Consider the following 72,089-nt stretch of genomic DNA (forward strand, 5'->3'; position numbering starts at 1 on the left):
TCCTCCTTCTGACAAAAGCTAATAACTATGAGATCACAGATATGTCACTTAGCCTTTACACATTAGGCATCTCCTATTCAGTGATGGGCAAACTATTGCCCACTGGCCAGATGTGGCCCCCTGAAATGTTCTATCCAGCTGTGTGACTTTATTCCTATTCTGATGTATACAATGAATAGGATACAATACAATGAAACTTTGAAAGAGTTGCCTTAGAAACAGACTGACTGATGAGCATTTCCTTTCCTTTGGCCCCCTCCTTAAAAAGTTTGCCCATCACTGTATCAATGAAATGAAAAAGACAAAGAGAGAGTGGATAAAAGAGAGAAACAGAGAGAGACACAGACAGAGAATATACAATATGTTTTTTGTTCCCTTAGAAGATGCTATCCTTCCTAATCATAGACCTGGAAGGGAGGGCATGAGATCACTCTTTTGCTCTTATGTCATCTAGGACCCCAGAAATAAAGTGTGTTCACCCACTGAACCAATTAGCTTCTCATTACAACATTTTATCATCTAGCCAGTGTGTTGGTCTGTGTCAACACAGATTGACAAAGTCATAGAATTTTATTAGACAATGTGAAAACTCATTTGCAAATTTTATTGCCGTCCATCATTGCTTGCACTCACAGTCCAGGGGCCCTCCATTGTTGTGAATAACAATTGGGAACTATTGCTGGCTATGGTCAATGCAAAGGTTGTGATTTTTCACCGACAGGTGTTCTTTCCTAATTACCTCCATTAGCTCTTCTTTATTGCAAGGCTTCATCTCCCAATTCACATTCTCTTCAACAAATACCAAACCAGAACTACAGCTTCACCAGGAATTGAGATGATCCTCACAAGCGCTTTCTGGGCACTATGAGCTAAATTAAGGACTGTTCTCATTTCTACAGTTCTTAAATTACAGATTTCCATTCTAGTGAGGAGGACTCCAGGCTGAAGAAAATGGGGTTCTGTGGAAATCAGCAAAACATTGACATGTTTAATGAGTGAAATGTACGTCTGATGTACATGTTGGAGGAGGCTGAGAAGTGTATCTATCTCTAAATGGATGCAGATGCTGTTCTCCAGAAAATCTATGCTTTCAGTATAATTCATAGAAGCAGTGATAGCAGCTTTGGGAGATACTTTTCCTTGCCTCAGAGCAGTATATTTATCAAGTTTTATTATTTATTATTTTTTTTTATCAAGAAGATGCTTGTACCTTTAGGTCCTTTTGTCCCATTGCCTTGCTAAAAGTTTAGACTCTGTCCATGAAATCCCAAATGTCCAGCAGACAAAATCTGAAAATACCTGGTCGTCCAAATATTTGAATGTTGTATAAATACATCTTCAGGGTTACTGTCAATTTTTCCTTTCATGTTCATGAGTATAATGCTCTAGTTTGCATCCTGTGTCTTATTATATATTATCTTTTAATAGTGTGACTGTTAATGGCTCCCTACATTTCCTCTTCCCATAATCATCAGGTACTATCAGTGACTATTCTTTACAGAAGAAAGCAGAGAATATGAAATATAAATCTAATTAAGGAGGAAGACAATACATTGAATCATGAAACTGGGTTAGATGTCCCCCTAAAGTCATTATCGTATTATTCTGTTATACAAAATGAAAAGTAATCAATGAGTAGTACTTTTTGTCCTCAACAATGATTCATTAGTTGACTAGCATAACTGCAATTTGTAGAGTACTTTGAAAATTTATTCAGTAATTTGCATACATGAGCACAGTGTATTTCAGGATGGCTATACTAGATAGGAAGCTTTTAAAAAAAATCATATTGAATCAAAATTGGCTTCTTAAAGTTTCTACTCATTGATCTTAGTTCTGCCCTCTGCAGTCAAACAGAGTCATTCCAATTATAGAGTTGGTAGGAGCTTTGGCCAACTTATACCCAAATCATGAATCCCATTTACAACATCCATCACTCTGCTCAACTATGTATTGTGACTGGGATCTCATTACCATAGGATATACCTTATCCATTTGTGGATAACTTTAATTAGATATGATTGCACAAAATATACTCCTATGAACTTTTATATATATGTTCCAAAGAAATCTTTTTCTCTAATTTTGGAACCTGAAGGGAAAAAGATACAAAGAAAAAATTTCCCACACTGTCAGCACTGGTCACTATGAATAGCCCTACTCAGTGAGAGATAGGCTTCAATCTAACATTTAGCTAGTTAAAGAGTTTTGGTTCATAAATGGCTTTGCAAAAAGCCTTTAACAGCCTGGAGATAAATTACTAAGATAAGAAGGATTGAGAGTTGAAGAGAGGGGTAATTTCAGGTTAACTGATCAATAAATTATGGTACATAGCAATTCATTTTTAAGAATCATAAACAGTGCAGTTAGGATATATTACAATACTTTAAAAATTATTAAATATCCATTCTACATATTTTCTCACTTCCTAAATCCATTTTGAGAGTATACCATTACAGTACAAAATACTTTCCATACAATAGATATTTGATATGTTTTTGCTGAATTGATTGTATCAGCATTAACATAATCTGCTTCCACCATCTTCCAACTTCAATACTTCACTAAGACATGGAAGTGTTCCTGGGTTCTTTTTTTTTTTAAACCCTTAACTTCTGTGTATTGGCTCATAGGTGGAAGAGTGGTAAGGGTGGGCAATGGGGGTCAAGTGACTTGCCCAGGGTCACACAGCTGGGAAGTGTCTGAGGCCAGATTTGAACCTAGGACCTCCTGTCTCTACGCCTGACTCTCAATCCACTGAGCTACCTAGCTTCCTTCTGTTCCTGGGTTCTTAAAGACTATAAAACAAGAAAGTAAACCCTGGCACATGCTACCATAGTAGAAAAACTTTGAGACTAGTACTAACAGAAAATATAAACTTATTGTTCTAGGCTCATATTAGCTCAGTGCAAAGATGCTCTTCTCTGGGAGGTCAGCCACCAGGTGAGAATTATTTTTGATCTTAGCATTTTATGATATTTATTAAGGCTTGGAGGGGTTCAGTTCAATTTATATAATCATGGATTTAGATGCTATAAAGGCCCTCAGAGACCATCTTAAAGAAACTGAAATTTAAAGAAGTTAAGTAATTTGTCCCATGATCCCAGTTAGTACAATTCAACTCAATTCAATGAAATTTATGATTATTATTATGAGAAGCAGCATTGTGTAGTTGGCCTTGAAGTCAGGGAGACCTAGGGTCTTCTAATAGTCATTGGCTGAGGTAGTTAGCCAGTTTTTTATAAGATTATACATTGCAGAACACTAACTTATATGTATTGTTAAAGGAAGTTTATTCACTGAGAATTCCTAAAGCAATTAAATCACAGGTTTGGTTAAAAATTCATATTAAATATTTGCTATGTGCAAAGCATTACTTTGGTGGGGAGCAAATCCACACTGGTGAAATCACAGAAGGTTTGAAGCATCGGAGTAATTTTAATATTGATGTTTTAATAAAGAGATCATTTTCTTTGGGGATATGCAATTCATTACATTCAATTTTTGATTTTTCTAGACTCTCAGGGAGGCTACCTGAAGAGAAAAAGATTATCAAAGACTATAACCAGTGTAAGTCAATGGGGAAGCTTCTCAATACCAAAAGTGATAATGAGTTGATCTGTTTTGAGGAGCATTTCATTTAGAGAATATATCCCTGATCCCCATTTTCTCCAGAAGTGGTCAGACCTTCAAGAGCATCAAGAACTCAGAGCCAGAAGTTCCAGTGGCCAAAGGCATAAAAAATGCTGGTTCTAGTTCTGGGCTGGTTCTAGTCCTTAGTGAGCTGACATGCCATCTAGTGTTGACTGCTTTGAAGAGACTAGCTGCCCTACTCCCCACCACCATCACAAGGTTTCTCCCCTTCATAATTCATAGATTTGGAAGGAACCTCAGATGCCACCTTGTGTATCTGTGTACAGTGGAAATAAGAAGAGATTTAGTATCAAAGGACCTGGGTTTAAATCCAAGTTATTCCATTTACTAGTTATGTGACTTTGGTCAAGTCATTGAATAATAATAGGTTGTATTTATATAGCATCTACCATGTACTAAGAGCTTTGCAAACCCTACAACCCTACAATATAGATGCTATATTATCCCCATTATATAATTGAGGAAACTGAGGCAAACAGAAGCTAAGGAACTTGTCCAGGGTCACATTGCCAGTAAATGTCTGAGGCCAAATTTGAACTTAAGCCTACCTGGCTATAGACCCAGTGTTTTCTCTACCATACCACCTAGCTGCCACCTCTCTGAACTTCTCTGGGTCTCAATTTCCTCATCTGTAAAATAGGAGGATTGAATTATATGGCCTTTAAAATACCTTCCAATGCTACGATCCAGATGAGACTTAAAGACCTCTGTTAAGGAAGAAGTCATCACATTTTGAGACAGTACATTCTACTATTTGATATTGAATGATAGGAAATTGTTTCTTTATATCTAGCTGATTTTTAATCTTTCTTAACGTCTACATTTTGGACTGAGGAATGATATATCTCATCCTTATTCCATACAAGTGCTCCTGAAATAGTTGAATAGAACAATGACACTTTCCATATAAGTCCATATGGGAGTTAAGTGATTTGCCTAGAGTTACACACACAGCTAGAAAGAGTCTGGGGGCCAGTTTTGAATCTTGGACCTAAATCTCTAGGCTTGGCTCTCAATCCACTGAGCTACCTAGCTATGATTGTCAATATCTTTTTGAATTTTGTCAACTAGCATTTTAGCTGTCTCTCCTAGCTTTGTGTCATCTACATACTTAATAAGGAGACCTATCATTTAATGTAATCTTATCTCCTTGTGAGATTATGGAGTCATAGATTTTTAGGGGGATGGGACGTTATAGGCCACCTAGTCAAACCCCATCATTTTACAGATTTGAGGGTTTAGTGGACTTGATTACAAGCTTAATATGAGTGTAGCTTGATAGCCAAAAAAGCTAACTGAATCTTGGACTTCAAGGTTCTAACAAATGAAGATCATTTGAAAGGACTAAAGAAGTTTAGCTTGGTGGAAAGAGATGCCTTAGGCTAGACATGATAAGTGTCTTCAAGCATTTGGAAAATTATTCTATAAAAGCAAAAGAGGACTTGTCATCAGAAGCTAAATGCAGTAGCAATGAGTGGAATGGGCAGAGAGAAGTAAAGCAGAGAGCAGGTGAGAAAAGATAAGTTTTCTTTAAAGGTGTTCGGAAGTAGAAAAGGCTGCTTCAACAGGTAGTGTTTTCCCTTTCCCTAGAGATCTTAAGCAAAAGTTGAATTGATCTATTTGTTGGGTGTTTCATAATGAGTTCACTCTAGAATCCTATCTCTTATCCTATTTTTAATAAATTCTCTTTTGTCCTACATTTCATTCTCTTTCCCTTTTCTTGGGCTGTTGGAAGCCTGACACTTTTTCAGACTCACTAGCCATCAGGACTGAAGCACCAGACAGGAAGAAGAGTGGGAAGCCAGAGTTGATTGTGCATTGGAAGGAACAGATCAGAGGTAAGACTTGAGTTTCAGTTTTCCTGGCTCCAAGGCTATCTGTTTATCCACTATTCAAAGGCTACCACGAATATAATGGGTATGTAATTAACATTTTCTTAATTAAATAAGGAGATAATAGAAAGAATTACACTACATGTTCTTTCAAGTTCTGAGGCTCCAATTTAGTGTTTCTGCTCTTTTCCATGTGTTTCCTGAACTGCTTTCAGCAGGCTTCATGGGCTACTGTTCTCTGGGAATTCTGTGTGACACACTTTTTCTCAGTCCTGCTTCCTGAAATTCTCCTCTGCTCTCATCCTCCTCCATTGCCTGTGCTGCTTCCTGTTCTCCAAAATTCTGCCATCCTTCTCAGCCTTCAGCTGTGTAGAATTCATTCCTTAACCTAAGTAGGGAACCATTGCTTTCAAACTTTTGGCCAATATGAGAAGAATCCTCTGGATGTATTTACATCTTAACACCCACTTCCATTATTTTTATGACATTTTTTATGCTGGCCCTCATACACATAGGTTGCACAAGTGAATCTTTGAGTCAGATTCCACATGGGCTGCCAATTACTCGTTACAGTGTTTCTCTTTTCTCTTTGGGTTGTTGTGTTTCCTGCTCATGTCCAAACTTCTTGTTTAATCTAAGGTCTTGGGAGGCTCATTCTGCTTTCTCTCTAATTATCTCTCCATCTGAAGGTTTATTATTTTATTTATTTATTTTTTTAAACCCTTACCTTCCGTCTTGGAGTCAATACTTTGTATTGGCTCCAAGGCAGAAGAGTGGTAAGGGTAGGCAATGGGGGTCAAGTGACTTGTCCAGGGTCACACAACTGGGAAGTGTCTGAGGCCAGATTTGAACCTAGGACCTCCCGTCTCTAGGCCTGGCTCTCAATCCACTGAGCTACCCAGCTGCCCCCTGAAGGTTTATTTTTTAAAAATGCTAATGATACCCTGTAAAACTGAAAACTCGTAGAAGTCTGGAAAACAATTTGGATTATATAAAGAAAGTGACAAAATGTCAATTCCAGAGTTCCCATTATTATGTATAAACCCTAATGACAAAAAGAAAGACTCTCACCTACACCAAGTGATTTTCAGCAATAATTTTATAGTAGCCAAGTAGATGTCCATCTATTGAGTGAAGTGGGATAATACTGAATTGAAAGAAATAATGAATATGATGTATACAGAGAAGTGTGGGGAGACTTACATGAGTTGATGCAAAGTAAATTAAGTGGAACCAGGAAAGCAATAGATACACAGACTATAATAATATAAATAGAGTGAACTATATAAGAAAATAATCCCCATCAAGTGCTATAAAATGATAATGACTAAGCTTGTCCCCAAAGAAGACATCTAAATGTATCTCCTTTTCTTTCCCTTCCTTTTACAACAGAGGTGGTAGACTGTAGGTGTATAAACCCTGCCATCATAAAATATTAGACTTTATTGTATGTGTTGGTTTGTTTTTTGAAATTGTCTTTAATTTAAGCGATGCTCTCTGGGAGAGGAAGACAGGAATATTTTGAGAAATTTAGGTGATATAGAAACAAAGGTGATAGAAACAACAAGTACACAAAAATATCCTTTTATCTTTCCCTTTCTGCCAGGATAGTTGGGCAAGGTAATTCAAATTATTTGGGTGAAGTAATGTCACTGATTCCTTCTGACAAATGCATTCATGCTAGAAAGAAAGAAAACTCTGGAGTTATGCTATAACAAGAACAATTTACTAATGATTAAAAATATCCAAAAGTGAAATAAACTGCCTTAGGAAGTAATGAGCTGTGCCTCACTGGAGTTGTTCAAATAGAAGCTTATGAGGGATCCTGCCTTTTGCCCCTCCCTTTTCTCCTTCACCTGTTGAGAAGGCAAGCAATATGATACTCATTGGGCATGTGAAGTCACATAAGATATATTTCTATATTGGGCATATTGCAAAAAAAGATAAGAAAAATAAAATGAAAAAAATTCTCTCTGAATGTGGATATTTTGAGTCCTTTGAAAATTTTTGTGGATCATTGTATTGATAGGAGTAACTAAATTACAGTTGATTATCATCACAATGTTGCTGTTATTTGTATAATGTGCCCCTGGTTTTGTCCACTTCATTTTTGTATCAATTCATGTATCTTCTCATGCTTTTCTGAAATCATACTCTTCATCATTTTTTAAAGCACAATAGCATTCCAGCACAATCATATATCACAACTCATTCGGTCATTCCCCAATTTATGAGCATCCCTTAAATTTCTAATTTTTTTACCATCAGAAAGAGAGCTTCTATAAATATTTTTGTACATGTAGATTCTTTTCCTTTTTCTTTGACTTCTTTGGGATACAGACCTAGTAGTGGCATTGCTGAGTCAAAGAGAATGTACAGTTTTATAGCCCTTTGGGAATAGTTCCAAAGTATTCTTCAAAATTGTTGGACCCATTTATCATTCCACTAATAGTGCATGAATATCCCTATTTTTCCCACATACCCTCTAGCACTTATCATGTTTGCCATGTTAACTAATCTGATAGATAAGAAGTGGTACCTTATTGTTTTAATTTGCATTTTTCTAATTAATAGTGGATTGGTGCATTTTTCATATAACAATTGATAGTTTTGATTTTTCCTTCTGAAAACTGCCTATTTATATCCTTAAATCATTTATCAGTTGGGGAATGGCTCTTATTTTTTATAAATTTTGCTAAGTCCCCTATATATTTGAGAAATGAGGCCTTTATCAGAGAAAATTGCTTTAAAATTTCCCCCTGGTTGCCTGATTTCCTTCTAATATTTTGTTACTATTTCCACTAATAGCTAGCATTCATGTAGTATTTTAAGGCTTATGAAGCACTTTGTATATATAATTTCATTCAGACCTCTCAATAAACCTATAGATGATACTATTCTATCCATTTTACAGATGAGAAAATTGGGGTTCACAGATGTTTAGTGTCTGATTCAGGATGACATGTCTGAGGCAGTATTTAGGCTCTGTTTACTGTGCTACCTGGCTGCCTATATTTTTATTAGAAGCTGTAGTGAATACCAAGTATTGAAAATGTTAATAAGGGAAACATGACTTTTCTATTCATCCCAATTAGCAAGGGCCTACAACCAATTAGTCTAGGCCAAAAGGAAATCAAGTAGCAGGGGACTATAAAATTTAATCAAACTTGGAATTACGACCTATAGCACTGAATCAAAATTGTTGATGCTCACTGCTACCAGAGGCATTGCCTCTGTGACAGCTTGGCATGGGATGGAGATTTTGCAGGGTTTTTAGTGAGAGTGTATACTTTCAAAATTTCAAAAGGTCTACCCTATAGTATTCATCCAGACCATTTTTCTTCTTTCTATCATAGAGTCTTGTAGATACAAAGTTTTCAATTCATATGATTTTAGACACATTATTAAAGTCTTTGAGATGCTGACTCTATTTCATCCAATTTCTATGCCCAAGCTTGGTAGTTCATTTAAAACTTAGAGGCTCTCTTCATTTTTCCCTAGGAAGACTATACCTAGTCTTCCTTGCCTTTAAATAAGGTGCTATTCTTATTGACCTACAGGCTAGATTTAAGGGTACTTTTAAAAACTGTAACTTGAGAGCAATCAAATTATAAGGAATTATAGAATTAGCTGAAAAATCCCTATCATCTTCAACACTGAATTGAACAGAATGGGGTGTTGTTTTTATTTTATGCGATAATGCTTTCTTTACTCTTTAATTTATAGTATCATGTATTTAGATTTGGAAGGAACTGTAGGAGTCACAGATTTGTATAACTGAAATTCCATCCTTCCTTTGTGTATGTAAACTAATTGATGTTGTTTGCTAGAATATACATGCACTATGCATACACACACGTGCACACACACATGTAATTTCTAGCTGGCCTCTCTCACAGATGCAATATACCCTAATATATCTTCATGAGCCAAAGGACTATAGTGAATTTTAATCCATTTAATACACCAGTAGTACATTTAGAATCAGCATGACATAGCTTAAAGAAATCATATCTTGAAGTCAGGAAGATCTAGATTCAAGTCTCTCCTTTGTTATGTCCTGACTCTGTTGTCCTGGGAAAGTCACTTAACCTCAAAGTATGGTAGACAACTCTCTGAAACTAAATTGAACAGAAGGTGCTGATCTACTACCAGGAATTTCCTTACACAGAAGTTCTCTATACCAACAATATCACAGATATAATCTTTATCCCTCAAGTTTCCTTTAGAGACTGGAAATTGGTTTAGGAGAGTTAAGAGTTAAGCCATATTCATGCAGCAAACATATTTATAGCAAGACAAATTCCTTTATAGACACCTGGTTACTTTGCAAAGGAATGGACCCCCTAAGCTCTGGAAAAATTTCTTAGATAGATTTTCTCTCTTGTTTCCTTTCCCCTTCATTCCCTTCTTTAACAATGTTTAAATCTAATCTAACATTAATGTTAATTAACAGTGCTCAAAAGCCCCAATCCTAGGACCAGAGGTAACAGATGTCATCTTGATTTCCAACCAGTCATGACCCAAAAGTCCCTGGGAATCAAGGAAAACTGACTCACATATAGTCAGAGATGAGATCTTAGCTGAATTAAAAAGGAAATCTCAGAAGACATTTTGATATGCTTCTTTCTTTCTACTTCCTAGCCCCAAGAGCAGAGATGACACTTGAGTTGTCAAGACTTTAAGACACAGGCCTGAGAGCTTGAAACATTCCTCTGCTCTCTTGAGGCTTTTGGTTAATTGTGAGGAACACCTCATTTGGATATGTAAGTTTTATGTATAAGCTCTCTCCCTTTTCATTCCAATAAAATCATTCATTTATAGAGGAATTTTGCCACGTGTTCTAGAAGTCAAAAAGAGTATGAAATTTTGAAATTGAAAAACTGAAAATCTTTTGTATTTTAAGAGTAAAAATTCATAATAATTCTGAAGATAGCACTAATTTACATAGAGGTAGTAAGAGACAAAAGCTAGGAGTAGATCCCAACTTTTCTGTCCATGGATTCATTCATTGTCCATGGATATACAGAGTCCCAACCAATCCTTGCTCTTCCTGTGTCTGTCTTTGTCTGTCTCTCTTTGTCTTTTTCTCTTTCTTGTTGGCTGCTACATTACATCTTATACACCTGGGGCTTTCCATGGATTAGAAATGACCCAGAACGCATTACCTTCTTCTGACCCATGGAATGCTTCAAATCCCATTTGATTTGAAGGCAGCAGCTGGTCCAAAAGAAAGGACCAGAATGGCCAACAGCCTGGGACAGATTTCCAAGGTCAGCATGGGGAAAGAGGGTGTCAGTCCAAACCTTGCCCAATATGAGGGGAAACCAGTTCCAGTTCAGTGAAGTTGGAGGTTGGGGCGAAGCCTTGATTTCTTCAGGGTAGTTTAGCCATTTGCCCAACCGACTACATGTTGACTGAAAGTCGCAAACAAGGGGAAAAAGCAATTTGGGTATGCCAGAATATTATTCTTGTATTGCACTGGAACTATTTATGCTGAACCGCTTTCACTTACTACCTCCTGTGCTGCCACCTGCCAGTACCAGCCCGCCTCATCGGAGGGCCGTCTGGTGCTGCTGGAGCATGAGGGGCACAGCCCCCCTGTGAAGGTGGTGTATGTTGGCACTGCGGGCCAACAACCCCTCATGCTTGAACATAGTTGGCACCCAGAGGATGAGCAGAAGTCATTTATTTTCTGGTCCAGGTACTCTATCTAAACCAAAACCACTTACTATGAAAAAGCAAAGTCGAGTGACTCTTTGAGATTGATGCACAACAACAGAAATGCAGGTTGTTCTCTGATTTAGAGATTTCATGCCATTTGGTTGTTTGCTAGGGCTGGGCTATGGTCTTAACTTCGGTTTTTCTCTTCAACTCTTATCTAAATTATTTAGTCATGATTTGGATCCATAAAGATTGGTCCATAAAAACACTAGGTACTTCTGAATGCTAAGGTCTTTCCCCTTGCAAAGTTCACTTTCATAGACTGTAAATTGAAGATTAGTATAAATGGGAAGAAAGACAGATAGTTAAATCTGGATAAATCACCTTCCCCTTCAACCCCAGTACTAAGATTTTGGAAAGGATCATAGATTTAGAACTGGAAGTGACCTTCACTTTAGAGAAGAGGACAGTATGACCCAGAGAGCTTAAACGATCCCAGATCCTACAGGCAGTAGTTGTAGACGTGAGCTTTGAACATAGATCCTTTGGCCAAAGAGCCACTGCTTTTTCTACTATGTCACACTGCTTCCATAGATAAGTTTATTTGATTTCCTAAGTCTGGTTTTCCATGAGGAAAAAAAGAAATAATGAGATGAAGAAACAATCTATTATCCCCCCTGACATTTATCTGGATGCAAAACATTCTGAATGGGATTAAAATCGATGATTTCTTAAACTTTGCCCTCAATACCAACTGAAGATAGTGCCTATTTAAGTAGCAGCCTGCTAATAGCAGACGATTTATCTGGCTAATGTTTTTCTGATAGGCAACAAGGGAATGAATTGTCTGTAGCAAAGTCAGTATCAGCAGGCCCACATTTCCACCAATTTCTTGTATGTAAACAAGTGAATTTTAAAAACAGTTTATGGGTTAAGAACTGGAAGGGATCTTGGAAGTCATCTAGTCTGACACTTCATTTTACAGATGAGGAAACTAAGGCCCAAGGAGTTATAACTCGTCTATGTTCTTAAAACTAGTAAGTAGAAGAGCTGGGCTTTGAACCTAGGCTCTCTCATTCCAAGTTTAATTCATCTCACTCTCTTAGACAAATTTATGACTGACTATTTTCTTTGCACAAAAATCATCTACTTTATTAAAAAGGTGGGTTTTGGACTTCTTTGGCAAGTTATGTAGTTATCTAATGAATGACAAATATCTGGTTTTCAGTGTCACTTTTCAGGAACCTATCTACTGAATAAATTGAAGTGCCCTTAAAGTCAGGAGCCAAAAAGGAATAAGGCATAGCTTGGATGAGGTTTAGGACAGAAGGGAACTCAGTTTATCTGGGCTTTATTTAGAGAGATATTTCTTAGAGATTGCATGGAGTTTTCATCTTCTATTTTGCTCTCTCTAGTTAAGTTTATATTAGCATGTGGTCTATTGTGTATTGGTTCCAAGACAGAAGAGTTGTAAGGGCTAGGTAATGGGGGTTAAGTGACTTGCCCAGGGTCACACAGCTGGGAAGTATCTGAGGCCAGATTTGAACTTAAGACCTCCCATTTCTAGGCCTGGCTCTCAATCCACTGAGCTACCCAGCTATCCCTGTAAAGGTTTTAAAAAAATGAAACTAAATAGAGTTAATGATTCCTTTAGTACTTATCTCACAGAATCGTTGTGAAACTTCAAAGAAATATTATATATAAAAGCACTATATAAACATCAGGTTTTAATTAACATCTCTCAGTGGACTTGCCTAATAAACGAAGGGGTCACATAGCCTATCTAGTTCTTTTCTCAATCTGGGCAATGAGTTTAGTGTGTTTACTATCTGACCATATTTGTTGATATACTGGAGTTTTTTGTATGTGAAGGGTGATACTGTCCAATATTGAAGTCATTTTTTTCTCAGCATGTGTTTAGTTGTTCATGGTTTTTATGTTGGCTTGAGAGAAGAGAGGTGCTTGGTGTATAATTGATTTTTCCTTGTCATCTTTCTAAGTCTTCTGTTAAAGTGGTCCTAAGAAAAGACTAGATCCTCCTACAAGGCAATCAAAGCAGTCCATAGAGAAAGGAACTGGCCCTAAGTTGACATCACCAACTGAAGGGAATGCAAGAGAGAGTGAGGGAGAAGCAGAATTTAAAAAATAATAATGGTCATGATTTCTCTCTTTTATAATAAAAGTAGGCCCTTCTGGCTCCTGTATGTCACTTTCATATGAACTGGGAAACCTCTGGAGAGTTTCCTTTAATGATGGCAAGTTACTCAACATGATCAGGCAGTAATGGTCTCCTTTTATCACTCACCTCATCAGCAATATTTAAAAGACCCTCCAAAGACACACTTATTAGTAGACAAATGAGGTAATAAGATCCCCTTCTAGTTAGACGTGCCCACATGGTGGATTTATCACTCCAGGAAGGGTCATTTCCAATATCTTAAGAGTTTTCAGAACAGACTTGTGCCCTCATTACCAAGTTTCTTATGAGCAACTGAAGTGTGATCTTGTCTTTAAAAAGGTATAAAATGTTATAAACAGAAGGACTATCTAGGTCTACCTACAGTCATCTCTAATCATGCTTCACTGAGTCTACATATCCCTACATCCCTTTGTGGAGAGCATTAATACAAAGCTGAGATGTTAGGAGACAGGAGTGCATGTTTGCTATTCAAGTCACTTCTGTCTTGGTGAAATTAAGCAAAGACAAAGGTTCTAGATGCATTTGATTCATGGTACCATGATTCAGATTGTTTTGCCCAGTTTGGTCTAGGAATAGGAACTGGGCGTATGATTTCATTGCTCTGTTTCTTTTATTTATATCTGATCCCTCCTTCTATCACTGAAGACTGGCATCTTTTATAGCCTTATGCCTAGAATATGGAGTCTTGCCCAGGGTCACGCAGCCCACACGTATCAGAGATGAGCCATCAGCATGGCTCTACCTGGCTTCAAGGACAGACCTCTATGCATTATGCCACCCTGCCTCCTTGGTAAAGTAAGTAAAGCTTATGTAAAAGGCAATTACAGTCAGGGTGTCATGCAGGAAATTCAGTTTTAGAGCTTCAGTCTACAGGGGTCAGGGAAAAAATGGATTCTTGATTTCTGGTTTGATTATCAAACCTAACTAGCATTTATTAAGTCAGCAGGCATCATTAAGCACTTATTATGTGCTGGGTACTGTTCTAAGGACTGGAAATTCAAATAGAGGCAGAAACAGGGTCCACAGTTAAGGAATTCACATTTTACAGAAGACATGGAAATAAAATAGCTATGTGCTTTTAAGATACACACAGAATGGGAGCAGCATGTATTACAGAATTAGATAACAAAGTGCTATGGGAATTATTTAGCTACAGCAAAAAATACAATAATTTACAAAATGACCAATAAAGGGGCAGCTGGGTAGCTCAGTGTATTGAGAACCAGGCCAGTCCCAGGTTCAAATCTGAACTCAAGACACTTCCTCGCTGTGGCTTGTCACTGGACAAGTCACTTAACTCCCATTGCCTAGCCCTTGTCACTCTTCTACCTTAGAACCAATGTGAAGTTGTTTGTTTTTTTTTTAAAGATACACACAGAATAAGTGAAAGGTAACCTCAGAGGTAAGTGGCAGTTAGGATTGGGGGGGTGGTGGTGGAGGAGATTGAGAAAAGGTAGAAGTTAAGTCGAGTTTAAATTTAAATTAACTTAATTTAAATCTAACCAGGGATTGGGGTGGCGGATATTCTAGGCATCGAGGTCAGTTAGTGAGAAGGTATAGAACTAGAAGATGGAGGAAGGGGCAGGGTTGTGAATGTCTTAACAGGTTAAAACAAGTATTTTATATTTAATTCTAGAGGTAGTAGGGAGCTAGTGGAATTTACTGAACATGGGCTGTGTGTGATATGGTTAGATGTTTGCTGTTAGAAAATTTCTTAGGCTGCTGAGTGAGTAACTCAGGGTCTACTGTGTGGGACAGTGCAAGTGAGACTCTGGGAATTTGGTAAAAACTGTATCACGGGAGTCAAGGTTTGTTCTTCCTGCCATTTGTGCTTACTTTGTGTGGTCTTGGTTTCTTTCCCTCTGGAAAAGTGAATCAGGAACTCATGCCATTTGTTTATGTGTTTCTTCATATCTCTATTTGGTTCCTCCATCAGGTCTTGTGCTTTTCTGGAGCCAGGACACAGAATACCTCAAAGAGAGAAGATTTATATTTTAAAGATGATAAGATGATGTATTTTAGAGATAGGTTTAAAGAAATTTGGGCCAACCCATTCCCAGCTGCGTTCAGTCTTCTAACACTGAGAAGGCTAGGGGTGGGGAGGACAGTAATAGTTATTACATGAAAGTCAGAGAATTTTAGGGGTCCTCAGAAGTCTGAAAGGAATAAAGAGCAAATAAGTAATTATTTTGTTTTAAAGTTTAGATATTTGGAATGGGATTTGGAGGTGATAAAGAGAGAACTAATTAATTTGGTGCTTTCCCCAAAACAACTTGATGAACTTCAGTCTGAAGGGCAGCTTCCATCCCATGGGGCTAGACATATGTCCTGATATCTTTCTAAGAGGATCAGTTTGCTCCTCTTGCTGGTTCACAGTGACTAGAGCTGCCTCCAAGTTGATTGGAGACTGAAAGTCAGGTGAAGAGGAAAGAAAGACTCCTGTCTTAAGAATCACCTTGTCTCCCATGAACTGAGATGTCAACTCCATTCTTTTTCTCATTTTTTTTCCCTCTCCCTTGGACATTTAGCCCAGAGTGCAATTCTCTCATTCCATAGGAGCACTACTTCCAGTCCTGTGTGGTTTCTTTTGCCTTTACTTTTCTTTTGGGTACTGGCATGCTAGTAGGGAAAAGATTTCCCTCAGAACATTATTCTTAGGGGAGGAAGATGGCAACCAACAGAGAAGCACCTTGCAGCTGAAGGACTGAAGCCATGACAGGAGGAAGAAGTTGAGGAGGGGAGAGGGGGAAGAAATAGGAGATCCGGACCTTGCCAAATCCTATACAACCACAAGTTGTTCAGACAATGTGTAGTGGGTGTATATGTTATCTTATTGGATTGAGAGTTGTTTATTGAATACCCTCCCCTTCCTCTTCCAGCCTAGGTCACCTTCTGGGGAAAGTATTGAGTCAAAAGGGCTCTTTACTTTATATTTCAGACAGTGTCGATCCCTTTCTTCTCCTGGATAGTTTCCTCTCTGAGTTTTCATGATGGCTCTTTCTGGCTTCTTCTCCTATATGTCTGACTACTTCTTAGTTTCCTATGGTGGCTCTTTGTTGATGACATATTTGTTGATTGTGGGTGTCCAATGCTTTGGCCTGGACTCTCTTCTCTTCTTTGTTACCTGATGATCTCAGGAGTTCCTATGGGCTCAAATATAATTTCTATGCATATGTTTCTCAGATTATTTATCCAACTCTGGTCTACCACCTCAGATCTCATATCACCTACTACCTTTTAGATATCTCAAATTCTATAACTCTTAGGTAACTCAAACACATTATGTCCAAAACAGAACTCATCTTTCCTCCCTAAACTCTCTCAATTTCTGAACTTCTGCCAAGGATGCTATGATTCTCTTACTCAGGGTTGATTACAACTCTGATATCATCCTTGATTACTCATTACACTTATTCCCATCAAATATTTTGTTAAATCTTGTCATTTCTATCTTCACATCTTTTATATATATTTCCCTTGTCTTCACTCACAGTCACCTAATGCAGATTTCTTTATAACCTTTTACTTGAACTATTGCATTTGCCTTCTAATCGGGGTCCCTGTCTCAATTCTTTTTCCCATCCATACACCACTTAGTTGTCAAAGTGATTTTTCCTGAAACATGGGTCTGACCCATGCCATCCCTCCCTCCCCTTACTTAATAAATTACAGTGGCTTACCTTCAGAACTGAATATAAAACTTTCTATTTAGTATTTAAGGCTCTTTATACCTTTCAAGGCTTCTTACATTTATTCTATCTACTCTACAATACAGCTACTGGCCTGCTCACTAACCTATGCTTATTATGTCCTCCATCTCCCTGCCTTTGCTTTGACTGTGCTATATTTCTGGAATGCTCTCTCCCTTCATCTCTGCTCTTAGTTTCCCTGGATTACTTCAAGGCTTCCCTTCAAATATTACTTTCTGCTGAAGACCTTTCCTAGTCAACCAAAACACTAATATTTTCTTCTCTTGAGATTACTTTCCAGCCATTCTGTGGATATGCCTAATTATTTAATATTGTTTCTTCTTCTATAATGTAAACAGCTAGGTCAAGGGCTATTTTTATCTTGGTTACTTTCTTTGTATCCCAGCAATTAACATGGTGCCTGGTTCAGAGTAGGTCCTTTAAAAATGCTTATGAACTTGACTTGTATATTAGCATAATGTCTGACTCATAGTTAAGGGCTTAATAATTGTTTATTATTTTTTTTGTTCTTCAAATCCTGTGAGTCCTTTGTGTCATTCATATTTTCTGGGGCAGAAGAAATAAAAACCATTCAATACATGATACCAATATTGTATATATAATGCCCGTGTAAAAATTGAAACCCTTTTATCAGAATTTGAGGAAAAATATAAACTTGATGATCAACTTTCATGGGGATAACATTCCTAGAAAACTGTGACAGTCAAAAACATTCATTTTGATCATTTAACTTATGGAAAATAGGAGGTTAGGTTCCTTAGACCACAAGAAAAAAAAGTAGTCTTTCACTAGAGATTGCTGAAGGCACACTTTTCTGCATACAGATCTCTAAAACAAAACATTAATTCTGATATGTTCTTTTCCTAATAGAGTAACCACAAAACAACTCATAAAATGCAGCATACAAAATAAAATTGGTAACATGCAAAACATTTTCTTTGACAGCATTTCCCTGGAAATGCTGTGACATTTTGTGTTAACATCTTAAAATACTGATTTCAAATAATATTTACTTTTCACATGTGAAATCTACAATACCATAAAAACTATTCAGCAACCAAATTCTTAAAACAAAAACAATTTTTACCATGAATCTTACCTTCCACCATGTCAGATAGCAGTGTGAAGGCATTATACTGTATACTATACTATTGTAAACTGCTCTACCTAGCCCACCCTCTGAAAACCAAGGAAGAGGTTGCTGAAACTTTAGTCTCTGTTGTTGGAAGATGGTGAAACTGGTAAGATCTCAACATCACCTCCCACACTCTGTCCTTTATAGCTGGTGGATGGCATTGGAAATCATGGAGGATGTGTCAGCTTGAAATACATTCCTCCTTTTGCAGGCATGATGAATCATTGATTCTTTAACACCAAACTTGCTGCTGTCAGTTTTTCAGACGTTTCAGCACAGAGTTTATCTAAGACTTATTTTCTCACTAAGCTGCATCATTGACTTTGCATGCTTGGGCTTAGAGCTCAAAGGATTTACACTACTTCTTGGGAGCTTAATTACAATACAAAACTTGAGTTTTAAAGACAAACAATGAAAATATGCAATGAATATGTGGGGAAATCTTCAGAACAGTAGAGTCAACAAGAACAGTGGAACACCCAGTAAGATACCAGCTGCTCCACAAACCTGTGTACATCACACCTCTTATTTTTTTTCTCTACTGCATATAGCCATGAAGATGCATGGTTGCCAAAATGAAGTAAAAAATGAGTTTACTAATAAAACACTGGAATACTTCAAATTGCAAAAGTTAAAGGAGGGAATGTTGAAGATTGTCTTTATGTAACACTTAAATTTTATCTTGGTGAATTCCTTGGAGTAAAACTTGGGAGAGGGCAGCCCTCAACAGTGAGAGAAGTTGGGGCCAGAACCCCAGGAATGACCTTGATCTATATATACCCAAAATTTCAAGAAAGAAAAGATGAATCCACATGGTTCTTATTTAGCATTTTACCCGAAGAATAAAATTTGTGAATTACTTTAGTTAATGGCAACCCTGTTTGGTTTCCTTTTACATAGAACTGATGGTTTGATAACTTTGTGTTTTTACACTGTTTATTATCTCCCTTAAGGTCATTGTATCTTCTACATGGAAAAAAGGCTATTCCATACCTAACATACAAGTGTTATTTTGAGTGATTTTATGGGTGCTAAGGACAATTTTTACACATATTTGAGGAAAATCTTGACAGGATCCAAATGTAAAATGATCTTGTTTCCTTTTGTTGAGAATCAGACCCAAAATGATATTTCCCCTTATTGCTTCCTTTACCCTTTGAAGGATGAAATTATCATTAAACTAAATAAAGTCATTCAGCTCCTCTGCTTTTGACAGAGATCTCAGAAAATATATAGATTATTGAAGGGCCCCATCTTTATCATAGTTTTATGACAGACTTATAAGCAGTTTCCCACAGTAATCATCTAGGTCCTCCTGTTCAGGAGGGATTTTTCATTATTCATGATATGATATCCTTAACTCAGCAAGTACATAGTATGCCATCAGAAGTATAAACCTGAGGACAGATCATGGAGCCATTGCACCAAGTACATTTAAAGAATTAATAGTTTTTCACAAATGATATACAACTATAGAAAAGTAATGAATTGTGAAATGGTTTCCCCTTTGCCCCCTTGTCCCACCAGTTTTAGAAGTAAAAGGGAAACCCATACTGTGAGAGAGGAATAGGCAGCCTGGCAAAATACCCATAGCATATTTTGAATTACCTTGAGAAATAATATTATTACTTGAAAGAGCCAAGTTATTTTAGAATAGAAGCTATTTATGTTGGCACTTGGATTTAAAATGTCGTGCAGGTAGAGCCTCCAACACCATACATATATCATCTGCATTCTATCCTCCTGGTCATCCTCTTAGTCTCCCATCACTTTGCTTTGTGTCTCCTTCCTCTCTCATGAAAACAGATTCCCACAGAAGTCTAACAAGAAGGGAGAAGAAGAGTAATGTGCCTTATTTTCTTCTGTTCCATTAACAAGGAGGCCTAGATTCATTTTCATGGCTTCCTTGAGAAAAGGTTTCTGAAGAGTCTTCTCCTTGGGAGAATTAATGCTAGAGTATCATAGACAGTGTTCTCCTGAGATAGGATGTATCCATAGTTCTTCCTTGAAGAAATATCCAACGCTTTAAACTGGAGGAATTCTATGTGAACTGGAAAGACCTCCAGGAATTGATGCAGAGCAAAAGGAGCAGAGCCAGAAGAACATTGTACACAGAGACCAATGCACTGTAGTAAAATAGAATGTAACGGACTTCTGTACTAGCAGCAATGCAATGACCCAGGACAATTCTGAGGGATTTATGCTAAAGAACGCTACCCACATTCAGAGGAAGGACTGCAGGAGAGGAAACACAAAAGAAAAACAACTGCTTGAATACATGGGTTGAGGCGGACATGATTGGGGATGTAGACTCGAAACTACCACACCAATGCAACTAACAACAATTTGGAAATAGGTCTTGATCAAAGACAAATGTTAAAACCAGTGGAAATGTGCATCAGCCATGGCTGGGGTGGGGGGGGAGCTTGGGGGGGATGAAGGGGAAAGTAAGAGCATGAATTATGTAACCATGATAACTTTTCTAAAAAATAAATATTAGTAAGTGTTAAAAAATAGTGTATGTATCCCTGACATATAGACCACAAGCTCTTTTCTTTCAGCAGAAATTTGGCAAACTTCACTTTTCAGTAAGACTGTCCAGTTTATCTCTGTAGTATTAGTTGCTTCTTTTTTGGCCAGTATCCTCTGCCAAAATATATTAGATTTTCAAAGCTCCATAAATCACTTGATTTGTTGACCTAGAGGAAATTTGGATTTTTATATTAAAGGATTAAGAATTCTGTAGATAATGGTTTATTTGATTCAATCCATTCAGTCAATAAGTCAACCAGTGTTTATTAATGTTTAGTAAATGCCAGACTCTTTACTAGGTGCTGGGCTGCATAGGTCCTTGCTAATAATGCAAGGTGTTGTGCTAGGGACTATGGAGAATACAAAGATGAATATCACAATATTTCTGCCTTTAGGGAGCTGACTATCTAGTAAGACAAACAAAGCACATACACAAATAGCTATAATGCCAAGTAACAATAATATGAGAGTCATAATAAGGGTTCAAAGGGCTATGGGATTTTGATGAAGGGGATATCGTCAAATGTCTCTGTTCCAATGGATCTTTAATTTTGTTTTGTATTGTCTTACCCCCGACAGTGAAATAAGTAATATTAAGGGAACAAGTTGGTCCTAACTAGGTTATGATGCTCTCCTGAACTTTTGACTTCCTGGGAGCGTGTGATATAATTTGAATGTCTTATCAAAGAATATACCTTGATTCATTTAGTGGGAGAAACATGACATTAATTTGAAGTACTATTGGGGTATGGCATTTTAAATTCCTGTTGCCTACAAAAAGATAGGGCAGCTAGCTGGTGCAGTGGATAAGAGTGTGAGACCTGGAGTCAGAAAGACCTGAATGAAAATCTGAGTTCAGACACAAGCTGTGTGACCCTGGGCAAGTCACTTAATTCAATTTGCCAGTTTCCTCATCTGTAAAATGAAGTGGAGAAATGGCAAATGAAGTGACAAACCACTTCAGTATCTTTGCCAAGAAAGTGCCAAAAGGGGTCAAGAAGAGTTGGGAACAACTGAAATGACTGAACAAGAAGAACAAAAAAGGATGATAATCCTGTCATTTGGAAAATAGGTTCAAGGCATCTTTCCTTCCTCTTGGTAAAGAGATGGTTTGACTACATGTATAGAATGCAATATTTGCATTCAGATATAAATGTTGGTTTGACAACTGCTTTTCTTTGTTACAAAGCGCAATTCTATAATGATATTTGGAAGTGACTGTGATAGAAAAAAACAGTATCAATAATCTTTTTAAAAAATCCCCTTCTGCATCACCCAGATTGAATTGCTTGCCAGCTCTAGAAAGAGAAAGGGATGGGAGGGAGGGAGACAATTTGGATCCTATCACTTTAGAAAACTTATGTGGAAATTTGTTATTATATGTAACTGATAAAATAAAATCTCTTTATAAAAAAAATCTCCGTGCCTCAAAAAGAGAAACTAAATGTTGATGGCTGTTGTGGAGTGGGGCTGGCTGGCATCTGACTTATATATATATATAGACTTAAGAGAACCTAAGAAAACTTAGGTTACCTTCAAGATGATAGTTTTTGATTACCAGTACCAAACCAGGCTAACACTTTTTCTATGATATAATCCCATGAAATTGCCTGGAGCATGGAGAAATCAAATTACTTGCTCACCATCACATAACTATGATATGTCAGAGGTAAGACTGGAATTTGTCTCCCTGATTCTGAGACCAGCCCTCTATCTACTGTGTTGGCATGGCCTCGGTGCCCACTGGTGACTGGGAATATTTGAATGGACTAGTCAGCCCATAGACCTGAGTTTATGACTTGTAAATGTCACTTGTAAGGTTATATTATTTTCAACTGGACCTATGGGCTTCTTAATTTCAATTATGTGGCCACAAACTAGTCTTGGTTAGATGAATCTCAGGTGTGCCCACAGAGCCCAAATTGGTGGCCATTGCTTATTATAAAATGAACATAAGTTTATCCCTTTATTATTTATGTATTGTGGGAATAATAGGAATTTCCCCATACCCTCCTCCTGTTTGAACCCCTTCCCACAACAACTAGCCCTTAACCAGGCGATGAGAAGCGTCTTCCATTACCATGATCACAGCTACAGGCAAGCATGCCTGCCATGAGGTGAGGGTAGAAGTGTGAACAACACTTGTTGGGCCCTCCATCTCTTTTGAAGAGAGGTGGCGAGACATATGTCACCGGAACTGTGCCGACTGGGAAAGTTTTCACTTGCTTCCTTAGCCTGGTTGCTTATCACGAGCAGTTAGATATTCAAATGAATCTGTCAGGAACAAGAGTCTGGTGCTGGAGTTCCTGCTCGGCCGATGACATTGATTTGTGAGCATAATGCTCGGCTGCGGGATGTGTGACAGATAAATTTTATCAAAATTAAGGCACAATTAAACATTTCATCTTCCTAATTACTGGCTGTAGATTCAGCCTGATGACCATGTGCTGTAAGAAATCAGCGACCATTACACATTTTAATGGAGCACAGCTGTCTTACAGCTTGGTAATATTTGCACAGTGCCACAGAACTGTAATTTATGATAAAAAGAAAAAATGTGTATTGGCTCCTTTTTGCCAAAATAGATTAAGGATTCATATACTTTAATGAGATTTGGACCTAGTCTTGGATTATCGTTATAAATGATTTATGTGCATGTTGGTGGACTCCTGTAGTTCTGAGTTGATTTGTGTTTTGGTCGACCAATATGTAATTCAGTATTTATTCCTGTGCCAATATTTACCACTCCCCCAACTCCCTTTTTTGTGTCTTATTTTTCAGTCTTAATCTTACAAAGAAGGACAAGTCAGAAGATGAGATAGGCACAAAAGGCTAGAGTCAAAAAGACCTTGTGGAAAACAACTGTAGCTTCTGAAAAACTCTTCGAGGAGAGGGTAGATTGCCTGCTGAGAAAAAGGGGAGGCAACACATGGTCTCCAGCTTTCCCCGCCACCAACTCCTCCCAGCTCAGCTCTTTCCTTCAGATCAGCTCTGAGAAGTGAGGCAGGGATCAAGGAACTGAGTAGCAGATGGAATCCCAGGAGAACCAAGTTCTAATTGCAGAACCACCCTTGTGCTCTTTGGATGAGTGTGGGGAATATAACTTAACCTCTTTGCCTCTGTTTCCTCATCTGTAAAATGGGGGCATGTGACCGGGTTCTACCTCTGGGGATTTTCACAAGGACTAATGAGAATGCTTATGAGTGAGGCATTTAGCAAATACGAAGGACTAAAGTCATAGTTCTTCCTTTATAGAAGAGTATTTATTTCAACAAAATGGCACACTTTGCTCTACTCCAGAATCTGCATTTGCCATTTGCTGTTTTGAAATAATGGCCAATTTACTACATTCCCGATCCTCATTCCTACTAGAAAAAGAGGTTATAACGTCTATGTGTAAGGCTTAGTTCGAACAGAGTCGTTACAAATTGGGAAAATGAAAGTCTGTAGTTCAAGATGGGTCATCTGTGTTGCCTTAGTCATTCCCATCCTACTTTATGTATTTTTCTTCTTGGGCTTTTCAGAAAGCATACAGTTTGTGCAAGTGAGAAGAGGAAAGAAAAAAGAGAGAGCTATTGGAATATCTGTGAACCTCCTTAATTTAGGCGTCTGGCTGCCTAGTAACAATGTGTATTTCCTGGTGCATTCAATAATCCTGAGACGTGCATGCAGCAAGAAGAGAAAAACGCATCTTGTTCCTCATCTCGCTCTTCTCCAAGCTTGATTTATTTCAGCATTCATATGCTGGAATGTTTCATGCTGGACCAGGTTGCATATGCTTGTACACTAATTCTCAATTGCCGTATGCGGTTTGTGACAACCATCTGCTTAGACCTCCCTTTGAGTTCTTTCTCCCACTCAGCCCAGCTGAAATAAAAATATGGACAGAAACAACTTCTGTAGGGAAATGAAAAGTTAATAGGGGGAACTGAAGTTAGAGTGTGTTGTCTGCTTTCTGCGCTGAAGTGCTCCGGCAACTTATGCTCGACTTATCAAATATTTCTGATGCTGTACAAAGCCTGCCACTTAGCAGAAAGCTGTAAGAGAAAGCCAGGCTTCCTTTGGCAATCTTGGCTGGCCAGGAAAGGTAATAATCACATATATACTTTGAGCACACGTGTCTTCCCTGCATCCCACTCTTATTCCTCAAATCACTTAGGACTAGCGATGCAGCACCTTGCTACATAGGAGAGGGAGATTAGGGAGGAGAGAAGGAAAGAAAGGGAGACTGCAATAGGATTGAAGCTGACTTAAAAAAAACAATAGCCAGAAAATTGTATGATTTCAATTGAGGAAGGGCAAAGGTGGCTGAAGCCTTTTCTGTTCTAGATCCTGGAGGTCCCTTCCATAAATGACAGAGAGTCTCAAGTCTCTATTTCTATGGTGGGTATGGGAGGAAGAGTCAAGGAAAGATGCTTGAGTATTACACAGAACTGATGAAAGGTGATACTTGGAAAAAGGATGAAGTTTGTGTGTGTGTGTGTGTGTGTGTGTGTGTGTGTGTGTGTGTGTGTGTGTGTGTGTGTAAGAGAGAGTGAGAAGAAGAGACAGAGAGAAAGAGATAGAAACAGAGAGAAGAGAATGATAAAGAGAAGGAGAGAGAGGAGAGGGAGGGAGAGAGACAGAGAGAGACAGAGGCAGAAACAAAGAGGAAAGAAATAAAGAGAGGGAGAGAGAAGAGAGAAACAGAGAGAGACAGNAGAGAAGAGAATGATAAAGAGAAGGAGAGAGAGGAGAGGGAGGGAGAGAGACAGAGAAAGACAGAGGCAGAAACAAAGAGGAAAGAAATAAAGAGAGGGAGAGAGAAGAGAGAAACAGAGAGAGACAGAGGCAGAGAGAGAGAGAGAGAGAGAAAGAGAGAGAGAGAGAGAGATATGCTATTTAAAGGCCTGATTTACTCAGAAATTATGCTTGATTGCTATGCAGTAAAAGCTGCTTTATTTTTTCTTGTTAACCATTTTTTTCTTTTGTTCTCAGTTTTGTGTTACATTCTCTTTTCCCTAAAAATGTTAACATCTTTTCTCTAAAAGCCTCAAGGTGCTACATGTATGCCTTCTTATTGTAACCATGTTTTTATCCATAAGATCTGGCAGTAAAATCACGCTGGTGCCTGAGGAACAGAAGGAGTGGAGAGAAAGAACAAACACCAGAAGACAGATATAGAAGAGAACAGGCTCAAAATGCAGATCAGGAAAGGACTTCAGAGCCATTGGGTCCAATCAGCTAATTTTTTAAATGAAGAAACTTGGGCCTAGGAAGGTTAGTTGACTGGCAAAGATCACACAGGTTGTAACTATCTAAAGAAGAATTTGAATTCAGGTTCACCAACTCCAGTGCTAGGCTTATGGTCAGGATGACTTGAATTCAAATCTTACCTCAAACACCAGCTGTGTGACCCTGGGCAAATTTAACATATTTCTGCCTCAGTTTCCTCATTTGTAAAATGGGAATAACAAATAAGTCCTAAGGATGTCAGAATAATAATGAGTGCTTTGCAAATATAGTCTCATTTGATTCTTACAACAACCCTGGGAGACTGGTGCTTATTGCTAACTCCATTTTATGGATTCATCATTATTGAGTTGTTTTTAGACTCACTTGGGGTTTTCTTGGAAAAGTTACTGGAGAGGTTTGCCATTTCCTTCTCCAACTTATTTTACAGATGAGGCAAACAGATGAGACTTGCCTAGTCATAAAGATACTTAGGGTTTGAGGTTGAATTTGAACACAGGTCATGTTGACTCTAGAACTGATATTCTATCCATTGTGCTACCTCTCTCTCCAAATTTTGTGGATGAGGAAACTAAATACTGGAAGTAATTAGTATGTATGTATATATATGACATTTACTATATATATATATGACATTTACTATGTGCCAGGCTCTTTGTGCCAAGTGCTTTACAATTATTATCTCATCCTCACAAGACCTCTGGGAGGTAGGTGTTATTATTATCTCCATTTTACAGATGTGAAAACTAAGACCTAGTGCATACTCAGAGTTCCATAGCGAGTAAGTATATGAGGTAGAATTTGAACTTAGCTCTTCCTGAATCTAGATCCAATGATCATACCTGCCACAGCATATGTAAAGGGATTTCCAAACCTTAAAGTGCTATGTAAATGCTCACTATTATTGTTGTTGTTTTATTATTATTATTCCATGGTAGCACTTTGCCTCAAGAATTTGCCAGGGTTGATCCTTACATTATATATGCTAATGTTCACTTTGCCTTTCAAAATCAATCCTTCTTGTTTTCAGAGGAAACAAGGTGGAGGAGGTAAAGCAATTAATCGGGGCTTTAAATAGATAATACAGCACAAGGAGCTATTGCCATGATTAAGTGATGCCTATTTCAAGGGATCAATTAATGTCTAGAATCTAACCTTATTGAGGCTTTAAAAAAATCTAAAATGAAAGAAAGCCTCCTTAGAGCTGCCCATTACCAAAGCTGCATTGGGAGAGGTTCATGATCAGTATGTTCTGTGGAAAGCTGAACTGCCAGATCCTGTACTAATTATAACCAATCAACGGCAAACAAAGAAGTCTGGATAAGCATCAGTGAAATGATACGATTTGTGCCATTCTATCATCAGCCCTTACTGTTCGGTGGCATTCAGTCACAAAGATGAAGGTGAAATATAGCAGAACCATGTAAAGTAAGCAGAAGCTATAATGGTTCATCCTTCATTTTCAGAGGATCAGTAACATCAGAGATGATGTCTTGACTTGTGTGTGAATTGAATTGAAGTGATGCAGAATTGCACAAAGTCATCTGCCTCCCTCTCTGTTCTAGAGTCATTGAAGTCCAATGGTAAGACAAAAGTCAAGATGAGTGGTAATGGATGAGTGTGGCATCTTTGATGTTTCAGCTTTAAGCATTTCACAGGACTTGCTTCAACTACCCTCATTGTCATTGGAATAAATTATTCTCATCAGCCCCTTCCTCAGGAGGGAAGTCTTCACGTGCTTGGGGTAGACAACTCCCTATTCATCGTTGGCTTTGGGCCCACCAGTTACCCTCAATCTGGTTTAGCCCATCTGCCAAGGCAGCCACTGTGCATGCAACAGCCTCTAGGAGCCACAGGTGAAAGATGGCCATGGGCGGACACTAAAGAAGGAAAGAAGCTCTAGGAAGGACTTAGAAAACCCTTATACCAGAGGTACTAGACTTTCCTAAATCCCCTAGTATATCCCAGAAGCTATAGTATGTGCCCATGATTGTTGAGGATATCCAGAACTCTAACAAAATATGGGTCAATTCAGCTCAAGCAGTGAGGTGGATAGAGCTCTGGATTGGAGTCAGGAAGGCCTGAGTTCAAATCAGACTACAGACATTTTCTAGCCGTGTGACCCTGGAAAAGTTACTTAACCTCTGCCTGCCTCTGTTTTCTCAGCTTTAAAAAGAAGATAATCTTAGCACGTTTCTCCCAGGATTATTGTGAGGGTCAAGTGAGATATACCTTATGTACCTTGAAGTGTTTATACTCACTAATTCTTTTTGGCTCACAACTGAAAAGATGTTGAATGCTAAATACAACAGAATAAACTTTTCTTCTCTTTTAAAATTATTTTGAAGCTATAATTGAAATAAGAACAAGATTAAAGAAGACAAGATTCATGCTCAAGGTGAATATGTGGTATAGCAAAAAGGACAATGGACCTTAAGTCAGTGATACTCAAGGGTTCAAATCCCGCCTCATGTACTTACTGGCTCTCTAACCTTTGGCAAGTCCCTGAGGCCCTCTTTGCCTTAATTCCCTAATATGTAGCATGTGGGAATGACCTCTGGGGTCCCTTTTAGCTTTAAAACTAATAATCCTTTGAGCATAATGGAAAAATATAGACTTAATTAATTAGTTAATTAATTAATTAGTTTTGCACTGAATATGGCAAATTTTTGATGGTACAGAATTTAAGAATCTATGCCTCTCCCTGTATTACAAGAGTGCCTTGGGCCAAGGACTGTGTGGGGGGCATGAGATGCTCAGGATAGACAAAATAGTTAGGGATGTGGGCTCTCCGACGATAGAACTCTTTTGGCTGAGAATGAAGATTTATGCCTTCTATTTTCCTCCTTGGAATCTAGCTAGACCCTAGATTTTTCTGCATGGTTTCATGCCAGAAGATGAGCTTGACAGAATGATCATTAAAGGCAATAATAGCATCAGACTAAAAGGTAAAATAATAGATATCATTGTTAAACAGGATACAACCTGTTCCTCTGTGTGGTCCAAGATTCCTTTCAAAGGCTTGCTTGTTCTCTTTCTTGATACTATCATAATTGGCACATTTTTTCTAGGCAGCAGGTCAGATCCACTACAGATACACTGGGAGTAGTAAGATAGCAGATCATGCTTGTGAACTTCCTGTTTAATTCAGGGAATTAAATGATTTTGCTCACAGCCTTAGCAGTACCAATGGACATCAAGGATGATGGGGAGAGGTTAATGACTTCAGTTTTGTACATGTTATGTTTAAAATAGCTAGGGGACATCCAGTTTGAAATGTCCAGTAAGCAGTTGGAAATGTGCGAATGGAGGTCAATAGAAAGGTTAGAGATAAATAAATGGATTTGAGAATCATCAGCATAGAGATGATAATTGAATCTGTGGGATTGCCATATACTGGTATCGCCAAAAGAAATAGTACAGAAAGAGAGAAAAGAGGAGACTCACAACAAAGCCCTAGAGGATACTTACCTTTAGAGGGTGTGACCTAAACAAAGATCCAGCAGGAGACCATGAAGGAGTTGTCCAAGAGGAAGAACTAGGAGAAAGTGGTTTCACAGAAGTCTAGACAGAAGAGAGTATAAAAGAGAAAAAGGTGATCTCCCCTGTCAAAGGCTGCAGAAAGCTAAAGATGAATGGAGATTGAGAAAAGACCATTTAGACTTGGCAATTAAGAGGTCATTAGTAACTTTGGAGAGATCAGTTTCAGTTGAATGATGAGGCTGGAACCCAGAATGCAGAAAATAAAAAAAGAGAGTAAGAGGAAAAGAAATGGAGGCACTTATTATAGACAGCCTTCTTAAGGAGTTCATCCACAAAAGAGAAATATGTGATGATAGCTAGAGCAGATGGATGAAACTAGTGAGAGACATTTTTTGAGAATGAGACATGAGCACATTTGTAGACAATAGGGAAGCAGCCAGTAGTTGGGGGAAAATTGAACAGAAGCGAGAGTGGAGATGATAGAGGGGGTACCCCTAGAATTCTGAGGGGAAATCTAGTTTTATGCTGGAAATCTGACTTACCAATGAGAGTAGAAATTGGTATTAGAATCCCTGTATGCTTAAATAGGTTACATTATGCTAAGCATGTATTACAGAATTAGATAACAAAGTGCTATGGGAATTATTTAACTAAAGCAAAATATACAATAATTTACAAAATGACCAATAAAGGGGCAGCTGGGTAGCTCAGTGGATTGAGAGTCAGGCCTAGAGACCAGAGGTCCTAGGTTCAAATCTGGCCTCACACACTTCCCAGCTGTGTGACCCTGGGCAAGTCACTTGACCCCCATTGCCCACCCTTACCACTCTTCCATCAAGGAGCCAGTACACAGAAGTTAAGGGTTAAAAAAAAAAAACCAATAAATAAGAATGAAATTATTACCATTTTTCTTTTTTTTTTTTCTCAAGATAATGAGAGTCCTATCATACTTGGAAACAAGTTTCGGGAATCTAAAGGATCATGTAAGAATGGAACAGAAATGACTGTCAAATATCAGTCCCCACCTTGACATTTGCAAATTCTAGTCCTATATACTTCCAGGTGTTGGCTGGATTTCCAATTGGCTTTCCCAATGACAGCTCATATGTAATATATATAAAGTTAGTAATCATCTTTCTCCTAAACTGATCCCTCTGCCTGAGCCATCTATTTTTGTTAATAACCTTCTCACAGTAATCTTTGACTCCTTTTGTTCCCTGGCTCTTCGTATCCAGCCAAATCCAATCAGTTACCAAATCTTTTCCAATGTCTCTCCCATCTGTCCTTTTTCTTCCTGCTACCATCTGCCTTAGAATCCATCTAGTCCAATATTCTCATTTTTCAGAGGAAAAACTGAGGCCTAGAGAGGTTAAATGCTTCCCAAGTTCACTCCAGTAGTAACTACCAGAGATGGAATTCAAAACCAACCCTCTTTGGATCAATCCGGCATACTTTTCATCGTACGCCTCTGACTTTGCTATTTGCTATTTGCTATCTCTGGGCTCTTGCTTCCACTATTCACCTTTTAGGGAAACCCTCCTCCCCTTCTCTACTCTGTTCCACTTGGATAAATCCTAGGCATTCTTCAATATCCAATTCAAGTCCATGTCTTCCATGAAGTCTTGCCTAACCAACCCAGGCAATATGATCTCTCCCTCCTCTGAAATCCCATATTACTTATTTTCTGAATCATTCATGTGATACTTAATTACATATTAGCTTATATTATTACTTAACCATTTAATGTGCATATGCTTTATTTCCCCAATAATAATGTAAGCTTCTCAAAGGTTGGAATCATTTTTTAAAATCCTTTTTTATAATTCCCTCACAGAAACTAGCACAGTGCTTTTCTTTCATATAAGATGTTTATGAGATATTTGTCAATTGATATAAGCATGATCCTCATTGACAATATACATTTCAAGCATGGAAACCTGCATAATTTGATGTTCAAGTGACTCAGACTTGTCATGTACTAGGCCAGTTCTAGATCTTAAGAAAGAGAAAACCAGTCTCACCTGTTTCTGATCGAAGAACAAGGCTTATTGATAACTAGCAAATCACTGCCTCCTTGATACTCTTGGATATTAGATTTGGTCTGGTTCAGAATAATGAAGAAATGTCAATATACATCAAACATCTGACTGTATCTGGATGACTGAGGGGAATTGGGAACTTTGTTGGATTTTAGTGGATTTTGTCCTGAGATAGGCAAAGGAAGATGAAGTCTTTTATAAGTTTGCCAATGCTAGGTAAATATATACATTTAAAATAATTAATCTTGAATAGATCAGGTGAAGCTAAGGTTGTAAAGAGGTGAATAAATATTTTTTAGCATCTACTATATGCTAAATATTATGCTAAGCATTATGAGACAAATATCTCATTTGAATTTACAACAACTCTGTGAGGTCAATTACTGTTTTCCCCATTCTATAGTGTAGGAAACTGAGGTTAAGTACCTTGCCTGGGGTCATACAGCTAGTATGTCCTGGAGCTGTGTTCGAACTTAGGTCTTTCTGACTCCAGGTCTCTATTCTATCTACTTTACTAGCTAAATGCTTCAGATAAATACTGAGATTGGTAGAATTCCTTTGATCAGCCTCAGTACTCATAGATTCATCAGATATTCTAGCTGTTTTTGTTTGTATGTATTCCCTCTTCCCTCTGAGGAAAAAGCCTTGATATAATTAGCCTGAATCAAATAAAATCTACATATTGAAGGATTAGCCAATGAAAGCCCAGTCCTTATTAACATTCTGAGTGTGCTCAATCTGATTCAAGCTCCCAATGGACTTTGGATCAAGAGCAGCCATTCGACAACTTCTTCTGGTCTGCCTACCGTATACCATTTTAATTTGCAACTTAGCCAGGACTGAGTGTGCATGCAGAAAGCTTGAACTGGGGACAACTCATCCTTTTCCCAGCCAGAAGCACAAAAGTGAGGAAGCAAGGACTGATGACTGGACAGAGAGTTGTCAATAGCCTCTTGCTGCTAGTCACTTACTCTACCACATGACCATGAGGCCATTATTTCTTTGCTTGGAGTATTGACCTTATGAGTTTTGAAAATTTTGAAAGACCAACTGTCCAGGAATGAGAATCTATTTGAGAGCTCCCTGTGACTCAGCCATGTGAGACAACAGCCCTGGCCTGAAGAGCAATCTTTGGGTCTAAGCCAGCAATGAATTATATCTGCCAACTGAGACACTAACTTTTATAAGCAAAGGAAGATTTCATTCATTAGCTGTGCTCTTTCTGGAAGTGAATTTTATGGGGGCAAAAACTTTGTAGCAATGATATTGCATTTAATTTGTTAATTTGGCCCCCTCCAATTAAGAGTCTTATCTCTGTTTCCATTTTCCACTTAAAAACATTGCTGTATCACCCAGATAGTTGTTAGATCCTAAAATGGGCAGAGAGTTGTAGATAAGTGGGGATGGAATATGAAATCACAGCCTATCAAAGCTGGACGGTACTTTAAAGATGTTCTTGTTTGATATTTTTATTTTTACAGAGGGGAAGTGACTTATACAAGATCCTGGTGATTGTAACTAGTAGAGTTGGATCTGGAACATAGGCCTGAGAGAGAGTACAAGGTTCTTTTCACTATGGAGTACTATTTTCCTTAGTGGAGGAAAAAACCAAATACAACAAACAACAAACTCATGAAGTTGTTGCATTTAAGGTATCATTATAGGAAGAATATTGGGCCTGGCAATCTCCAAAGAGTTTCTTGGCATCATTGGTCTTAGGGGTTCTATTCCAAATCAGCAGTTTACTATGGAAAACTTTTTTTTTCCCTATACCTGAGATTTCAAGATTTAAACTCTATAATATGCTAACCATGAATTCTTCATCCACCAATTAGTTGCCCTAAAAGTAGGCAATGTATAGAATTCAAATAATGTCAAATTGAACCTATTTTGAGAGGGAGCAAGGTATAGTGGATATAGCATTGGCTCAGACCCAGAGCATTTGTTATATCCTGTCTGTGGGACCCTGGGCAAGTCATTTAATCTCACAGTGCTCAGAGAATTGTGTGAAGATGGAAACATACGACGACCTAGAGGAACCCAAATTCCCACCCCACAAAATACCCCAGTGGGACATAGAAATGAGTGAGTCTGAAAAGAAATAATAATAATTTCTAGACTTTTCCACTCAGCCTGTGGATCCATAATAGCTGCCCCCTGAATCTTGCAGAGAACCCGAGATAAACAAATAGTGATAGAAAAAATCAGTGTGTGTGAGGGTGTTTGAGGAGGTGGTGTGTCAACTGGGAAGTAGTACAGAGTACAAAGCTCAGTGGTGAGAGAAAGGTCCTAAGTAAAGACCATCCTGAGATGTCTTGAAGCCCATAACTTCAAGAGTCCAGCATGTTAGAGTAACCTATGAACCCTGATTCAGGAGGGTAAGAACTCCAACGAGAGCCTATTAGAGGAGGAAGGGCTATATATCTCTGCTAAGTGAGGTTCCTTAGCCAAAGCTCACCAATGAACGAGGTCAAGAGTCATTTGAAAGACAGATAAACCTTAGCTACCACACTCAGAAATAGGCAGGCCCAACCCATTCAATCTCATTGTGAAAATTGGCACAAGCATTGGCCCTCTGATATAGATATTTAGGCCTGGGAGACAAATATAAGAAAACTTTGAATGCCATGAGGAAATATTGAGAGACACCCTTGTGTTGCAAACCTCAAATAATATTACAACCTTATTAAAAGTCCAGGTAAATTCACAAAGAAAATAATGACCTGTCCTCAGTAAATATAAGTATCCAGAAGAAATTAAATGAGTTATAGAATACCAAAGAAGGAACAAATGGCAAGAAGATCTGATTCCTTAGAACGGTTAGTGGAAAATATTATCAAAAAATGTAATACCCTGAAAATTAGAATGGAACAAAGGGGGGGGAATTCAGTAAGATAATAGTCAATGATATTATAAGAAAATCAAAATATTGAAAAAGAAAACAGAAGAAAATGTAAAAAAAATTGTCTCTAAAATTACTGAACTAGAAATAGCTCAAGGAGAAATAATCTAAGAATTATTGGACTATCTGAAAACCACAATCAGAAACTCCCCCTCAAATACCTAGATATCCTATTTCCCTGAAAACTTCCCTGAACTCTGAGAATAAGAGGGCAAAGTATACCCAGAGAGAATCTATTTGTCACCTGACAGAAACTTCCAAATGAAAACTCTCTAGGATATAAATTTCAGAGCTTTCAGACCAAAGAACATATGCTGCAAATAACAAAAATAAAGAGTTCAAGTACTGAAAACCCATAATAAGGAAGACACAAGACTTTGCAACTGCCACTTTATATAAAAAGAAAGCTTGGAATATGATAATCCAGAAGACATGCTTACAACCAAGGATAACTCATCTGGCAGATCTAAGCATATTACAATGGAAAAAGGTGGATCTTTTTATGAAATATAAATTTCCAAGAATTTCTCATGAAAAGATCAGACATTTAAAAATGGAAACATGACCAGAAAAAACAAAGTAAGCTCCTGCTTTGAAGGAGCTCACAAACAGGGGCAATAACATGTAAGTAGTTATATATTAATAACATATATACATGAAAATGGAAATAATCTCAAGAGAAAGGTGCTAGCATTAAGAGGAAATAGAAAAGCCTTTCAGAAGGTAGGATTTTGTTTAAAACTTTAAAGAAGCCAGAGAAGCCACTCTAGGAATGGAGGACAACCAGCGAAAATCTATGGAGTCAGGGGATGGAGTATCTAGGGAAAGGATTTTTGTTTAATTTGAAAGGAATATATAGGGATGAATTATTTATATTTTTGTAGAATGTTAAGAAGCATGTGCCTTCACATAAATCTAATATCATTAAGGTTCATAGAGGAGGGATAGAATAACAGAGTGCCTATTAGTGTTTTGGTTATTTTAATAGTTTTAGAAGAAGACAAAAATGAGAATGCTAGTAAAGAAAGTAGGAGGAAGATTATACATTATGACCAGATTTGATTTATAATAAGAATACAGATTGTTTCAACATAAGGACAACTATATATGTAGAAAAAAATGTTAAATAACAAATGATAAAACCCATGTGTAGTGTGTTCAGGGAAGACTAGCACTCCTGGTGTGAGGACTTACTGAATGAATTCTTTTCAGGGCCATTTTCCTCCTTTGATGTCTTCCTTTCAACCAACTCTCACCTGTAGCTCCAAGAAGCTATAACATTTTAGGCTGACAAACCAAACCAGGTTGATGGTATCCAATGGGCCCCATACCCCTTGATGAGTTAGTGGGTTGTCTACTTCAAACATGTGAAGACTTCCCTTGGCAAAATGGGCAGATAAAAATGATTTTTTCCCAACAGCCATGAAGATGGTTAAAGCAGGTGTTGTGTAGTGCTTAGAGCTTATTCAAATAATGAAAAGGCAAGGACATCCCAGACCATTACCAGTTGTCCTGACTTTTGTTTTGCTTTTGAACTTTGATAACACTGGTAGAGTGAGGTTGATAACTTTCTGTAACTCTGTCTCATTTAAATCCAATTCACGGAAACAGAAGAAAAACAACTGCTTGAACACCCGGGTTGAGGCAGACATGATTGGGGATATAGACTCGAAACTACCACACTGATGCAACTAACAACAATTTGGAAATAGGTCTTGATCAATGACACATGTTAAAACCAGTGGAAATACACATCTGCCATGGGAGGGAGGGGGAAGTCGGGGGGGGGGGTGAAGGGGAAAATAAGAGCATGAATTATGTAATCATGTTAACTTTTCAAAAAAATAGATATTAATAAATGTTTAAAAACAAACAAACAACAACAAAAAAATAAATCCAATTCACATATGAGTCAAGACACATCACCCTGTTATGTCATTGGTCCTCTTTGAAATGCAAGATAAACAATAAACCCATATGAATACAGTAATATATATTGAAAAATATTGTGACAAAATTCAATAACAATTTCAATAAAAACATAGAAAATATAAACATAAATGAAACTTTCCTCAATACAATAAGTAGTATCCATGTATATCCAAGAGTAAGTTGTATATGAAATGGGCAAAAGCCACTGATCTTTGAATTAAGATTAGTAATAAAGCCAGGATGCCTATTATCACCACTATTCTTTAATATAATACTCAAAATGCTAGTTGCATCAATAAGATGGGAAAGAAAAATTGAGGAAATAAACATAGATAAAGAAGAAACAAACGTGTATATATATATATATATATATATATATATGAAGATGATATGTTAATATACTTAGAAAACCCTAATTCAAACAAAAATTAATTAAAACAACAAATAAAGTCTACAAAGGTGCAATATACAAAATTGGCATAAATCATAAGTCTTCCTGTATATTACCATCAGAACCTAGCAAAAATAGCTAAAAAGGTAAATTCCATTCAAAATAACTATAGATGATCTAAAATATTTAGATGATATACCAATATATACCTGGCAACTATATAAATATATAGTGTGTAATAAAATATTCTTTGCAGAAATAAAGGCTTCTAAATGTTTCTCCTAAATAACTAGAGAATAATTTTTTGCTCATGGGTAGGTCAAGCAAATATAATAAAAAAGACAATTTTTCCTAAATTAATTTATTCAGTGATATACCAATCNTATATATATATATATATTTGAAGATGATATGTTAATATACTTAGAAAACCCTAATTCAAACAAAAATTAATTAAAACAACAAATAAAGTCTGCAAAGGTGCAATATACAAAATTGGCATAAATCATAAGTCTTCCTGTATATTACCATCAGAACCTAGCAAAAATAGCTAAAAAGGTAAATTCCATTCAAAATAACTATAGATGATCTAAAATATTTAGATGATATACCAATATATACCTGGCAACTATATAAATATATAGTGTGTAATAAAATATTCTTTGCAGAAATAAAGGCTTCTAAATGTTTCTCCTAAATAACTAGAGAATAATTTTTTGCTCATGGGTAGGTCAAGCAAATATAATAAAAAAGACAATTTTTCCTAAATTAATTTATTCAGTGATATACCAATCAAACTACCAAAGGAATATTTTATAGAGCTATAAAAATAATAATGAAATTCATCTGGAGGAACAAAAGGTCAAGATTCTCAAGGGTAATTATAAAAACGAGTAGGAAGGAATTCTATTAGATCTCCAACTGTACTACAAAGCAGTAAGCAAAGTGACTTGGAGCTGGTTAAAAATGAAAAGGTTGCTCAGTGCAAAAAATTAAATACATAATATATAGAAGGAAAAAAAAATATAGTAATATAGTATATGATGAGCCCGAAAATCTAGTTACTGGGAGAAATATCCAGTTTTTTGGGAAAACTGGGTAGTAGTATGGCAGAAATGAGGTTTAGACCAACTCATTACACCATATACGAAGTTAAACTGCAAATTGATGTGTGACCTAGATAAAAATTTATATCAGAACAATGAAGAAATTAAATTTCAGATTTATAGACAGGAGAGGAATTCAAGACTAAACAATGAAAGAATGCTAAAAGATTAAAAAAAGAAAATTTTAATTCTATTAATATTAAAGAGATTTGTACAAAGAGATCTAATGTAGTTAAAATTAAAAGAGAAAGAGATAAGTAGGAAAAAATCTGTGTAGCAAATTTTTCTGATAAGATCTCATATAAAATACATGTATAAGAAACTGATTCAAATTTATAAAATTCAGAACCGTTCTCCAATAAGTAAATGGTCAAAGCATATAAGCAAATACTTTTCAAAGGAGGAAATGTAAATTAATAACAAATATATGAAAAAAGTTATTTAAATAGCAAATTATTTGAGAAATGCATAGTAAAACAACTTTGAAATTCTGCCTGATACCCATCATACTGGGAAAAGAAGAAAGTGAAAAATGTGGAGGGGCTATGAGAAAAGAAACATACAAATGCATTATAGGTAAAGCTATAAATTGGTCCAGCTTTTCTGGAAAGCAAGTTGGAGCTACACTCCACAAAGTTACTAAACAATGAACAATTTGACCCATCTACACCACTTTAGGCCTATATCCCAAAGAGGAATGGCCAAATAAATGATAGCACATTATTATAATGAAATATCCTGATATAAGAAATGAGAAATGAATAGTTTTAGAGGAAACTAGTAAGGTATCTCTGAACTAATTCATAAAGGAATGACCTGACTTAGGAGAATAATTTAACAGTGACATTATAGAAAAAGCAAAACAACTTTCAGAAACTTTAGAATTCTGATCAATGCAATGGTTGTCACAAATCCAGAATATTAAAGACAAAATACATTATTCTTCTCCTGCCAGAGAGGAAATGAACTTAAAATGTAGAAAGGTATATATATTTTTGGACATTAACAACAAGTGAATATGTTTTATTATATCTTGCATTTTTGGAAGGTAGGTTTTATTTCTTTTCTTTCTGTTTAAAAGTGTTGCTAAAATAAGGGGAGGGAGTAAATGAGTGGGATTAGCATTTTTTTAAAAAATTGAATCCTGCAATGCTTTATTCAATTCTTTCAGATCATTAGCTTCAAAAAAGTTGCTGACCTTCATTGGTACACAATTTCTTAGTTTAGGAGTTTTCTATAGCAACGAAATCACAGGATTAGCCCCATTCCCATTTAGATTCGAATGTTTAACTAAGGCTATATACCCTTGTGCCTGAGCTATAACGATGCTATAACTTCAGTATGAAAAGATTTGTGAATTAATTGGTGAGGGTAATCCCTCCATCAATTTAGGTTGAAATATGACCATGCTTCTGTAGGTAATCTTCATGAGTAGATGGTCTTTTAGAGATACAGTAGCCAGAATAATCCCTATGTGGTGGACCACCCTGTAGTGATGAACTTTTAATGTTTAGTTTCGTCCTCAGAGGACAAAAACAATGTCTTTTGCAAGGTCTTCTGAAGTCAATTTATAAGTTAGATAAACCTACCAGAAATTGTCTCTACTGACAAAACCTTTGAATGTCTAGCATCAGTTCCATGGCATAAAAGGATGAAAGAAAAGTCTTATTCTTGACAATTACAAATACTCAGCATTTTAAAAAATGATACTGAATCTATAAGTCATATTTTCCATTGTTGTTTTCATTTGTATTAAGCCATAGACTGCTATTTTAAGTTTCACTTAATTTATTTTAAACCTTGGATAAATGAACCCTTTGAATTTCCATGACTTGGTTCTAGGGTTCCCTATATCACTGTCATCATTGTTGCCTAATTATTTAAAAAATCAAATGAATTAATACAACTTTGAGCTGTTCCTTTATACCAGAACAGCTGTAAGGAAAGTAGGGAAAAAACCTCAGTTGGCAATCCGGATGTTTTTGCTTCAATATGCCAAACATCTGGATATTTAGAAACATCCAAGTAACCTTTTAGTCTTTTACTTCAAAGATTTTGGCACCTTCCAGACAGGCGTTCTTTGCAGGATGAGAGAGGTGGTTGTATCCTTCTAACTTAGAAAATAAACACAGAAGTGTTGTTTTTGGGGTGTGTGTGTGTGTGTGTGTGTGTGTGTTTAATAAAACAAATGCTACTTTCATGCCTCCCATATGATGTTAATAAAGAAAGTATAACAAGGACACTTATTACACAGCTATTAAATAACCTCTCAAGTAGCACCTGAGGGGTCTGTAAGTTAAACAGAACCATAATATTATATTCTAATGCTTAGAATAAACAGCAAGGATAAAGCAGGCTATGTTCTCACTTTCTTTACATAGTGGGAAGATTTTGTTGATTTAGCAATTTAGCTTTTGTTGTTCTTGAAATATAAAATGAAGTAGGTAATCAAGGTAGATAATGATTGCATGTGGTCAGAGTAAATGTGATTTTTATCACCATGTGTCTCACTAATATATGGAGCTTCCTCTTCCAAGCAAAGGAATATGTATGTTGACCTAGAAGTAAAGTATACGTTACAATTCCCTTTCAGTAGTTTTATTTTTAAGGGTTTTTTCTTGGTACATACCAGATAGAACAAAGATAGATACTTTGTAATACAGCTTAACTTTGGTTTTATAACATGCAAAGTTTAACACTTTTAAGTGTTTGGTACCATAGTGAAATTGTAGACAAGTCCCATGTGGGGCAGAGTCTGGATGTGATTTTTTTTCTGTCTAAAAACAGCCTAAATGCAGACCTGTACCTATCCTGTAATTTATAGGCAGTTGTATAAGTGTATTCTGGAGGTTCCATGATTTCCCTACATCTGCCATTTATCAGATACAAGCCTCCAGCCCATGTTTTTATCATGCCAAGGACAGCTCTCTCTCTAAGATATGCTGCCTCTGTATAGTAATTAAAACAATAGCTGATATTTATGCATCATTTTAGAGTTCACATAGTGCTCTAGATATTATTGTAAAATCTTATTTGACAAAAGTAGATACTCCTAACTCTATTATACTGATTTTAGGGAACTGGGGCTGCATTATTTGTCTGGGAAACTTCAAGTATCAGAAGCAAGATTCAGTTTTTAGAAAGATGTATTTACTGACTCTAGGTCAGAGATTCTCAACATGAGGTCAGTGTACTTGATTTAAAAAGTATTTTGAAAATTGCATTTTAGTATAAGTATTTTCCTTTGTAATTCTATGCAATTTATTTTATGCAGTAAAATATATATTTCTGAGGAATTCCTAGGCTTTGTCAGACTGTCAAAGGAGTCCATCTCTCTGTCTGTCTCTCTGTTTAGAAACCCTATACTCAATTAAAAATTCTTTCCATTATACCACAATGCCTCTGTAAACCTAATTGTACCAACTGTTTATTGTAATGTTCTAAAAGAAAAAATGATAATGTTTCTTTATAGAATTATAATTAGAGAACAGATTAAAATTGACTAGATGGTTGAAGTGGTTGCAGATTTTATTATAGGAAAGAAAACAATTTAGAAGACTTTGCTTTAGTAGCTTGTAGTCTCATGCTACAAAATTTTCCTACTTACACCCCTTTTTGTAGCAAAATAAATATCAAGCATCATACCTTCTATTTTCTGTGAGTTAGATTTGCAGAGCATTTTCAATTCAATAATTTTCTTTGATGCAAAACAATAATTTTCTTTGACTCTACATCATGTGATTTAAACTGATTGTATGAGTGTTTGAGGAGGACTAGCATCTTTGATGTAAGAGCTTGATGAACCCTTTACAGGGCTGCTCATCTGACACTTAACTCTCATTTGTGGCTCTAAGAAGCTGTAACATGTGCAGTAGTCACATCCAGTTAGAATTATTTAGGAAAACTGGCTGAACCACGTGGAAGGTAACCAATAGATTTCAAACCCATCAGTTAATTATGGGAGCAAACCCCCAAGCAGATGAAGACTTCCACCAACAAAATGGGCTGATGAGAACAATTTGTTTCAATGGGCACGAAGGCAGGCTGAAGCAGGCATTGTGGAGTGCTTAGAGGTTGGTCAGACATTGAAGATGCCAAGGCCATGTACTACATTCTGGGTATGACCAGGGATCTTGACATTTGTCTTGGTCATTGGATTTCAATGATACTGGAACAGAAGTGAGGCAGATGAGTTTCAATTCTTCCTCACTTAAATCCAACTCATACACGTCTTTACTCCATAATGTCATTGTTCCTCTTTGAAAATGCATGACAAACAACAATTTTTTCTATTTTATGTAGGAGGGATTTGAGATTCAGAGAATTTAAATGTCTTGCATGAAATCACACAGGTATTACTGTAATTGTCTTCTCTCACTCTGCAATAGCCTAATAGTTCTTCTCAAGTCCCTCCTCATTTTAGTTCATCCTCAGGCACTCATTTGTGAAAGTGATTTTCCTAAAGTATAGGACTGACCATGTCACCTCCCTACTCAGTAAGCTCCAGTGTGTACCCTCAAGATCAAATATAAAACCCCGTTAGGCTTATAAACCACTCATAGGCTGGCCCATCCTTGACTTTACAATTGCCTTACACTGTAGTCCCCCTCCTTACCTACTTTATGAGCCAGTGACACTGACCTACTTGCTTTTCCTTATACAGAGCATTTTACTTTCTGACTCCAATATATTTTGACTTGCCATCCCTCATAACTAGAATTCTCTCCTTCATTTCTGTCTCTTGGCTTCCCTGGCTTCCTTCAAGTCTCAACTAAAATCCCACTATTTACTTTCTGGATCTCTTTTATTGTTGGTCCCTTACTTCCATTGATCATATCAAATTTATCTTGTATTTAGTTTGTTTTTATGTAGTGTAGAAATTACATTTTAATGGTTTGACTAAAATATATGAAAATTATAAATAATATGGTAGTCGCTGATTAAAGTATTATTGCTCAAAGTTGAAATGACTTTTAATAGCTTTTATTTCCAAAAGAGGTGGAAAGAGTGAAAGTAGAGAAATACAGAAAGGTAGAAAAGACATTTAGCCTATCTATCAAAATATTGCTCCTGTGATTGACTCAGCCAGGACTTATTGACCTTCAGCCGGGATTAAACACTTTCCAGAAGACAGGAAAGGAAAGCCAGCTATTCACTCATGCAAATTCCCTCCAAAAGGTAGGTCAAGACAATGACTAGAGCTGAAGATGACTCCGGATGCCCACTTTATTCCTTTGCAGTATTTGTGGGAACCACTTCTCACCTTCTGGAGAGGTGAATACTCATCAAAAGAGTTCACAGATTCCTGACTGGCTGAGTTGTGAATTCTCATTTCCTGGCTGATTGAGTTCAAAGGCTGGAGAGCTCCTCCACCTAGTGCTAAGTAAGGTGTTCAAGCTTTTGTTGATTCAATTCAAAAGTAGACAAAGGAGAGTTAATCCTGTCTTCACAATCTAGTGAAGTACTAAGTAGGAGTGCTTAAGTTATTGTTAACCAAAGTGTTAACTCAAAATAGACAAAAGGAATAAAGGAGTCCCTTTCACAAGTGTAAACTCAAAGAGAACAAAGAATTCCCTTTTACAGTAGTTTTTTTGAGTCTGATATCCCAATGGAACTGTGAGGACCTCATGGACAGTTTTTTGTCTTTCTTTGAATCCCCAAGCTCCTGATACATAATGAGTTCTCAGGAGATGCTGATTAACTTGATTACCTTTACCTTTAAGAGGCTCTGGAGTCTTCTTTTGACATCTGTCCTCTCCATTCCATTCCCATTGCCACCATATTATACATATAGGACCATATTATCACCAATCTGGATTATTATAGTAGGTTCCTAAAGCACTTTTTCTCCATTCCTTCCCTTCTCCAACTTTTCAGGCTAATCTTTTGTATTTATAAAATCTGGACATGCCACTCTTCTGCTCGGAAACCTTCAGACTTCCTCCTGTCAATTTGACACCAACTTTCCTCTCGAGCCTTATTACCTATTAGTCTCTTCTAACTACCCTATCTGATGATGATATTCAACTATTTTTTGCTTTTCTTGACTCCATTTGGAATTTTCTTGATCAAGATACTGTGGTGGTTTACCATTTCCTTCTCAAACTCATTTTACATGAGGAAACTGAGGCAAACTGGGTTAAATGACTTGTCCAATATCACACAGCTAGTAAGTTTGAGGTCAGATTTGAAGTCATGAAATTGAGTCTTCCTAACTACAGTCCCAGCACTCTATCCACTGCACCACCTAGCTGCTCTGTATTCTACTACCTATCCAAACTATATCACTTTCTTCCGCACCTCCAAGTACACATTGTGCTTTCTGTCCTTGTCCATTTTCTTATGATAATCCCAAACTGATGAAGTTTAGTGTAGAAACATGCCTTTCATGGATAAGTTCTCTGAATATTTGCTATTTCTCATGATAATGCTATACAACACAAAAGGAAGTTAATGAAAGTGTGATAGAGGAACCTACAAATGCTTGACATTCTGTACAAAATAAATAAGGATCTAGAGAAAAACTTAATTTAGTCAGTTCAGTCGTGTCCAACTCTTCATGACTGCATTGGGGGTTTTCTTGGCAAAGATACTGGAGTGGTTTTCCATTTCCTTCTACAGGGTTAAGTGACTTGCCCAGGCTCACACAGCTAGAAAGTGCCTGAGGCCAGATTTGAATTTGGGAAGATGGGATCTTCCTGATTCCAAATCCAGTGTTCTCTATCCACTGTCCCACCTAATTGTCTATCTTGCTTTATCCAATAGTAGAGACAACCTGATATAGTGGAAAGAGCAGAATTATAGCTAGGGTGGTTTGACTAGAGCTTTTCCCAGGGGACTGGAATTTTAAAAGTGTCAGTGATTCCTGTCTCTTTGGTCCTCAGAGTCCCTCCTTCCTTCACCCATCAACTCCAACTGAATTTTTCTCAGAAAGTTGAATTCAGAGTACTTTATGTTGCTTTCCCTGAATGTCAGAATTCCTAGGTATGGCTCCAGATAAGAATACTGGATTTAAAATGGGCAAATTTGGAATTCTGGCTATTCTGCATACTACTATATAAACTTAGATGAGTCACTTCCCTTCTCTAGGACTCAGCTTAATAATTTTTAAAATGAGAGGAGGGCAAGTTGAGTTCTGAATCCCACCTCAAAAATCTTGTTATGTTTCCAAAAAGTTAGTTATAAAACAGATTTTTATAAAAGGAATCCTATTTAAAATGTACTGGAAACTGGCTATTTAGAAGAATTTGATAGCAAAGTTTTCTATTCCCTACTAATTTATCTATGCATACTTCTAGATTTTCATATATTGAGTGCACTCAAAGTGGGCTTTAGTTGGAAGAGAGTAGAAAATATGAGTGAAAGAGAAAAGAAAATCCTACATGATTTAGGTCAGGAATGAGGAGAAAAAGATGGCAATTTTAGTTTCTTGAAGTGACCACATTTGACTTCTGATTAAACCTAATGACTTAGAGCTTAATTAGTTCTTTGAAATTATATGTTAACTCTTCTTCCTTCCAATCCTCCAATCCTTGTTGATATCTCTTTTACCTGTAATATTGTTCATATTTAAGGAGATTCCCCTACATATTCCTTCCCCACCCCCTTTTCTGGTTGACAAGGAAAAAAGTGCTAACAGCACCAATTAGGAGGTGTGAATGTCACCCTGTTACCTAAGGCCTCTTGCCTGTTATAGAACATGTTAATTAGGAGTTGTACAGGTGCAGACTTTTAAGTTCATAGGGTTAACACGGAAGCACAGATTTGTTTGGTCTGTTTGTTTAAATATTTAGAAATCATGGGTAAAGGGCTGGTCTACTTCAAGAATTAACAGATGTCTATGCTATACTTTCTCAAACTGAGAAGCTTTAAAATGACTTTTAAGCAACAAAAATGACATGCCAGGAAGCGATTTTCTGTGGTCAAATCCCCTATAGAATGATAGAGGCAGTGGTGGTGAAATGGGAAACATCCTAGACTTGAAATCATCAGATTTGAGTTCAGGTCCAGGCGCTGATAAATACTAGCTGTGTGACCATGGGTTAGTTACTTCATCTTTTGGAAAATCAGTTTCTTCCTCTGTCAATTGGGGACTTATAATACCTATTCTTTGTTACTAATGGAAAAATTGTAAGGATCAGCTGTGATAACATATCTAAAGTCTTTACAGATATTAAAATGTTTTATTGCCATCAGCTATTATCACTTTCTTTGGAGACCATTTTAGTTGTTAGAGCATTTAATGGCAAAGCTCTAGGAAGTTCCATAGAGGCATCAGTTGAAGACCAGTGTTCTTGAAGTTATCCATATCCTTGAAGTTATATGCAATGCAAAGTTTATTGAAAGATACAGCCTTACCTGTTAGAGATTTCCTCAAAGGCCAAAATTCCTACATCAGTCACTTCTTGGAGAGTACCTTGATTCTTGGAGCATCGGTAAACTCTTGTGAATTTCTTCAAAAGAAAATTAAAGATCTGACTGACAGCAAAATCAGAGAGAGAATTGTAGAATCATGGTTTTTAGTTCAGAAACCAATCTCAATATGGTTCAGACCCCCTTATTTTCCAGAAGAAAAGGTAGTATTATCCCCATTTCCTGGATGATATTCCTGAGGCTGCTAAGGAGAACTAACCATCTAGAAGCCACTTCGTCTTGATTAACCTATAGTCACACAGCTAATGTAGCATTGTAGATACATTCACCTTCGATTGTTCCCTAGTCGGATGAGTAATTAGTATGAGTAGCTTGTAATTTTTAGCTTGTCCTCGGTCTTTCTGAAATAACTTAGCTCTTTCTATGCATCTGTAAGAGACAACTGTTGTTTTCAGTCATTCAAGAAGAAAGTGTGCTGGTGAGTGCCTCTTCTATTTCAGTGGTAGACGCCACAACAAACAAGGAAGGCCTCTCTGGGACATATGAGAGTTTGCCTCCTTATCATCCAAATTGCAAGTAAGGCATTAAATAAAAATCATAAAAATCAGTACGCCCTTCGTGGTGATGCTACAGGGTTAGCCTGGCGTACAATTGGAAGTGGACAAATTTGTACATGTGGTTCCTCTCTATCTTCCCAGCTCTCAGATGTTGTCCTGCAACCCTTTCCCATGGACCTGGCTCTGAAGGGGCTGTCAAGTTTGAAAAATGATTTAATAACTTCATCTGTCCTAAAGTGTGAATTGACTATGGTCTAAAGTTCTCCTTCTTCTTGGGGATCTAACATTTTACTCAGGGGCTCTTTAAGACTAAAATTTCCAAGAGACAAAGGCATGATTCATGAGGAATTTCAATCATGCTGCCAGACTAGTAGAAGTGTTTTGGGGAGCTGGAAAGGGGAGGGACTCAAATCTAATCACATTGATGGGACCCTCCTCCATCTGCTTAGTAAGGCAGTAACTGAAAAAGGAGCAATTTTTATTTTCTGCGTGAGGTTGTAGAGGGAGACAATATAGATTAAGATCATTTGCATGTGCCAGCAGCTGTCTGAGCTCTCTACTGAAGTCAACCTGAGTGGGTTGAATAAACATGTTCCTGGTTAGGTTCTTTTACCAGGTGGGATTTTTGTGAGATGCATCCTTTTTGGTTAGGCAGCTCATTGCCTATCAGCAATCCATGGACTGCTCCTATTGTTTATCATAATGACTATGGCCTTCAAAACTACATCAGATAGACCTTCTGACCTGGATGTTTAATCAGTGTGGTAGTCTTCTCCATCTTGTGAGCCGTGGAAGCCTTAGAAAAGTTTAATGCAGCTCACGTCAAGTTCAGTCCACATGGCTGAGTTTCCTAAAATATTTTCTGAAGAAAAACAAACACCACCCATCACATATTTGTCAAGTATTATGTTTTATTTTTTGTTCTCATTTCAGAAATAATAAACTGAAAGGCCAGGGAGGATGCCAACATGGAAATCAGTAGCTTTGAGCAAATCTCCAAGGATATTTCTAGGCTGATACAAACAGATCCTTCTTTGTTTCTGATTGAAAATGTATGTTGAGTGTACAGAGGCATTTTGCAGATTCTATTTGATTATTCTATGGCTGGAAGCCATTGAATGCTTTAATCTTGGAAGAAATGAAGTTGAGTTTCATTCAAAGGGCAATGGAGGGGCACATTGGGTGACCATGAGAAGTTTGTATATCACATTATAGATGTGGAAGTAAATAAGAAAAGTTGTGGAAAGGATGCAATCAGAGAAATTTGATTGGGGAAAAACAAACTCATCATGTATAAAGACTAAGAGATGAAGAGTCCAGGGTAAGTAGCACCATCATATCAACTTTTTGAGACATTGGTATCCTTTTGAAGTTGAGGACGCAAAGTAGACTCCAGGCACATCTTTGTGAATACATATTCATATATATACAAAACACATATGCAAATGTGTATGTGTATATGTTTATGTACTATTTATAATATCCATGCATATATATCTATATGTATAAATCTACACGGGGAAAAGTTGCTCAGGATGGATCCTAATATGCATCTTTGGAGGGAATATCCATACTGATGAGATTACGGAGCCATTGCTCTCAGTAAACTTGAAGTACTGCAACTAATAGCGATATCTAGAACAATTAGTTGCGAGACTTTGGAGAATCACAGAACTGCAGACTTAGGAAGGACCTCCATCCAACCACTTAAGTTATTTGAAGAAACTGAGGACCCAGAGGTGAAGTGAATTATATGACACATAGTTAGCTAGTGGCAGAGCTGGAACTAGCCTCTAGACCTCTAGATTCCAAATTCCATGCTTTGCCACCCCGATTAAATTTGTCTTCATCTAGGTAATCAGAGGATCAAAGGATTTATAACTGGAAAGACCCTAAAAGGGTCTTTCTGTGTCATAGATGAGGAAACTAAAGACTGAAGCTGCAAAGTCTCAGGTGACACAGTCATGATTTATTACAGTTATAAAATGGACTAAAATGTTTATTTAGTCTGGTTACTTATAGCTCCTTAAAACAGTTATGTGGGTGACAAGCAGGGATGCTCTGGTAAATGCTTAACAGCCAGATTTCTCCCCCAAAATATACACTCATATACACATATATTTACATTTATAAATGCATATCTATCTATATATTCATATAGATATATGTATATATATGCATGACTGACTTTCAAATTTAAAACACATTATTATTTCATCACTTCATCATCTAGAAAATCAACCAAACAATAATTCAAGTCCTGATTTATAGTTTATTTCTTTCTGAGCCCTAAATGTTTACATTGAATATTTAACCATCAGCTCTCCAGTCAGTTTGATTTGGCTCCAGCAAACCCCTGGTGGTGAGGCCAGTTTTTCCAAGTTGCTGCTTCTAATAACATACAAAATGATAATGGTTAAGATTTATAGGATCCTTTTAAGTTTCCAGGGATCTTTTCTCAAAACCACCCAGTGTGAGAAGACTGGAGATGGAGATCAGTGGCATTAGTATTTAGTCACAATATAGGAATGGGATTCTGAATTAATCAATCTCAGAACTGGAAGGGACCTTGGAATTTTTTTATTCCAATTCTTTTATTTTACAGCTGAGAAAACTGAAGCCCAGAAAGGAAATCTAATTTTTCTGGAATGATACAATTAATAATGATTCAGGAGTAGGAACCAGGTTTCTTGTCACTTGATCTATTGGTATAAACCAATATTAGGTTAAATCCCTTTGTCTTCTTTCTTTGGACTATATTTGTGTGTGTATGTATACAAACATTACACTTATATGCATATATATTCAAACATACATATATATATATATACATATATATATATTTTCAAAGACTTAATTCTCAATAGTAAGATATAGTAGGATGAACATTTACTATGAGAGGCAGGAGACCTGTATTCTTGTCTCACATGTGCTGCTAGCTAGCTCTTTGGACAAATAATTTAACTTTTCTGGGTATCAATGTCATATAGAAAGACCTGCTGGGTTTGGAGTAAGAATTTAAATTTGAACCCTAACTCTACCTTTTATAGCCTGTATGACCTTGATCTAGTCATTTTATTACTCTGGTCCTCCATTTCCTCACTTGAAAAATGGAGGGAGTTGTACTAGACAACATCTGAGATCCTTTCTATCGTTAAAACTATGAACCTATGAAGAGACGTGCTTTGAATTTGCCTGAAGTTCTAAATTATTATTTAGAACACATACAATGGGGATATGCTATTCTTCTGGAGCTCTTGGTATGATGACGTAGAGAATTCTGGACTCCAGGTCAGAAGTTCTGGGTTGAAATCTCTTTCTTCATACCTATGTGATGTTTAACTTGGAGAAGAAAAATCTAGGTAGACTGGTGAGTGTGTGTGTGTTTGTGTTGGGGTAGGGAGTGGGAATGATCATGACAGGACATCTTAAAGAAGCAAAAGGACTGTCATGTGTAAGATGGTTTGAATTTTTGCTATTTGATCTCAGGGTACATAAGTAGGAGCAGTGGGCATATATATATATATATATATATATATATATATATGAACATTTACTCAGGAAGGTCAATTTAAGCTTAATGTCAAAAAAAATCAAAACAAAACAAGAAATAAGACAAAAAAGCCAAGTTTCTAACAATTAGAGCTGTTCATATGTAGAATGGTCTTCAGGAAGTGGCCAGTTCTAACTCATTTAAAGTCCTCAGTTGTGAGATATCTACTTATCAGATATGTTAAAGTAGCTACTCCTTTATGGTATAGGTTGAACTCCATGGCTAGTATATGAACTACACCCCAAATTTTGTGACATCCTGTGATGGTCTTGCATACCTTTTTCATCTTCTTAAAACACACACACACTCATACATACACACACACACACACACATACACACAATAACCCTTATTACCTTCCATTTAAAAATCAGTACTATGCATTGGTTCTAAAGAAAAAGAGCAGTAAGGGCTAGACAATGAGGGTTAAGTAGCTTTCCTAAGGTCATACAACTAGGTAGTGTCTGAGATCAGATTTGAACCCAGGATCTTCCATATCTAGGCTTGACTCTCAATCCATTGAGTCACCTGGCTACCTCCCATGTATATCTTCTTAAATACCCCAACATTAAACAGGAGAATTTAATTCACTTTTTTATCCTTTCTCTAGTGAATGATTGTAAACAAGCTATAAACCAATCTCTCTCCCTTATCTCACCATCCCTTCATAACCTTTTGTAAAATTCAAGAGCTATTAATACTAGCATTTTGACTCATAGTTCCAAGATCCCCATTATTGTTCTCTAAAAACCACAGAAAGTCTGAAATTAAAAGGCCTGGAAATTAGCTTTTATATCTTTAAAATTTTTTAGATATAGAAACTCCAATCAACCCAGAAAGGAGATGTGTCTTGCCTGAGGTCACTCAGGAAGTTAATGGCAGAGCTGGGATAAGACCCCAGTTTTCTAGACCATCTTGCTCAGTATTTTTTCTACTACTATACCATGCTGTTTCATGATTCTAAAAGGAGAAAATGACTTTGAAATCTTAATTTATATTGGGCCAATAAAGGAATTTCTTTTGAATGAGAAGGTACTTGATATACTCAGTCCTAACCATTTAGCCATGTTAGTCTAGTCTTCAACCAGAAAAACAAAACAAAACAAAACATTCCAGGTATTACACTACATAAATAAGCTGAACTGTCAGTTTTTTGGCAATTTATGGGGCTGGTCAGCCTGTGTGTTAGTGTGTCTTTTCTATTGCAATGAGATGTAATGGCTTTTCAGCACACCATAAGCACAGTTGTGACCACAGGCCCACTTGTGTCATTTTGTGTGCAGTAATGAAGCCTGACGAGTGGTCTCCTGCTTGCAGATAGCCGGCTGTTGTCCTAAAAATGCAAACCATCGCCTGAGGCCATGGAATTGGGAACAGGCAGAGGACAGTGGCATCAGCAGGGCTCCCCACCGCTCATCCTCCCTTCAGCACACTGTACTTGGATGCAAAGGATGGTCTTTACCCTTGTACATAAGGGCACGATGAAGAAAGGAATGAGATATATATTTAGATTCATGCCAGCCACACATGGGCTTAATTTTTGCTTTTTTTTTTTTTTTGAAGAGGATTTGCTGAATGGAAGACTAGTAACAGAGGGAAAAAATGCAAACCCTAAACCCCATCTTCAACCATACTGTGATTTCCCACGAACAATCAGGCTTTTGAACATAAAAGCTGCCACTTCAGCATGGTCTCCCTCCTCTCATTCTAGAGTAAGCAAAGGAAATCACAGGGAAAATCTACAATTCTTTTTGTTTCCAGTCGGTCATTAATATTCTAGGGCCTGGGTATGCCAACAGTGCCCTCCATCCTCCAGAATCCAGACAGCCAGCAGCTCCCATTTTCTTCACTTGTTACAGATTCTAGTGTCTGAGAATGGCAAAACCTAGTTCTCACAATGATTGCTCAGAGAAGCTAGGATCAAAGGAAAACTGGGCCTTGTTTCTGCAAGTTGGGGACTATGCCCATATTGGCCCAAGAGTCAAGATCTCTAGGATTTTTCTCCTTTTCTTTTTCCCTTTATGCTCAATGAATCCCAATCCATTCCTCCATATTAGTTTTAGATATCACAAACACCTAGGCAAAGGGAGGAAAAAATCTTCTAGGTATCTTGAAGAGATCCTTTAATGATAACTTGCCACTTTGTCCAATGTGAGGATTTTTGTGTATAACTTCAATGTTTCTGAAATGTGAATTGGAGGTGTTGATTTTAGTGTCAGAGGGTCTGAATTAAAATCCCATCTCTTCAACTTTCTCCCTGCATGACCTCAGGCTCTCTAACCTCAGTTTCTTCATCTGAAAAAAGAGAAAGTTTGATCAGAGATTGATAAAGTCTCCTCCAGTTATAAATCTGTAGCTCTACAAGGAAGGAGATCCATAAAGTAGTTTTTTTTTAAATTAAAAAGCACTTATTCACATGTTCCTAGAACAGCAGTTATTTCTATGGAAATCTTGACAGAAATATAACAAAGGAAGTCAAAACTGTTGATTCTCTGCTGTCAAGGAAACAAGCTGTTCTTTCTACTCAGAGGTCCCTGAGTAAGATTGGTGAAAACTTTAATAAGAACTTGATTAAATTACAGAGTCTCAAAAGAGATCTCACCTAGATTCATTTCTAAAAAGCAACAAAATGGCTGTTAGCTTAGAAATAATGGCAACTTCTTGTTTGTTTGTCACAGCATATTTTTCTGGGATGACTTGATCCTGAGATCAAACTTTACCTGTTCTGAGCACTTCTGATTGTAAAATTCAAAGTGGAATTTCTGGAATGTGCTACTAGGTTTATGGTCCTATTAGTACTCTAAGAACTGGCTAAACTGAGGTTTGGCAAGCCCTTTAGGCTTGAGCTATCTCTTGCACCAAGAGGGTGCTCAAGACTTGCTGAATTGGTGGGCCAGAGTAGCACAGGTCTAGGGTTCCTGATACTAGGAAGACTGAGTTCTGAGCTGCAACAGAACTAAACTAATAATATATATCCTTTTTGAATCTATATAATGGGTCCCTGGGAGCAGGTTACTACTGAGCTACTGAAGAAGGGACAATCTATTTCATATCTCAGAAATGGAATAGGTAGAAACGTCTACATGGATTAGGAGTAAGATCAACCCTGTGAGTGGTTGTTGTACTTTCAGAATGAGTGAAATAGAGACCCAGCCATAATAATAATAATAATAATAATAATAATAATAATAATAATAATAATAATTGTTAAATGAATGAATGAATGGATGTTCAATGAAAAGGTAGCTTTCATTATCCAAGATGGTCTTTGATGTAACTCTTTCTCTTCCAAAAATTCTCAGTTTGTTCCTTCTTGGGCCTTGTTCTCATTCTCACTTCCTCTCTCACTACTCATCTTTCTGCTTCTCCTCTAATTCTCTGTCTCTTTTTCCTCTCCCCTTTTCTTCATTTCTCTTCTCTTGTTTGGCTCAGTTATATTTTTTTTGCATTTTTTCTTTTAAATTTTCATTTTCTAAGAGAACTCAGCAGCTGGTCTTGTTATTTTTTCCTCATAGATCCCTCTTTCTCTGGCCATATTAATCTCTTTTTGGATTCCACCTTTTTTAGTCTAGATCCTACTCTAACCTTCAAAAGCCATTCATGAAAACATTTTATCCACATCCTCCGATAAGAGTGTCTCATCAGGCTCAGAGTGGTACAGTGAATAGAGAGAGCTCTGGTCCTGGAATTAAGAACATCTGAATCTACAGCCAGAATCAGATATCTACTAGTTGTGTGAACCTGGGAAAGTCACTTAAACACTAATGCCTCAGTTTCCTCAACCTTAAAATAGGGATAATAACAGTATCTGCAAGGTTGTGAGAATCAAATGAGATCATTCTTATAAGAAACTTAGTAGAGCATTTGGAACATGGTGGGTACTATACAAATAGGTATTTCCTTGTCTTCTCTTGTCTTGTTTCCCTTTCTTTTCTTCCCTTGAGGAGAATCTGAAATGAGATTGTCTTAATCTCAAAGGAACACTTGGGATACTTGTCCATAGGCACTCCATTCATATTTGTGATGGGAAAAAAAGACAATATAATTTCTCTATCCTTGTCATATAGGAGTCATATCTTAAAAGCCTTAATAGCAATATGAATAGATATAGCCTATCTGAGGTTGGCATCGTATGACTGACATCTTGCTTAGGCTTTGTAAAAAGTTACAGGAATCATAAAAGTATGAGTAAAGGCTTCCATTACTTGTTTTTATGTGAAGGTAGCAAAAATATTATAATTCTCATTTGTACATTCTAAAACAAGGATGGAGCTAGACCTATGGTATTGGAATAAATATTTCCTGGATGAGAAAATTCTTTCAATGAATGAATGCACCTTCTCTGCAATTTATTGTCTGAGAGAATTGCCTACAGCACTGATAAGTTAAGTGACTTGATTGAAACACACAGCCCATATATGGCAGAGGCAGGAGGACTTGGTTTCAAGTCCTATTGGCCTAGAGGCTTACTCTAAATCTACTCATCACCCTCTCCCTTCTGTACGATGTAGAATAAATCATTTGAATTTTTTAGTATCTTAAGGTTAAAGCATCCGCAGAGTTCATATTCAACAATTCATATTACCTTACATTTATATCTAATTTTACAGTTATTTTTTTTCAGAGGTAAAATAAACTTGTTCAAGATCACCCATCTAGTTCTTCACTGGAACAGATGGGATTAAAATGTTGGTTTTCTGACTCCCAACCAATTTGCTTTCTACTAGAACACACTGTCCACATTATTGTACCTTTTAAAACTGAAAGATCCCTCAGAGACCATTTAGGTTAGCCTTCCCATTTTACAGAAATTGAGGAAATTGAGGCCCAAGAATGTTTACTAACTTGCCCAAGGTTACATAAGTATATGAAAAGTGTGAATGAAATAAAAAGGTATGTCCTTTTCTCTGCTTTTTTTCCTTGCCTGATGTTAGTCCACTAAGTATATTTTTCTTTGTTTCTTAATGGAATCAATGATTAGAGTTGGGTATGCAACCTATAGTCTTCACATGATTTCAGTTCTCAATCAATTCCAGTGGCTTTTTGTCGCCTCAAGAACAGTCTCCTTTGTTTAGCTTTTATTGCTATGTACAACTTGGCTCCCAATCTGTCTTTCTAGCTGAAGAGGCCTCCTCTCCATTCCTCATACACAAGAGTCCATCTTTCATCTCCATGTTTCCATACTTGCTCTCCCACATGAGTGCATGCCTTCCTTATTCTACCTCTTGAAATTGATTTTTCTTTAAAATATTTCTCAATTATTTCTTTTTCATGAACCTTTTCATGATCTCCCTAATTGCTAGTACCCTCCCTCTCAAACTAATCTGTATTTAACTACTTTGTATACTTAATAATTATTATGCTATATATTTGCATACACGTGTATGTAGATACATATGTATAATATAGAAATACTTCTTGCCTCTTATATTAGAAAGTGAACTGCTGTGAGTAGTGATTATTTCATTCTTTATATTTGTACCTCAAGCATCTAGCACAATGCTGCATATAGTTTTTGTTAATTGATTGATAGATGTTGGCAATATTAACCTTGACCGCAGGCAATCTATATTAAAATAGTAATATCTGTAAACCTGTCTCCCATTGTTTTTTGTGAGACTCAAGTATATATATATACATGTATATGTATATATATATAATATGCTTTGTTAACTTAAAAGTGCTATATTAATGGCAGTTATTTTAATGATAAATTAATGTACCTGAACAAAAAATATGGCAATAATTCAAGATGTGTTTGATTTGGATGTGAGACTAGTTTGGGGCCACCATCAGCACTGGACAGTCAAAAACCCTACGATCAAGCTCTAGTTCCACCTGGACATCCATGGGCAATTCACAAAATCTTTTGTAAAAGTCCCCATAATCATCTCCTTGACAACTGCCCTTGGAATGCCAGCTTCCTTCCTGCACCCCCAAACTTTCTACCTCTGAAAAAGTGGTCAAATCGATGTTACCATTGCTTCTAAACAGGGTAAATTAGTCTCCTTTCTCATCTACTCCATTTCTTTGTAACTTTCCAGACCAAAACATGTCTCCCGGGCCACCTTCTTCCATATGTTTTGTCTCCCACTATTATGTATGAGATATAATATAACATATTATGTATCTAATGTAATACTTAAGTCTGTATGTAATCCTTCAAAGTAGAGACTGTTAGGTTTGTACTATAGAGTATCTTCAGGAATTTTCTCTATGCCTAGTACACAGTAAGCATCTTATGAATGATTTTTCATTTTTTTCATTCATTTGTATATCTGTTTCATAAAGCAAAAATGTCCATAGGGGTAGCTAGGTGAGTCTTCTCAGGAAGACTGGCATTAAAATCCAGTCTTAGATACTTATTAGCTGTGTGATACTGGGTAAGTAATTTGGCATTGTTTGCCTCAGTTCTCCCCTCTCTAAAATGGGCTGGAGAAAGAAATGGCAAACTGCTCTAGTATCTTTGCCAATATAAAAACTCAGATGGTATTACAAAGAGTTGGATATGACACCACCACCACCACAACAGGATATACATAAGTAAGCTTTCTAATTCTTTGAACCAATTCCTTTTGTTGTAAATTTACTCTTCATGGAGATGAATTGACACTTTTTGCCCACTTTAAGAATACTACTTGGTTTAGGTCTACAAATGGTCCCTCTGTGTCTTAAAAGTATATGATTTACCCTCAGGAAGAGACTGAGATTGTTTTTATTGGATGAGGCAGCTTTGAAATAGTGTGAGAATACTCATACTAACTTATAAGACAATAAGACTTGGGGACTGATGCCCGATGGACAAAACAGGTCATTGTCAAGGTCTGGGTCAATGTCTTTGATGAGATACAGTCCGTAGAAGTATGGAAGGAGCTACAGGAAGCTGAGATGAGAGTGAACAAAAATGTTCATTTGTTCTCGAACATGGCTGTCTGCTAAAAAATCAGTAGTGAGGAGTGTAGCAGAAACTAGAGATACATTGAAATAAGACAGGGCTAAGTCGGAAGTAGCAGGCAACTAGGTAGGACACAAATTACACAATCATCTAATAGACTAGATTGGGAAGAGGGAGGGCATTGCAGAAGATCTTGTAATTGGTATGGTAACTCTATGATACTGTGAGGCTACTACCTGCTTTGGATGATGGCTGCACCACCATGAAAAACCCTGAGCATCAACTGTTGTTGACAGCTTTGAATTTCTTCTCTGCCACTTATACAACCTTCTACAAATCAATTCAACCCTCTTGGTTTTTTTTATATATATAATTCTAATTTCTCTACAAAATTCAATTATCTCTATGTTTTGTTCCTGTTCTATGACACCAAAGTAACAGATTGCCAAATGAATACTTCAATCATGGTTACAGCTACACAGTCCCAATTTTACAGCAAATTTTGAATTTATGAGTCATTTTAACTATTAGAGAAAGGCTACTGAAAAAACCCGTTGGGGGGCAATGGGGTGAAGAATACCTGGGTCCTGATCCTACACTCCACATACTTATGGAAGAAAAAAAAAAGCTTCTGTGTCTGGTACTTGGTCTTCTGAGATGGTAGATTCCATAAGGGAAGAGAGTTGTGTTCTGTGCCAGACAGCACACAGTGGGCTCCTGACAAGGTTAAATAATTATACTGTTGATAACTTTGGGTTCCTCCTCAATTTAGAGAGCCGAGCACCTGTTACAACTATCCACTTTTCAGTGAAAGGTTCTGAAAATGTCACTCTTCAAACAGAGGAAATTTGCAAGCCAAAATAAGGTTTTAAATAGCATTCAGGTTGTGGTGACCCAACTCATTAAAAATTAGAAAATTCACCATACAGTTTGACTGTTTCTCCCATCTTCTTCCCCTTACAAGATCTTAGCTTTATAATGACTGGGGCTAAGCAGGCCCAGCCAATCCCAGTTTCTCCATCTTCTTCTTCCCTCATGTGAAAGCCATGCGTTTATTTTTTTAAAAATATTTTCCCCTTGTAAAATTCAGAATATCTGATCTGATTTTAATAGGTTCCATGTGTGAAATCCTTTATAAAAAAATCCGTATTTCTGATACTTTCTGCTCTTTAGTACAGCACAGCTTGGTAGCACTAGGTACGTCTTGTTGAAAGTATGTCCATAAATATGTCCCTTGCAGCACAGAACAGCTTGTTAAATTGGCAATCCTCAGCAGTTTGCCGAGAAAAGTTTGCTTCACTTGTGATAGTCCAAATGTAGGGCAGAACTCAGAGGAACTTTTTTTTTTAATCTAATTTTACCAATTGACACATTCTTCACTTTTTTAACCAACTCATTTCTTTCTTGCTCCAGTATTACCAAATGATTTTATTTTATCTAAAAATTCCCACTAATTTGCTGAAGTCCCTGGAGAGGAGAAAATAATCCCTTCCCCCATGTGCCTAGGAAAAATTCTGGTTTTTTATTTAAATGTCAATTCATTTAATAAAATACTTTCTATAGAATAAAATAGTACATAAAGACCTCTGGATACATACAAATGTATTCAGGTTGCAATTGGAAACACATATCTCTGTTTTCAAATCCATCACAACAATTTTTGGACCTCCCATTATAGGTTAATTTCAATTATAATAATTTGTGTACCTGCCTTCCCTTCTCTACTCAATAGCGAGCTTCTTGCAAGCAAGGACTATATTTCATCTTTGCGTTGTCTAGAACTTATCACTGATTTTTGCGTGGAGTAGACATTGAATAAAATTAATGGATTAAAAAAAGCATTTATTAAGCTCTTTGTGTCAAACATTATGCTAAATGTTAGGTTAATGAATATTCATTGGCTTAATCTTTTTTTGTTCCTGTGATAAGTTTTGACTCTCTATGATATTTCCTTTAGATAGAATTTGGATCTTCCAAATCTTTGCCTAAATTTCCAATTGTTTCAGCCCATTTCCTTACCTTCTTTTGTTCCAGGTTACAATTCCCTATGAAAAAAAAATGTTGGTAACCTATAGGCAGATTTTCAATGGCGTAGGGACTGGTTCCCTATTTTCATACACTCTTTTCCACTATTTTCCAGAGATGGCATAGTATTTCCATCCCATTCACAAGAGGAACCATAGAGTTGTAACACATATCTCCAATCATCTGAAACAACTTGAGATGACATTTTTGAAAGGTTACCTGTCTATGATTTAAAATAAGTGGTTAAGCATGACTGGGAAAAGAACATAATGACATGACTATGTGGGCCCCTAGTATATGGTACTCTTGCAAGATGCCCTGGAGTTATTATACTATTTTCAAATGTGTGCCATATTCCATATAAGAAAATCATATCTCCTATTCTTTTCAGTTGTATTAAGAAAATTTGACAAAAAGTATTTTTCAGATCTCTCGGTGGGTATAGGATATAGAACAAAAATTTCTAAATGTTAAGACAAGAAAGGTACATTCTCCAGATACTTTCTGTTACATTCCCATCTCTGCCACTGAATGAGCTTTTCAGTAGCATTAACAAGAATAACCATTTCTAGGCCATTCTACTTTTAGTCATTTCCAGCATATTGTTTACATTGAATTATGACAAGCATTTGTGTAGTTCTTGTTTCACATGTGCAAATGGCTTGAATCCCAAATCTTCTCAAGTTTAAGAATTGAAATCTGATGTTCTCTGCCTATACACATAGTAGATGTTCTGTCTTTCTGGAATGAATGAATAAGCAAATTTCATTTTTTTAAATGAAAAAAAATAAGATCAATCATATTTTTTAATATCACTGTCTTATATTCATATGACCAAATCAGAATTCTGATGGAGAGTACTCAGAGCTCTTTCTTTGTGTTCTGCAATAGAACTTTGAATACACTGGATGGGGTCTTTGTAATATATTAAAAGACTCTACAGAGGACTGATTTGCTTTTTTTTTTTTTTAATGATTGCCAAAAGCTATTTGCTGGAATGGTGTAAAATGTTTACAGATGCCTTAGGAAGAAAACAGCAGAATGTGGAACTAATTGTGTTGATTCAAGATAATTATGAAACACAAATGACCATTACTTACAACAAGTCCCTTGACAATTAGAGTTTTACTCAAGGGACTGGGCTGAACCATAATAAAGGAAGGCCTTTTGCTAAGTTCAAGGGCTTATGATCACACCAGAACATATAGTTCTACCCTCAAGAAAAAAAAATAGTGCTTCAATGTGATTTCTCTTCAATGTGAAATGAATTTTATTTGTTTCCTAAGGTGATCAGGGAAAAAGGAAAATAACCTATATGTTCTAAAATAGTTATGACAGCACTCTTTGTGTTGACAAAGAATTAGAAATTGAAGGGATGCCCATCAATTGAAGAATAGCTAAACAAGTTGTGGCATATGATTGTGCTAGAATACTACGTAAAATGAGCAGATTAATTTTGGAAAAATATGGAAAGTCCTACATGAAATTATGATGAGTGAAGTGAGTAGAACGAAGGGAACGTTATATACAATACCATAAGTATTGTTTGAAGAATGACTTCTGTATGTCTCTTCCAGAGAAAGAATTGCTAAATGGAAATAAGGAATATATACATGCATATCTATACCTACATATATCTTTTTGTCAAATGATGCCTTCTCTACTGGAGAGAGGGAGTATATTAATTGAGTATATTAAGATTAACAAACAAAACAAATAAAATTTAAATGAAAAATTCTAAGTTCATACTTAGATTTGGACTTGTTCTCAAGGAATGTATCCACTGCTTGTTTCAAAGAGAAAAAATAATTTTCTAGACAGGATCTGTGTCATTTTGGTTTCTTTGGTAACACTGAAGTAGGAGTAAATGATTCTTCTTTTGATGCATTTCTACATTTTGGACATAGCTAATATGAAAATTTATTTCTCTTGGATAAACATATTTAATATAATTTATATATTAAAGGCAAATGATATGTATTATATTATTATATATTGTTATTTTTTTAAATGGTAATTCATCAAGATAAAAAAGAAGAAAAAAGAAGGAGAAATGTTTGCCCATCACTATTCCATATCTTTCTATCTCTGTTCTAAATCTTTTTCCTCTATCAGATTCTCTAATATCTTCACCATACCTCAGTGCCTTCTCACTCCAGAATATTTCTTTGCCACTTATTCCACCTATGAGTTCCTCCTATCACCTTGAAGGGTCCAGACTATTAATTTTTCATTCATTTATCAGTTATACTTATGATTCTACAGACTTTACTTCCAAAACCCCATAAAGATTCCTCTCTATCCTACCCTTTTTTATTCCTTTTTACATATTGTCTTCTCCCATTAGAATGTAAACTACCAGAAGACAGGTCTTTCTTTTTTGCTTTTTACCTTTTTTGTACTTGCATTTGCTATTCTCTGCCCTTTTTTTCCATTTTGACCCATTGGTGACCCAACCAAGCTCTACAGTGTCTTCTTTTCTAGAGTCCCTAGACCTCTTATCAGATCATCATTTGTGTTCCACCAAGCCTTAGTCTCGGATCAGTCTCATTATCTTCCAACTTCATCCTACATGTTACTGAATGAAGGTAGATTAAATCACATAACTGTTCTGATTGAGTCCACTATAAATTTGTTATACAACCTCAGCTGGGTTCTCACTGATGCTAGGCAATACTATTTTACCTCTCTTTTTAACTCACTATCCTACTCATCATATGAGCTTTTCTTTTTATTCTTCCTCAAATCTTCCATGGTTCACTCTCTCCCCATTTTATCTGCTGAGAATGTTGCCTCAGAGTGTACAGAAAAGATAAGGCCATCTGCCTTTAGCTTTCTCTTCTTTTCTCTTCCTCATTGTATTTCACTCATATGCCTTTGCTTATCTCTTTCTTTACCCCTGTTCACCTGAAAAAGTGGCCTTATTTCTTACCAAGATTAATCCCTCTGTCTGTGCAAGTGACCTTATGCCATCCTATCTCTACCAAAAGATTTCTCTCTCATGTTCACTCTATTTTATTTCTTTTCTTCTTTATTGTCGCCTTCCCTAATGTCTATAAACATGACCATATCTCTCCCATCTTCAAGAAAACCTCCTTTGATTCATCCATCCCCACTATCATCCTATAACTTTTCTACCCTTTATGGTTAAGCTCCTTGGAAAAATCATCTGCAATAGGTCCTTTCAATACTTTTTCTTTGCTCCTGTTCTCTTCTTAACCTCTTACAATTTGACTTCTGATCTCAACATTCTACAAAAACTCCTCTTTCCAAACTTATCAATGATTAATTGCCAAGTCCGATGGCTTTCCCTTAATCCTCATTCTGCAGTTTTTGACACTGTTAATCACCTTCTCTGTGAGTGATTCTAGATTTTTGGGATTTCACTCTCTCCTGGTTCTCTTCCTACCTATCAAATAATTTCTTCTTGTTCTCCTTTCCTGGATCCTCACCTAGATCATACCCTCTAACTGTAGATGTCCTAGATTTCTGTCCTGGCTCTTCCTCTCTTCTCCTTCTATACTACTTCCCTTGGCGATTTCATTGGCTTCAATGGATTTAATTATCATCCCTATGCTAATGATTCTCAGATCTACCTATCCTGCCCTATCCTCCCTGCTAACCTCTAATATTGCATCTTTAGCTGTCTATTATTGGATATTTCAGACCAGATGTTCAGTAAAATCTTAAACTAAATATGTACAAAGCTGAACCAATTATCTTTCCCTTTAAATCCTACTTTCCCAATTCCCTATTACTGTAGAGGGCAATCCTTCCAGTTCCTCATGCTTACAACCTCAAGGTAATTTTTGACTTCTCACTATCACTCATCCCTCATGTCCAAGTTGTTGCCAAGGCCTATCAATTTCACCTTTGTGACATTTCTGGAATATGCTTACTTTTTTCCTCTGACCCTATGGCTAGAGAATTTCAATGGCCCACTGACAGGTCTGCTTGCCTCAAGTCTCTCCACGTTCAAATCAGTCTTACATTTAGCCTCTAAAATGATTTTCCTAAAGCATGGGTTACTTACTTAGTAAACTTACTCAATAAACTCCAGTGATTTCTTACAGTCAATTTAAAATTCTTTGTTTGGCATTCAAAGTCCTTCCTAACTTAACGACCCTCTTTCCTCTCATCTTTCCAGTTTTCTTACATCTTACTCCATGCCTTGAACTCTGACTCACTTATACTGCCTTCCTTTCTATTCCATGAATGTCATTCCATCTCTTGACTCCATGAATTTTCTCCTTGTCCCCCATTCATAGAATGTTCTCCCTTCTTATCTCTATCTAATGGCTCCCCTAGCTTCCTTTTAGTCCCAACTAAAATTGCTTCTTCTACAGGAAACCTTTTCCTACCCCTCTCAGTTTGAGTGCTTTCTCTCTTAATCATTCCCTATTTATCCTGTACATAACTTGTTTTTTATTGTATTTGTTTGTTTTTCCCTTAAAATAAAGACTATCTTTTGCTTCCCACCCCCTGTATCTTCAGTGAAGTTCCTAGCACATAGTAGGTACTTAATCCATATATGATTGGCTATTTCCAGTATTTAGCACAAAGTTTGGTGCATAGTAAGTGCCTAATACATGCTTGTTGATTTTTCTTTTTTCCTCAAGGCACCTGTATCACCTTCTTCCCCTTCCCTCTCATCACTGCTGGGAGATTGGTTTGACTATGTCCTAGAACCTTACTGCTGGCTGATAACTAGTTATACAACTCAAGAGAACAGATGTGACATCAAGGGCAAGTCCTAATTTCATAGGCAAAAAGACCAAGTTAAAAAAAAATCCTCTATGAAGACATGCTTGTTTTCTTGACTCACTGTCCTTAGTACAGTGCTTGGGAAATATAAATACTTAATAAATATATTATTCATTCATCATTGTTCTGCTGTAGCTATATTTATCACAATATACAACTTGAAGAGTAGGACTTACTGGGTAATAACTTCCATTACTCAAATTCTGAAGAAAATCTTTGGTTGGGTATGAGGTTTCCATGTTGCAAGTTTACTGTTGTATAACCAGCAGATTCTCTCTTTTAAAAGTGATAAAATGATGGTCATTCCCAGTGAATAATGGGTTGTCAGGCCAGAGAGTAAATTCTTATGAAAGGTAGCATGACATAGTGAATAGGGTGTTGAGCTTGAATTCTAGAAAGGTTCTAATTCTACATCAGGCATTTAATAACTATGAGAAGCTACACAAATCATGTAGTTTCTTTGTGATTCAGTTTCCTTATCTGTTCAATAGAATTAATTTTTCTTTGAGCATCTTTGTTTTTGTAAGGATAAAATGAAATAAATGCTAGACATCAATTATCATTTAGATGGATAAATGCTAGACATCAATTATCATTTAGATGGATAAGGTACCATCAGTCTGAGAGTGTAAGAAGTCATCTCTCCTTTGAACCCTCCCTAAATGGTCTTATTTTAGCAGTCTAATCCCAGTTCCCTGGAGGGACTTCAAGAAGGCCAATTCAGTTCCAAGCCAACTCTCTTAAGTCAATAAAAATACCTGCAATTATGTCTTCCAGTGATTCTTCATAGGTACGAGGCAGCCAGTCCTATATCCAAAACCCCTTGGAAGTTTCTTAACCTACATAATTCAGCTAATTCATCATCAATTTAGTCTTTGAATCCTTCTCCCCACCAAGAGTTATTTTTTAAACCCTTACCTTCCATCTTAGAATCTATACTGTGTATTGGTTCCAAATCAGAAGAATGGTAAGGACTAGGCAATGGGGGTTAAGTGACTTGCCCAAGGTCACACAGCAAGGCAGTGTATGAGGCCAAGTTTGAACCTAAGACCTCCCAACTCTAGGTCTGGTTCTCAATCCACTGAGCCACCCAGCTGCCTCCAAGACCTATGTTTCTAAAGCATAGAAAAGATATATATGATTGACCCTCATGCAGTGTTATGACTTTTTATACCTTTTAATCCAACCTATATCTTTTCTTCTCCTTCTAGTACCTGATACCCTCTAGAGATTCACCAGTGAAAATCAGGGCATTCTAGTGCCATTGGGGGTAGGGACAGAAATTCAGCCACATATATGAATGAGATAAACATTGAAGGAAGATTGGAAGTCACTGTGGTAGGTTGTGATAAAGTAGTGTAATCCTAAAATATTGGTATGCACTTTGTTTTTTGTTTTTTGATGAGGAATGTCTTTTCTAATTATTTTTATTTTATTTTTTAGAAAATTTTTTTCCCATGGTTACATGATTCATGTTCTTACTCTCTCCCCCTCAACACTCTTCCTCCCTCCAGTAGCCAACACACATTTCCACTGGTTTCTTCATGTGTCATTGATCAAGACCAATTTCCATATTACTGATAGTTGTACTAGGGTGGTTGTTTAGAGTCTACATCCCAAATCATGTCCGCATCGACCAATGGGTTCAAGCAGTTGTTTTTCTTTTGTGTTTCCACTCCTGTAGTTCTTCCTCTGAATGTAGATAGTATTCTTTTCCATAAATCCTTCAGAGTTGTCCTGGGTCGTTGCATTGCTGTTAGTACAGAAGTCCATTACGTTTGATTTCTCCGCAGTGTATCAGTCTCTGTGTACAATGTTCTCCTGGTCCTGCTCCTTTCACTCTGCATCAATTCCTGGAGGTCATTCCATTTCACATGGAATTCCTCTAGTTTATTATTCCTTTGAACACAATAGTATTCCATCACTAACAGGCACTTCGGACATTTTTTTTTTTAAGATTTTTTTTTTAAACCCTTGTACTTCGGTGTATTGTCTCATAGGTGGAAGAGTGGTAAGGATGGGCAATGGGGGTCAAGTGACCTGCCCAGGGTCACACAGCTGGGAAGTGGCTGAGGCCGGGTTTGAACCTAGGACCTCCTGTCTCTAGGCCTGACTCTCACTCCACTGAGCTACCCAGCTGCCCCCTTACTTCGGACATTTTTTAAAGAGGTTTTTGAAATCTGAAGGGGTGAGTTAAACATGAATCGAATTACCTCGGTGCCTTCCTTTGTAAGGTATTGGAATGGATTATATGAATAGTTTTGTGGAATTCATTTAGCTTTCTGGAACTCATGATAGCTTGCTAAAAGAAGACTCTTTCCTATTACTTATATGCTAAAAGAGAAAGATTCTGTACTGTGCCATCTCAAAGTAGAAAGTTAAATCTATAATCAACAACATGAAGAAGAAAGCTTATGGCAAGACAAAAATATTAGAAGGAACAAGACTGGGGGAAGGGTTGGGAAAGTAGAGGATTATGTATTCTAAAAGAAAAAGAAGTAAAATAGGAGAATGGTTGAAAATAATTTACTTATTCTCTTTATAGTCTCTTTCATATTTACATTAATTAAGAATCAATTTCAGAATGTTCTTAACTAGTTAGTGAAAAACCTTCCCTCCAGGATTTTCTCAGCAACTTAGGGAACTTACTCCTTGACAAAGGCAAAATGAGATCATTTCACAATCAGTTAATATGGGATTCACCTCCATGCATATTTCTCTCCATCCCAAAAGTCATTCACAGAAATTTTAGCAAACCATTTCCAAGAACTCCAGTCAATTTTGTAAAGCCTCTAAAGAAAGAAGGTAGGTAATTTTCCTCCTTCTGTTGGAATCATTCTTAATCCAGAAACTTTAATGAAACACCCATTGACTACAAGGCCAGGGCAGCAGCTGGGTCCCAAACTTAGCAATGAGTTGATTCCCTAAAAATCTCAGGTGAAAGTTCACTGACAAAGTGAATGAGGTTAAAGAGAATAAGAATTGAAATGTCCAAAAGGACCTCAGATCACGTATCAAGTTATAATTACATAAGCCATTACTATTATTTGGAAAACATTTGTAGATACAATTAAGAATTTAGAGCCACAATGTCAAACTGTGCTGTGTGGAAAACAGGTCTACTTTAAGGAGGATAAGTACGAGAAGAAAAGTTTTAAATCCAAAGTTGGCAATCTAGAAATTATAGAGAGCCAGTGACTGGCATTATTAGCCATGCCAGTACTTAAAGGCTTTCTCCAAACACACTGAACACATCATGAATAGCTGGAGGCAGATATAGGATTATAAATTTTCAGTCCTGGCAGGGTTGCATATTGAAAGAAAAGACTTCCTCCATTGGGTTGGAACTATGAAGTTGACTTCTAAACTTCATGTAACATCTGGTCCCTGTGGTCAGAGTTGCTAGGAGTTATATATTACTATCTATCTACCAATTTCTATCTAGCCAATAAATTCAGGTTACTTCAGAAGCCATGAAGAATATCCAGATGCCTTCTGATGCACTTTGGCTGCTTTCATCTCCATTCCCCAACCTGCAGACCATAATCCTGAATTATGTGCTAGAAAAAAGTGATGGTTTTTAAACCTTTGCCTTGTAGCCCTATTGCCTATCCCTTACTGCCCTTCTGCCTTGGAAATAGTACAACATATTGATTCAAAGATGGAATTCCAATAAGCATTTTTAAAAAAAATTATGAGAGTTGGTCCAGAATCTTAAATCATTTTTATAGACTTTAGAGTTAGAAAGAAACATTGAAGAACAAAACAAAACTTTGCCTTCTGACATAGAATCAATATAAGTATCAGTTTTACTATAAGTATCAGTTTTACTAAGGCAGAAGAATGATAAGGGCAATTGTGGTTAAGAGACTTGCCCAGGGTCACTCAGGACATATCTGAGGTCAGATTTGAACCTGGTATCCCCCATCTCAAGGCCTGACTTTCTATCCACTGAGCCCCCCGCTGCTCCTAGAAAGAAACTTTCGAGTAAGCTTTGCAAATGAGTTGGAGGAGGCAGGCCGCATTCAAGTAAACCAATTGGCCTTTAAAATAAATAAATATTTGTCACACTAGTATTTTTCTAGCATCTTTGCTCTTACAATTACAAGATATTCAATAAAAGCAAACTGCTGTTTTAGTTTGTTTTTTTTTTTTCCAGAAAAGTAATGGTTCCCAATGTGAGTTACTTAAATGCAGCTGAGGCAGACTTTAAACAAGAAGATTCTTTACATGGGAGTGTTTAACCTCCAATTCAATTGGGCTGGATTGTGTGTGTGTGTGTGTGTGTTTTAAAAGAGTCTTTCAAATTCTGTTGAAAGATGGAGTATAGTGCACCAACCTCAAAGTGTAACGTGCATTAATTTGCTTGAAGTCATCCTGTTATGTTTTCACTTGTTTTGCTTAATGGCAGTTACTCTCTGCATTTGGGGGCTATTATTTAAACGTAATGAATGTTGATAAACCCAACACAAGGCTTCTTAGGTCCTTCTATAGGGTCAGAGCTGCCCCTTGCCCCAGATACAGCTGCTGAGGTGGCGTATCTTGGCTCCAGTTTCATTCAAGTAAACGAACTCTCTTGCTTTTTTGTTTCTGCAAAACATATGGCGATTGTTAGCCATGGAGACAGTTTCCTAACTGTAGAATAAATAACTATATCCGGTGTTTTGCATTTCCACTCCACAATGAAATGAGGGGCAAAAGGGAGCACCCATTAATTTATAATTAAACTGGTTAGGAAAAAGGAAGCACATGCTAGCAGATTGGTCCTCAGTGACTGATATGCTTGCTGCGGCTGAATCACCACTAGCAGATGATTTATTATTTTTACTAATGTTCCTCATTCCTGTTTCAGCTGCGAAGGTCACTCACAAAAGACAGGATCTGGGAAAGAGATGATATAGTTTGACTTTGGGTTGTACCCTCCTTCCATCCCTCTCCCGCCCCCATCCATACTTTTTTTGTATGTGCTTAACTTTTAAATATTGACTCAACTGCTTACCAGTCTTAAATCTGACACTCACCAGACATAGCTGTGTTCTTGAGAAGATTAAAGGATTATTCACTCACTAGCTTAATCAGATTAATCAGAGATTTTGAACATGGTATCAAATGCTATCCACAAGAGAGGATACATGATTACCACATGCTAGACTAATTCAGAAAGGGGCTATTCTGACAGACATACAGGAAAGGAAAGGCAGTATTACTAGTTGATATGTGTATACAACACACGCATGTATATTTAAAAATAGACTGTGCCAGAGTTATTGAAAGATATTTCCTTGTAGAGGTAATGAATGTGCCCGTGAATAGACCCTGCATTTTGGCCAAAGAGATTAAAAAAAAAAACAACAAAACAAACAGCAAACATGACAGAGAATGTGTTTCCTAATGCTTTTTAGAAATGTATTAGTATGTTCATTCCAGATTTCTCAAAAAAGTATTTTAGAATGATCTGATTATATTTGCATATTGTGCCTGAAATTGAGTCTCTTGATGCCTACTTTTTTTCCCCATTTCCCCCCCCCCAAATTCAGAGAAACAAAATTGGAAATATAGATTTTGCAAATTAAAATTATAGGCTAGAAATAAAATTATCCTATGGAAAAATGAAACATTTCTCATCAATAGCATGGTGTCATATTAACTATAACAATATTAAATAGTTCTTTCCCCCTTATTCTTGGTAGCATACCTAAATAGTGTTCTTTTTCTTCAATTATATGCTTTCCCTCCCCTGTAACCCCCCCCATCCATGGTACTTGCTGTAAGATAAGCAAATAAGGATACCTGAAGAGGATTGCCCCTATAATGAGGGGCCCATTTAAAAAAAAATACTTTTTTTTTAATTGTAGATTTAAATAGATATACTTGTAAGTGAGTTCTAAGCTATATTTGGGGAAACTATGGCATTGTGAAGTAAGAGATCTCCATGATAAGAAAAGGGAATAATCTGATAAGAGATTGATCCCTTTTCTCAGTTCTTTAGTTGAATTCATGATCTGAAGTCACTTAAGAGATCATTGAACCAGAATTGTACTTCATTAGTCATGTGCCATCATTTTAGTTTGGTTTCTGACGTTTTGTTTTTACAACTTGGATCTACTTTAATGTGAAATCTGTTAAAATGTCAGCAATAATAATGACAGTGCTTTTATTAAATATGCAATAGTTATCACTTTCACTTATATAGGGATTTATACTTTAAGAGTATTTTCATATATGTTACTTCATTTCAGCTGGATAATTCCATGAAGTATGGAGGACAAATTACAAATTTTAGAGAAGAAGAAATTGAGATATACATAACATATCTTGCTAAAGGTCTCAGTACTAGTCATTTGATAAAAATATGATTAGTACTGAATGTTAGCACAATCAAAGAGGCAAGACAATTCATCTGTGTAGACAAGAATGAGGAAACTAGCATGTATTAAGAAACTAATATATGCTGGTCATTTTACTGAGTACTTTCAAATATTCTCTCATGTAATCCTTCCAACAACCCTGTGAAGTAAGTTTGCCTTTTGATAGTTGAGGAAACTGAGGCATTCAGAAGTTAAATGACATTCCCAGAGTAACAAAGCTTAGTGAAAATCTGAGGTCACATCTGAACTCAGATCTTCATGTATCTAGGCTCAGTGCCCAATCTAATACCCCACTATCTAGTTATCTGTTAGGCAACAATTGTTGCTAACAATTTAATAAGCATTTGAGTGTATCATCCACTCTTCTGCTGCCTATAGGCCACAGGTTAAAACAATGAAACCCATAACTATGGACTACTTTTCTAATTAGTGCTTGTGGAACAGCTGAATGAGTACAACAATTCAGTCTGTGCCCATCAAAGTGAGTAATAATAAATCCTTTACCTTAGTATGCACAAAAATTTTGAAAAACATTACAAAACTTGCTGGTCTCCTCCTTGAACCCTTAGATTTATTAAACCAAGATAGTAAAAGGCTATTTGGTAATGAAGTTATGACAAATAGAATTTATATTTTAAAGATCATAGAAAGCTCTGAAATTTGTTGAAATAACTTTTCGGCCTAACAAAGTCTGTTTTTGTGGGGGAGGGGGGAGAGGTGTCCTTTGAATCTGACACTCTTAGCAATTGTAATGTATAGAAATGGTCAGCCATTTTCTGTAGGTGCAAAAGAGCAGTTTGCCCCTTTAGAACACAGAACCTGGCAAGGCAGCCCTGGGCATGTGCCAAGCTGACAGTTGGGAAAGGAGTATAAATTGGGGTATACAAACTCTTCAACCCCACTTCTACTTCTTTGGGTTGGGAGGTAGGAGGTTGTCTACTGTCCGGGCCCTGGGAGGAAGGGTAGATTGGTATAGGCAGGCAGGCAGGGTTTAGACTACATTGCTAATTATATCAATCACCTTAATATTGATAAGGCCACTGAGCCTTATCTATCAAACAAGATTTTCTCATCAAAACATCCAGAATCAACAATAGCCTCTGAGCTAGGGGAGTATCACCCTGAACTGGATGGTTGTGCCACCCCACAGGAGTTGGGGGCAAGGCTTCCCTTTAAGATGAGGTATAGGGGACCCCAATCTGATTCTGAATGAGGGTGGGGTTCACGCAAGCCTCCCCTGAAATCAGTCAACTTCACAGCGGGTGGCCTGGCTTCAAGATGGAGGCAGTCAGACTAAGCTGTGATTCCCCTCCCCTTCATCTCTCAGGCACTCTGGAATGCTATATGACTAATGAATGGCTTTTATTAATATCAATATAGGGATTGGGGAAAGGGATAAAGGGTAGTGGGATTTTGGGGTGCCCTCTTCTCTATTTCTATGGGGTTTGTCACTCAGGTGGGATCCTTTGGGGTTCCCACTCCTGAGTGTCTCCTCTTGCCTCTTTTCCTTCAGTTTCTATTTCTATTTACTATTTCTATCCTTTTCTATAATTGCAAGTCAAACCAGAAAGGGTCTCTCAGCAAGGCTGGGTAATGAGGGAATGAGCCTAAAAGATAGCTCCCAAAATGAAGTCCAAACACTTAGCTGACTCATTTGTTGAAGTCTTGATGGGTGAGAAGAGATGACCAGGGAATCAGTGTTTCAATGTCCAAAGAAAGATCCTCAGGAAGCCCTCAGGACT

This window comes from Gracilinanus agilis, chromosome 1, assembly GCF_016433145.1.
Source record: "Gracilinanus agilis isolate LMUSP501 chromosome 1, AgileGrace, whole genome shotgun sequence".
In the NCBI taxonomy this organism is placed as follows: Eukaryota; Metazoa; Chordata; class Mammalia; order Didelphimorphia; family Didelphidae; genus Gracilinanus; species Gracilinanus agilis.